This window comes from Bos indicus x Bos taurus, chromosome 7 (assembly GCF_003369695.1).
Source record: "Bos indicus x Bos taurus breed Angus x Brahman F1 hybrid chromosome 7, Bos_hybrid_MaternalHap_v2.0, whole genome shotgun sequence".
NCBI lineage: Eukaryota > Metazoa > Chordata > Mammalia > Artiodactyla > Bovidae > Bos > Bos indicus x Bos taurus.
Genome location: NC_040082.1, coordinates 22,478,232 through 22,550,320, shown reverse-complemented (window position 1 = coordinate 22,550,320; position 72,089 = coordinate 22,478,232). Strand labels below are relative to the sequence as shown.

Below are 72,089 nucleotides of genomic sequence, written 5' to 3'. Positions count from 1 at the left end.
GGAGAGTCAAAAAGTTGGCTTAAAGCTCAACATTCAGAAAACTAAGATCATGGCATCTGGTCCCATCACTTTATGGCAAATAGATGGGGAAACAGAAACAGTGGCTGATCTAATTTTGGGGGGCTCCAAAATCACAGCAGATGGTGATTGCAGCCATGAAATTAAAAGACGCTTACTCCTTGGAAGGAAAGTTATGACCAACCTAGACAGCATATTAAAAAGCAGAGCTATTACTTTGTCAACAAAGGTCCATCTAGTCAAGCCTATGGTTTTTCCAGTAGTCATGTATGGATGTTAGAGTTGGACTATAAAGAAAGCTGAGTGCCGAAGAATTGATGCTTTTGAACTGTGGTGTTGGAGAAGACTCTTGAAGAATCCCTTGGACTGAAGGAGATAAGCCCTGGGTGTTCATTGGAAGGACTGATATTGAAGCTGAAACTCTAACACTTTGGTCACATGATGAGAAGAGCTGACTCATTTGAAAAGACCCTGATGCTGGGAAAGATTGAGGGCAGTAGGAGAAGGGGATGACAGAGGATGAGATGGTTGGATGGCATCACCGACTCAATGGACATGAGTTTGGGTAAACTCCGTGTGTTGGTGATGGACAGGGAGGCCTAGCGTGCTGTGGTTCATGGGGTCGCAAAAAGTCAGACACGACTGAGCGACTGAACTGAACTGAACATACAGTACTATATAGCGAATTGTGTTAGTTAGGTACCTAGGCTAACTTTGTTGGACTTACAAACTCACTCTCCAAACACAACTCTTTAATGTGGCTTCCCTGGTGGTTCAGATGATAAAGAATCTGTCTGCAATGCAGAAGACCCGGGCTTGATCCCTGGGTTGAAGATCCCCTGGAGAAGGGAATGGCTACCCACTCCAGTATTCTTGCCTGGAAAACTCCATGAACAGAGGAGCTGGTGGGCTACAGTCCATGGGGTTGCAAAGAGTCCAATACAACTGAGCAACTTTCACTTTCACTTTCTGTTGTATCAGCATTCCTTGGCTTGTAGTTTAGCACTCCAATTTCTGCCTCCATCTTCACCTGGCCTTCTCCTTTGTGGTTTTTCTCCTCTTTTGTCTCTTATAAAAACTTGCCATTGGATTTAGAGCCTACTGGGATAATCCAGGATGTTCCCCATCTCAAGATCTTTAACTTAATTACATCTACATCTCCCCTCAATAGACAACTATCTCATATTCCACCCTACTAAAGCTTCAGCAGTCTTTCTTTCACCCCCAGACAAAGCTTGATTCCTTTGCTATGCTGAGTATGGAGTTGCTTTGAATAAAAGAACATGCTACAGTGCGTGCTAAATCACTTCAATCATGTCCGACTCTTTGCAACCCCATGGGACTATAGCCCACTAGGCTCTGCTGTCCATGGGATTCTCCAGGCAAGAATATGGAGTAGGTTGCCATCTCTACCCTTCTCCAGGGGATCTTCCCAACCCAGGGATCAAACTGGCATCTCTTAAGTCTCCTGCATTGGCAGGTGGATTATTTACCACTAGAGCCACCTGAGAAGCCCTATAAGAAATAACTTTGTAATTATACTTTCATTAGTATAGTGATTTGATTAATGTAAATGGAAGCACTTGTCTAAACTTTATGAAAACAAGAATCATGCCTGTTTAGTTTTTTGTACTTTTCCCACTTATAAATGTGTTTTAGGGACAAACACAGGGCCTAACCCATATTATATGGGCAACAGAAAGTTTGCTGGGTGAATTAATGAGAGAACAGATGAGTGGATGATTGACAATGTTTAAATACACTCCTTCTCTGACCCTTTGGGGTCATCTCAGTAAAACAGATTAATTACACTGATGGACTATTGCTATAAACTTCTATTAAAAAAATAAGATAACAGTACTTAACACTGAACTAAAATACAAAATCATATAAATGGAATATTGAGTTACTAACTCAGAAAAAAACACTTTTATTGATCAATTCTCCAAATAACCTTCTTGAGTTTGTTTTTGAAGTGCAGACACAGGCCACCAGTTAAGTCTATCACTAATCTTCAAGTCTGTCACTAATCACTAAACTTGAGTTGATGGGACCTAATGGGTCCTACTCGCTTGGAATCCACTGTGAAAAGAACAAGCCTCCATTGTAGAAACAGTAACAGACTTCATACAAAATATAGCTCTCAGCTTCTGTGATTCCATGGGAACTCTGTTCTCACAATGTTGTTAGCTGAGAGAAGACTGGCTCATGTTAAATCCAAAGGCATGCAATATCCATGCTATAGCAGGGGAACATTTTATTTTATGACTTAAATAAAAACATTTCCAAAATCACATATCCTGTGATAACAAGATTCAAAAAAGAGCCTAGGGTTATTGGAACATAGAAAATTCAAGCTTGAAAAGAATTTAGTTGGTTTCAAATTATTTGAAGATCATATGAAAGTAAGGAATTTTCTTCCAGCTTCAGTTTAATACCTCCTATCACTATGGGGATACAAGTAGCTAGCAAAAAAATCCTTCTACTAGATGATTCATATTCCTACAAGAAAGTTGCCTAAACTCTATGCTCACGGAATGAAAGACTATGACTAAAGGATATTTTGTTATTCATTAGTTCATATACACCAAAAATCCCAAAGAATTTTCAGTTATGACAAATTAAATTATAAATTATAAATTGTATGACTGTATATATTATAGTCCCTCTTAAAATGAGAACATAAATCTACTAGTATAATATATATAATTACTTTTGCATCCTGCAAATTATTAGAATGTATACCTAGTCACTATGTATAGGTTATCAGTTATACTTAATTCTGAATACTTTTTAAATAAAAGCATTTAAAATGCTAACACCAAAGAATTAATCAATAAAAGTTACTTTTTTATGGGCTGGTGTTTTTCTTAATTTGAATTGTTTCCAGTGCCCCGTGAGATTGCCTTTGTTAGTGACTCCTGACTCCAATTTTGCTGTCCTTTGTCGTTGTTGTTGCTTAGTCATACCCCCCTCTTTGCGACCCCATGGACTGCAGCACGCCAGGCTTCCTGTCTTTCGCTACCTCTCGGAGTTTGCTCAAATTCCTCTCCACTGAGTCAGTGATTCCATCCAGCCACTGTCATCCCCTTCTCCTGCCTTCAATCTTTCCCAGCGTCAGAGTCTTTTCCAATGAGCAGGCTCTTCGTACCAGGTGGCCAAAGTTTTGGAGCTTCAGCTTCAGCAAAAGTTACTTTTGTATTAAAAGTACGTTAGAATTTCCAATGTATTTAAAGCTGGGGAAATTTGTAACCACAAACAAATACTCTACATGAGGCATCACATTCCACTATATTTTCAGATCCTATGAATTTAAAGAATGTTACAGTGATTTTAAAGTGAATATTTACATCTGGGAGATAGTAAAGGACAGAGGACCCTGGCATGCTGCAGTCCATGGGGTCATAAAGAGTCAGACACAACTTAGTGACTGAACAATAACAACAAATTTATATTCTGCTAATGACTAAAGTAACACTGTAAGAATTAATTTTGAAAACAGTAAGATTTCCAAGTCTAAGTAACATAATAAATGGGAAGGAGATGATCCAAAGCTGAGCATAGTATGAACTTCATGTTATTTAAGTAATTCACTTCCTTTGCATTCTAATATTAAGCGGAGCTCTCCTTATCAAAAGGGCTTCCCTCATTGTTCAGTCAGTAAAGAATCTGCCTGCAATGCAGGAGATCCGGGTACGATTCCTGGGTCAGGAAGATCCCTTGGAGAAGGAAATGGCAACCCACTTCAGTACTCTTGCCTGGAGAATCCCATGGACAGAGGAGTCTGGAAGGCTACGGTCAATGAGGTTGCAAGAGTCAGACACGACTTAGTGACTAAACCACTACCTCCTTACCAAAATTTCTGTTTGTCACTGGAGGCCATGACATAAGTCAGAAATTTGGACGTTACTTCTGAGCCCCATTGACTAAAATTCTTTTGCAAATGTTCACCATGTTCTTTACAGAGATGAGATTCCAGGCGCATCCATTCTCTGTCTCGAATCCTCTGGGCGTCAGACACTGGCACTTTGGCTGGGGGACAGTGTCAACACAACATTTTCGCCTTGTCAGTAGTGTCACCAGAGCTTTGCAGAAAGGACCTCCTCGTCTAGTTTCTGGGATTATTCCCAACAATTGTTTTGGTAATTTTTTCTAGACGATAAGTCAATAAGCTATCTTTTCTCTAACACAAAACTTCAAAAGTTGTTTAAAAAGAATTGCCTGTTATCACATAAATTGGCTCAGTTTGGGGGCATTAAACAGTTGTACAAGGAAAGCTTCTTTTGATCTTTATGCTGCTGCTGCTGCTAAGTCGCTTCAGTTGTGTCCGACTCTGTGCGACCCCATAGACAGCAGTTCACCAGGATCCCCAGTCCCTGGGATTCTCCAGGCAAGAACACGGAGTGGGTTGCCATTTCCTTCTCCAATGCATGAAAGTGAAAAGAGAAAGTGAAGTCGCTCAGTCGTGTCCAACTCTTCGTGACCCCATAGACTGCAGCCTACCAGGCTCCTCTGTCCATGGGATTTTCCAGGCAAGAGTACTGGAGTGGGGTGCCATTGCCTTCTCCGCTAACACAGGATGTTATGCGCAGATTAAGGGATACCTATATGGTTTTTCCAGTAGTCATGTATGGATGTGAGAGTCAGACTATAAAGAAAGCTGAGCACTGAAGAATTGATGCTTTTGAACTGTGGTGTTGGAGAAGACTCTTGAGAGTCCCTTGGACTGCAAGGAGATCCAACCAGTCCATCCTAAAGGAGATCAGTCCTGGGTGTTCATTGGAAGGACTTATGTTGAAGCTGAAACTCCAATACTTTGGCCACTTGATGCAAAAAGCTGACTCATTTGAAAAGACCCTGATGCTGGGAAAGATTGAGGGCAGGAGGAGAAGGGGACGACAGAGGATGAGATGGTTGGATGGCATCACTGACTCAATGGACATGAGTTTGGGTAAACTCCAGGAGTTGGTGATGGACAGGGTGGTGTGCTGCGGTTCATGATGTTGCAAAGAGTCAGACATGACTGAGCGACTGAACTAAACTAAATATGTAGAAAGGTGATTCACGGAAGATTCTAATTTTAGTGTTGTTGTTTTCAAATGGGATCAGGAGCAGATTCTATTTCAACAATATTTAGGCTAAATTCAAATATTCTTCGATGCTTTTGGTGAGTGAAGATCCACATATCCAGGCCCCAAGTATGAGCTGATTAAACAAGTAGACTCTTAACAAGCAAAAGGACTCTAAGAGTCTCTATAAAGGACTCTATTAACCACAAATTATTATTAAACACGAAGAACAGTTCTATTATCCCAGTTCAAACCATCTTAGCTTTTAAAAGAAATTGGGAAAGGAGGCATGAAATGTAGCTGAATCTTTATACAGGCGAAACTAATTTTGATTGTTTAATTTGTCATCATCAAAATTACTATGTGAAAAGAGGTAGCTTTTTAAAAAATAAAACTAAAGAAGAAGGAATAGCAGTTAAACACATAAACTCTGCGGTTAGATGGCTTGAATCTGAATCCTGACCCTACCACTTAATAACTCTGTGACCTTGGGCAAAGCAGGAGCTTAATACATGTTACCTATTTGTATTAGGTCACAATGATGCACACTAGAAAAGATGTGGCCTGTATAACACATCACATTACCATGAAAACTTTAAAAAGTTGAGGGAAACAAGTAACATACTTAATAAAATTGTTACACAGTGCATATAAAATTACAACCACATTTTATATCTTCATTATAGTCTTACAGATAAGCAAATATGTATAGTTGTCATCCATACAATAAATCCAGAATGATTTAAAAGCACAAGAGAAAGGGGAAATCAGTGATACCATGAAACAATTCAGCCACAAATATTTAAGTTTTGACTAAATTCCTGGCCTCCACATTTTTCTCTAAAAGAACAAGACTGAGTAAAAATAATCCCCTCCACATATTTCTGTGGTGTATCCATCCCTTCTGGCTGAGTGTGAGAGGGTCAACTGCCTACACATTTTGGGGTCTAACTGTCATATTAACTGTACCTACTACATAAGAAGGCCTATCAGGGTAACTCAGCAAAACCAGACAGTACTTAGATACAAAAACTTGCTGATACTTCCTCAGGGAATTTCTGAACATGGTTCCTCAACCAACAGTTCTCATTTATGTGTGCAAAAAGTTCATAGAAATCTATCCATTGCCTCTAAAAGTTAACTTTGGCAGTGGGCACAAGGAAAGTACTTCTGCACCGTATTTTTAATCTGTACTTGCACTGATACAGTCAATATCAAGTCTATTTTATAAGAGGAAAATTAATTCATCATAGAAACCAAGCTCTTATACAACTCTTAGCTTCCAGAAGGACAGCAGAAAGGTTAATAAAATTTAATTTTAAAATCAATTAATAAAATAAAATTAATTCATGAAGCTTAACTCTTTCAAGCTCTATCATTAACTTTAGTTTTAATGCAATGATTTCACCTACTTGAGAATCATGAGGAAGTCTTAAAGATAGTAACTATTATTAATAAATATATATTCCTAAATCAATAACTTAAAGCACTAGAGGTGTTACACAGTAAACATTGCTGAAATATAACTGAACTATTTCTTAATTAAAGTCTAATCACAGATGTGTACAAATAAGAACCAAATTCAACTAGCAATATAAAAATTCAAATAGTGTCATAAAATACAAGAGGAATATGGAATATGCAGTATTTTTGTCTCCTAAACTGGCTCATCTGTGTGCATGCATGCTAAGTGGCTTCAGTAGTGTGACTGACTCTTTGTGACCCCATGGACTCTATCTTGCTAGACTCCTCTGTCCATGGGATTCTCCTGGCAAGAATACTGGAGTGGGTTGCCATGCCCTCCTCCAGGGGATCTTCCCAACCCTGGGATCAAACTCGAGTCTCTTATGTTTCCTGCACTGGCAGGCAGCTTCTTTACCACTAGTGCCACCTGGGAAGCCCAATCTGGCTCCTCTAACTCCTCCCAATTTCTAACTATAAGCATAGTTCAAAGTTCATTGATCCAACTTCTGTCTCAGAACTCACCCAGTCACACAACTTTAACTATCTCTTTTCTGCATATGACTCCAGAGTTTAAGACCTCAGCCCTTAACTCACATCCTTATTCCAACACATTTTCTCTATCTGCCTAGTGGACATTTTCATTGTCTCAAACTTAGCATATTTATAGCTAGTTCTTTCATGTCACTTCTCTTGTAATGAATGATCCCACAATTTCTCTAATCACTCAAGCTCCAATTCTCCACATGTGACTTATTTTCTCATGACCCAGACGTCATCAGGTCTTCCAAATACTTTGCTTGGACTGGGTGGCCCTCAGTACACCAAGCCGCTCAGTATTCACTGCCTCCACACTGATTTGTGCCAATGAGACATTAGCAAGTAGGAGACAAGTCAAGCCTTGTTAAGTATTTGCAAGCTGGGCCTCAGACTCTAGAAATGGTCTCTCCTGTGCCAAGTCAGCTCCCATCTGTTCAGCCAAACCTATGAGTGAAGAAACCACCTTGAACATTACACCAGCATACAACAGCTAAAGCAAAAGACAGCTGAGCCCAGCCCACAAGGTACAACCAAGACAAATAATAAGCTATTGTTCTAAGACACCACATTTTGGGTGGTTATTATGCAGCAATCAGTTCAATTCAGTCGCTCAGTCATGTCCAACTCTTTGAGACCCCATAAATTGCAGCACACCAAGCCTCCCTGTCCATCACCAACTCCCGGAGTTCACTCAGACTCACGTCCATCGAGTCAGTGATGCCATCCAGCCATCTCATCCTCTGTCGTCCCCTTCTCCTCCTGCCCCCATCCCTCCCAGCATCAGAGTCTTTTCCAATGAGTCAGCTCTTCGCATCAGGTGGCCAAAGTACTGGAGTGTCAGCTTTAGCATCATTCTTCCAAAGAAATCCCAGGCCTGATCTCCTTCAGAATGGACTGGTTGGATCTCCTTGCAGTCCAAGGGACTCTCAAGAGTCTTCTCCAACACCACAGTTCAAAAGCATCAATTCTTCGGCACTCAGCCTTCTTCACAGTCCAACTCTCACACCCATACATGACCACAGGAAAAACCACAGCCTTGACTAGACGGACCTTTGTTGGCAAAGTAATGTCTCTGCTTTTCAATACACTATCTAGGTTGGACATAACTTTCCTTCCAAGGAGTAAGCGTCTTTTAATTTCATGGCTGCAGTCACCATCTGCAGTGATTTTGGAGCCCAGAAAAATAAAGTCTGACACTGTTTCCACTGTTTCCCCATCTATTTCCCATGAAGCGATGGGACCGGATGCCATGATCTTCGTTTTCTGAATGTTGAGCTTTAAGCCAACTTTTTCACTCTCCACTTTCACTTTCACTATTATACAGCAATAGATAAATGCTTTTTTATGAAACCACCCTTACAAACCAGTTCCATAAGGACCTTTATTCCCAGTAAATGCATTTTACACCTCCCGTGTACAATGGCTTGCTTCTTTGTCATACAGTGGATCACCCTGAACCGTGGGACTTGTTTATATGCTCATATCACCTTTCCTAGCATGACTTTAAGTGTCTTATATTCCAAATGTAGAACATGATAGACCCAGTAATTATTTTGCTGAAAAAAACAAACAGGAGAGGAGGAGGAAGAGAGTGGGAAGGAGAAAAGGAGAGACATTAAAGAAGGAAGAAATGAGCCAAGCCAAACTGAACATGAACCTGAGGCCATCAACAAAGGGCAGGGTAGAAGTAGCCTGACATTTGTGCATACTGGGCAAGGACAAGAGAAAACTTCTGTGAAGCTAACTATGACTATGAAATACAGGTCAAGTAAATGCTTAGAACATTTTCTGTTTTGCCTCTGAGGTGATGGGTCATAAAACAGAAAGGACTGTGTTAGAGAAACCTCTCTATTGTAAGTTGATATCGCTTTCTCAGCACAAGCTTTTACAATTGAAGAGAATGTCATCAATGTGAGCTCTATCGGTATATTTCCACATATTTCACATACCTACACTGGATAAAAGGAGATTGAGTTTGTGTCGAAGAGGTTACCAACAAAGTCTCAAGTTGGGGATGTGGTGAGTGATTATAATTGATGACAGTTTTAGCACTGTAGTAATGAGAACAAGGTAGACTTTCACCATTTCCCACTCCTATCCTTATCACTAAAATAGATCCAGGGTGTGCCATTTTCTCTTCTTATTAGTCTTTGTCATAAGAATATGGCACCAGAATGTTAATGACTGAAAGAACCTGAGGAAAACAAAATTTTATAGCTTCAAGTCTCTGGTGTGTAGTAGCGTTCCCATCTAAGAAAAAGATTTCAGGCATTTCTTCAGAAATCTTGGTGAAAATTGCCACATGTGTGATTTTAAGTACAAGTGTGCTATTTTTAAATGGTTAAAAGATAAATATTGAAATATCACAATTTTCAATAAACACTATTAAATTTCTCCTTTCACACTGTAAGAAAGTTTTTTTAATAATATTTTGTGCCAGATAAACCTCACTTGCAGTACTATAATCTAATTGTATTAAAAGAGAAAGTGGTTGGATTATATTTATGATGGGTTTAAATTAGAATGAACATAAATTTCCATCAAGTCACTTTGTCTACAAACCATCTTGGTTACTCAGAATAATTAGGCTGAAACAGTAGAAGATGTAAGTTCCTTGTGTTTCCATGGGGTTCCTTTGTTTATCTGCCAAATTTGTGAAGTCGTCACAATTTACCCCCAAGAACAGTATTTTTAAAACTTCAATACCAAATAGAGGCCTCTTAGGGCACTGCCAGAGCATTGGTTTAGACCTAGTATTGAGCCTAAGCAGCTTTTCCACTCATTCCCTCTGTGGTCAGCGGGAAGCATTACTAACTTCTTTGAGCCTCGGGTTCCTCATCTACAAAACGGGCAAAATAACGGACTATAGGAATGTGAATATTACAACAGATAATGTTGTAACTGCCTTTTTATACAGTTCATGAGGTTCTCACGGCAAGCATACTGGGGTAGCTTGCCATTCCCTCCTCCAGTGGATCACGTTTTGTCACAACTCTCTGCTATGACCTGTCTGTCTTGGGTGGCCCAACATGGCATAGCTCATAGCTTCAGAGAGTTACACAAGCCCCTTCACCATGATAAAGCAGTGGCCCATGAAAGGGGGATGGTGAGGGACAGGGAGGCCTGGCATGCTGCAGTCCATTGAGTCTCAAAGAGTCGGACATGACTTGGTGACTGAAGAATGACAACAAAAGTTCTACTACAAAGGTTCTCAAAGGGTGGTTCCTGACCAGCAGTATCAACATCCTTTGGGAAAATTCTTACACCTCACCCCAGATCTGCTGAATCAGAAATACTGGGGTGGGGTGCCCAGAAACCTCTGTTTTAACAAGCACCCCAGTGATTCACAGGGGTGCTGACATTGGAGAAGTATTGCTCTAAAGCATGTCCACTTACCAGCTTAGGCAAGAGCCTCAATTACCGAAGCACCTCAGTTTCCTCACATGCACATGAAGGTTTTAACTGTGGCTACCTCTAGAATTGATGGGAAATTAAATAGGTTAATGTCTGTAAAGTGTTGAGAGCACTTCTGGGTATGTGGCAAACACTCTGAGAGGCAGTTGCTGCTGCTACTGCTGCTGCTAAGTCATTTCAGTCGTGTCCGATTCTGTGTGACCCCATAGATGGCAGCCCACCAGGCTCCCCCGTCCCTGGGATTCTCCAGGCAAGAACACTGGAGTGGGTTGCCATTTCCTTCTCCAATGCATGAAAGAGAAAAGTGAAAGTGAAGTCGCTCAGTCGTGTCCGACCCTCAGCGACCCCATGGACTGCAGCCTTCCAGGCTCCTCCATCCTTATTACCCACTAATTCAAGCACTGATCTTGGCCCTGAGGCGAACAGGACAGATGGGGCTCCTGTTCTGTGAGTGCACAGGTAGCAAGGAAGGCAAATCTGTATCCAGAGTAAGCATCTATTCCAGTAAGAACAAAATGCTGCTTCCCCCACAATGGAAGTGGCCCAAGGCAATCACCCTGCCACCAGGTAGTTGACTGATTACCTGGGGAATCATACCCAGGGTCTCGGGGACTCACTGTTAGTCTTTGCTCCTGACACGCTGGCACTCTCAGTGGTGACTGTAGATAGGCTGGCCTTGGTCAGTGAAAGTCCACTGCAAAGCCTCTGTGTAACTCATCTCTGCCTTCATAGCCACTCCCACTGGGAGATGGCAGAGGGGCAGGGTGACTGGACAACAAAGCTGATGGGTATCCATAAAGTGAGTCATTCTCTCCACTTGATGATTAAAGTCCTCCTCCAGATGTTCAAGCTGATTTTAGAAAAGTCAGAGGAACCAGAGATCAAATTGCCAACATCCGCTGGATCATGGAAAAAGGAAGAGAATTCCAGAAAAGTATCTATTTCTGCTTGAGTGACTATGCCAAAGCCTTTGACTGTGTGGATCACAATAAACTGTGGGAAATTCTGAAAGACATGGGAATACCAGACCACCTGACCTGCCTCTTGAGAAACCTATATGCACGTCAGGAAGCAACTGGACATGGAACAACAGACTGGTTCCAAATAGGAAAAGGAGTACGTCAAGGCTGTATATTGTCACCCTGCTTATTTAACTTCGATGCAGAGTACATCATGAGAAACGCTAGGCTGGAAGATGCACAAGCTGGAATCAAGATTGCCGGGAGAAATATCAATAACCTCAGATATGCAGATGATACCACCCTTATGGCAGAAAGTGAAGAGGAACTAAAAAGCCTCTTGATGAAAGTGAAAGAGGAGAGTGAAACAATTGGCTTGAAGCTCAACATTCAGAAAACTAAGATCATGGCATCCAGTCCCATCACTTCATGGGAAATAGATTGGGAAACACTGGAAACACTGTCAGACTTTATTTTTCTGGGCTCCAAAATCACTACAGATGGTGACTGCAGCCATGAAATTAAAAGACGCTTACTCCTTGGAAGGAAAGTTATGTCCAACCTAGATAGTGTATTGAAAAGCAGAGACATTACTTTGCCAACAAAGGTCCGTCTAGTCAAGGCTATGGTTTTTCCTGTGGTCATGTATGGATGTGAGAGTTGGACTGTGAAGAAGGCTGAGTGCCGAAGAATTGATGCTTTTGAACTGTGGTGTTGGAGAAGACTCTTGAGAGTCCCTTGGACTGCAAGGAGATCCAACCAGTCCATTCTGAAGGAGATCAGCCCTGGGATTTCTTTGGAAGGAATGATGCTAAAGCTGAAACTCCAGTACTTTAGCCACCTCATGCGAAGAGCTGACTCACTGGAAAAGACTCTGATGCTGGGAGGGATTGGGGGCAAGAGGAGAAAGGGACGACAGAGGATGAGATGGCTGGATGGCATCACTGACTCGATGGATGTGAGTCTCAGTGAACTCCGGGAGTTGGTGATGGACAGGGAGGCCTGGCGTGCTGCGATTCAAGGGGTCGCAAAGAGTCAGACATGACTGAGCGACTGAACTGAACTGAACTACTGAGGTCACCCATCAGTGGGTATTCATATGGGACACAAATAACTTCACATTTTTGGCCTATTCAGAGAGGTCTATCCACATACCTCTTCCCCAGAGTTCTTCATCACCAGTTTTCCAATCCTGTTCCTCCTCGGTCCTTGATGATCCAGACAAACTTTTGGCTACAGCCCATCTATCAGTACATGATCACATGTCTGGCCATTTCTCCTTCTAACCAGAGTGAACACCCAGGTACACTGCCTGAAGTTCTGCCTCCTGAGAGGATTTCCCTTCACTGCTGTCTTTTATGGATGTCCCAGAAAGGGTTATGGTGCTACAGCTGTCCACTTTCAAGTAGTGTCTACTTATTATGTAGAATCATCTATAAAACAGCCCGAGGCTCTTCTTCCTCCTTCAAGTTCCTCTTCAATAGGGAATTTCCCATGAAGCTGGGCTGGGGAGGGATGGCAGTGCAGAAGGAGAGGGGACCATGCACATCAGGGCCACTTCACATAACTTACTTGTGCCTTCAGAACTGCCCAGGGCCCAAACACAGATGATGATGTGATTTGATGATGGAGTGCTGTTTGCACACCCAACTTTATGGCGTGATAGGTCAGATACCATTCAGTTCACATGGACAGCTCAGGTCACATGGCAACTTGATGGTCCATAGTCAAGTGTTCAGTGTCAACTAAGGCCCAGTAGTAGGCCAGGAGCTATTTCTCAAAAACAGAGTAGCTACCTATGGAAAATGCCACGGCTTTACTCCAAAAAATTCTAAAAGCTTGCGATGCAGTTCAGCTACAGAGGCCTCCAAACCGCATCCCTATCTGCCCCTGCCTTTTTAAGCACCATTAGATCTGCTGACCCACATGGTGCAACAGCCTAGGCCCACTGCAGAGCCCTTGCTCGTCTGGGCCAGCTCCACTTAAAAACAGCAGCTTGGGACTTCCCTGATGGTCCAGTGCTTAAAAATCTGCCTGCCAATGCAGGGGACATGGGTTTCCTTGGTCCAGGAAGATTCCACATGCTGCAGGACAACTAAGCCCTTGTGCTACAACTACTGAGACCACGTGCCTAGAGACCCGGTTCTGCAACAAGAGACACCACTCCAATGAGAAAGCCTGCACACTGAAACAAAGAGTAGCCCCTACTGTCGGTAACTAAAGTTACCATTTCAAAAGTGGGTATGTGTGATTACCATACATACATAGAATGAGGTAAGAAAAACTGACACAATATATACGAAATTGCTTCAAAACATAAAGTATTAATATTTATTCATTTGTTTAAAATCCATTTCTGGAGCACCTACTACATATCAGGCAAAATGATCTGAATAAAAAATGAATAATAAACCGATGAATAATAGCTCACCATTCATCATCTGAGAGAGTGTTTTGAGCAAAATAATTTAACAAGACAATGAGCTACAATGCAATAAAATTAAAGAATGACAACACTGGAATAAGCAAATTATCCCAGATCTCACTTAGGAAGAAATTTTTTTGAGGGATTTCTCCTACTTTTTCCACTTCCTTTTCATTTGTCCAAACCAAACTCTTTATATAGGGCCCATTTTTGAGGAGGGCAAAGTTAAAATAAACATACTAGAAAATATACTGCTTACCACTTAAAGCATTCATGGCCTAGCTAGCTAAGGGGACATTTTTGTAGTTAAAGAAATAGTTTTTTTGACAAAATAGCAAAGACTGAAAATCAGAGTTCCCTGATTCTCTTTTTGGACTTATTCTTTATACTGTCTTACTATTTTTCATTTCTCTGGAACTGTCCAGTGTACTGAAGTTTCATTAATGTCTTTTCCATGATATTCCACAATCTCCCCTAGTTCAGTTCAGTTCAGTTCAGTCGCTCAGTCATGTCCAACTCTTTGCGACCCCATGAATTGCAGCACGCCAGGCCTCCCTGTCCATCACCAACTCCTGGAGTTCACTCAAACTCACATCCATCGAGTCGGTGATGCCATCCAAACATCTCATCCTCTGTCGTCCCCTTCTCCTCCTGCCCCCAATCCCTCCCAGCATCAGAGTCTTTTCCAATGAGTCAACTCTTCACATGAGGTGGCCAAAGTACTGGAGTTTCAGCTTTAGCATCATTCCTTCCAAAGAAATCCCAGGGCTGATCTTTAGAATGGACTGGTTGGATCTCCTTGCAGTCCAAGGGACTCTCAAGAGTCTTCTCCAGCACCATAGTTCAAAACCATCAATTCTTTGGTGCTCAGCTTTCTTCACAGTCCAACTGTCACATCCATACATGACCACAGGAAAAACCATAGCCTTGACTAGACGGACCTTTGTTGGCAAAGTAATGTCTCTGCTTTTGAATATGCTATCTAGGTTGGTCATAACTTTCCTTCCAAGGAGTAAGCGTCTTTTAATTTCATGGCTGCAATCACCATCTGCAGTGATTTTGCTATCTGCAAAATTTTTGTTTTAAAATTAACAAGAATTATTGTGAACTTTACAATACATAAGTAATTAAAATCATCTGAATGATCATAAAAGACAGACTTCATTAACATAAAATTTCATTCATCTTCATATTCATTGACAAGTACATAGCATGTGTGTGTGCACACGTGCACACACACTCAGCACGGCTCTCTTTAATATATTTCTTTAATCATATAGTTTCTCCCCTAAAAGTGAAAATAGCACACTATATACTCTAGTAGACATACTGCTTAATATATTAGCTTTCAACCCTGGCTTTCCATAAACAGTCTTGAAAGGTAACCTACAACAGCACCTATTTTCAAATGCACTGGTTTGGAATACTATTAACAAAGCTGCTGCTGCTGCTGCTAAGTCACTTCAGTTGTGTCCGACTCTGTGCGACCCCACAGATGGCAGTCCACCAGGCTCCCCCGTCCCTGGGATTCTCCAGGCAAGAACACTGGAGTGGGTTGCCATTTCCTTCTCCAGTGCATGAAAGTGAAAAGTGAAAGTGAAGTCACTCAGTCGTGTCCGACTCTTCGCGATCCCATAGACTGCAGCCTACCAGGCTCCTCCATACATGGGATTTTCCAGGTAAGAGTACTGGAGTGGGGTGCCATTGCCTTCTCCAATTAATAAAGCTAGATGTAGGTAAAAATCACCCTTCTATTAATTTGGGAGGTTCCCTACTCTGATGGTCTACACTTTTCCACGGCTTAGTTTACAACATAAATCTCCTTTGTAATCTGCATACAGTGATTTTTTTAAAGAAAACTGTCCAATTACTCTCTTGGTCCTTTGATCATACAGCCATCTCAGGGTGAAGACGTGTTCTCTGGCTTCCTGCCTGATGTCCCTGAGCCCTCACTGCCTGTCCTCGCCTGCCCCTCTGTCAGTCTCATCCACCTGCCCCCAAGCCCCACCTGTATGCGTGGCTCTTCAGGGTTAAACTACAGAGACATCCTCTCCAGATGGCTGCTGTTAAAATGCCTAAAGGGTACATCCCAAGCACATCCTGATTGTAACAAGACTGCGTTACTGCATTACTTAGTTGTCAATTTAAAAGACACAGAGATGCAATTATGTACTAAAGTATGGTGCCACAGGTGATCCCTCTAATAAATTAAAAACAGCAGTCCTTAGGTCTACATAATTTCTTAAAATTCACAGAGAACTTTCATGTGCATTTCATACTTGATCTTCATAAGCATCTAGATCTATTATCACCCCTTTAAAGATGAGGAAACTGTGACTCACATAATTGCAGATATTTCCTAGCCCACACTATCATTAAGCCAAAACTCTTTTATAAGGGAAACGGGAAATGGAGGGCTAGATAAAGCATGAGCAGAGCAGTATGGAAGGAGGGACAGAGTTGAGATGAGGTTACCAAGATATAAATACCGTCCTTTGGCTCAAGACTTCCCTTCTAGCAAGTTGGTAGAAAACATTTTGAAACTTATCTTAGAGGACTGCTGCTTTCTCTCTGAGTATCAACATCAACTAAGAAGAAAGAAATGTTGTGCCAAGTGAATCGGAAATCAAATGCTATGTTGATGACAACCTCTAATACACAAATCAAATGATTTTCTCATTCTCCTGACCAATCTTAATTTTTGCTTTTTTGTAGGAATTCAGTCACAATTTTTCCAGTATAGACAAACATAAAATGAAGTTCCCCTAGTACTTTACTAATGCATGTACTATTCAAGTTGGACTTAGGGGGAAATTGAGAATTAGGGTTACTTATTTAGATTGAAGACCACATTTCCACTTAATAAATATAAAGGCGTAGCAGTCATGAAACAAAAAAACTGCCATAAACCCAGGAAGAAATTATTTGACAGACAGACAACAAAAATGCACATGACCATTCACTTATTTAGCTGTCCATCAATTCTTTTAGTCTTTCATCAAATGTTTACTAAATAATCACTAAGGGTCAGGAACTGTGCTAGAGGAAAAGGTAAATAAGTCATGGCCTCTGAAAAATTCACGTCTAGTGAAACCCACACTATGACCAGAAGACACAGTAAATGTTACAGCAAAGTTGGATATCAAGTTCCATGACTATTCAAGAGAATGGAGATGTTAACTCCATCTGAGGAGATTGAGGAAGACCTTGTGAAGACAGGAATATTTCAACTGCATCTGGAAGTTTTTCAGAAGTGACTATTTTAAGTGAACATGTTTGCTGAATAGGAGTGAATGTGATTACAGCCAAGCTAAGGAGAAAGGTTAACACAGGAGTTTGTCTTTTCCCTTTCGAAGAAGAGATGTGCCCTAAAAGAAGTTTGTCATAGAATTTCCACCGAAATGAGAGCCAAAACCACAAGGAGAACAATACATGGCAATGACAGGTAGCTGAGTAGATTAGGACATATGTTCTGGGTCAGGATTCATCCAAACATGTGGTTTGACCTTAAGGGAAAAAAATGTCAATGTCACACATCTACAAAAGTAAAAAAGGTATAGAACAATTACCTGGAGTCGTGGAATTATGGAGCCCAAAGCTACTCATTTGATGTTTCAGAGTTGTTATGCATATAACCGAGTTGCTCAGTCATATCCAACTCTTTGTGATCCTATGGACTGTAGCCTGCCAGACTCCTCTGTCCATTACATTCTCCAGGCATGAATACTGGAGCAGGTTGCCATTTCCTTCTCCAGGGGATCTTCCTGATCCAGAGATCGAACCCTTGTCTCTTGCATTGGCAGGCAGATTCTTTACCATTGAGCCACCATAAACTCAAGCTAAAATGCATGGCTCCATAAAAAGCTATGGAGTTCTTGAGCTTTTTTATTTTGAGCTGGCACCCAGCTTCTAGGAAGGTTCTTCCTGAAAAAGGTCTGTAGAGAGTCTAACAAGTGCTGGCAGAAAATAACAGTGAAATCTTCATTCTCCCACATTTGACCCTCTCCTTTTAACCCATGAATGCATAGCCTTGAAAAAAAATAATTTCATCTTTGATTTAAAAATAGCACTGCTAATTTTTTGTTGACATCTAACATTGAAAAACATTACTCAGTTAGTCCCTAAATTTTGCAAAATTGATCATGCAAAACCCTGCAATCCCAGCACATGTGATACTGCAAATGTGGCAGACACAAAATCAATCTGGAGGCCAAAGATGGAGGAAATGGTAATTTCTAAATATTTGGTGGAAAGTAATAGATAGTATTTTAAAATTTTTAAGACTTAAAAAATAGAATATTTCTTTTCCTCTTTACCTTTATAGATAAGTTTCAGAATAATGATTTGGTTACCAAGAATGATCAGTGAAAGATGACTCTAAAATATAAATATTTACTCAGAGATTTCGACATAGTTGATATTTTTAATCCATGTTAGTAATTTAATTTCTGTGTATATATTAGTTACTGCTGACATAGCAACAATATTCAAGAATATTCTGGAAATAATCACTTATCACCTTCTATCTTAATATATTTTTTCATTTTTCACTTATTTCCTTTTATAAGCATGGTGGCAAAAAACAGAATTTTACAATGTTTTAATGACTGTAATGTTCAAAGTAGTAAGGTGAATGCTGAAAGAGCCCCTTGAAAGAGAAAGTTGGGTAACCACTGATACGAAGTGAATCAAAAAAATACTAGGTAGTCTCAAAACTGAATAACAAGGCCTGAATAATCAGAAATAGCCAAGAGCCATGTTAGTGATTGTGCTATTAAAAGGCAAGTTCTTTATAGTGGTTATATTTTAATACTTTGGAAATGGATCAGAAGCAAAGGTCATAGTTGAAAGATCAGAGGTGAAGTAAAAGGGAAAACATAATAATGAGCTTTTATTTTAATCACTTAATACACAAGTTTAAGTCTGATTTTCTTTAAACAAAGGACCATTATTTGAATAAAACCAAAAGACCTTGACAAAAAGATTATCTGAAGTTTAAGTTCTACATTCTTTTAAGGGTTTAAAGTATATCACCACTGTTGGGGACTCTGCAAAAGTGAAATGAGGGAGAACCTTATTTTTAATATCTTCTTTGAAAAGGAGATTCTGCCTTTAGAAGAGTTCTCCAGAGTTCACAAGTTGGAAAATCAACCTATTATAACTGGTTTTGTATCTGGAAAATTTAATAATCTTTATTATGACATGATGAACTAGATCAACCCTTATAGGCACTTCCAGACCTGCACACCTATGATGTCCTTTCCAAAATAAACCCTTGATGTACTGCAAAGATCAGTTTGAAGTATCTGAGAATAGCTGAAATCTATGCCTTCTTTTTGATATCTTTTGGAATATTCTTAACTAAAATAAATGTCAACCATAAGCTTTATGAATGTGATGATTATCTGTGCAACTGAATTTAGTGGCAGTTGAGAGATAAATATATATTAATCAATTATACAAAATATTTCCTGGGTAATTTTGTTAATGTTCCAAAGTTTTATAATGGCTAAAATTTCATTTCCATTCACATATTTTGAAAATACCACTGATCTAGAAACTTCTCTTTGGATCATTTAAAGTCTTTTGGTTTCTTAAACAGAATATGGAACTATTTTTAATTTTCCAGTAAAGTTCTCAGTCTAGTTCATTTGCAAATGTAGGCTGAACTGTATTTCCAGCAGATGTGTAATAAACATACCTTCTCAAAAAGGTACATATGTTTACAAAAATATTCCTAGAAAACTCAAACGCTTCACACAAGATTGAATGAGGAAAAGGAAATGTTTTATTTTAATATGTGTAGTGTAATCTCAGTGAAGAATTTTTATTTACCTTTATTATTGTCACTTTGCTTAGAGCAATTCATGAGTTTTTTTTGTGCTTCCCTGGTGGCTCAGAGGATAAAGAGTCTGCCTGCAATGCAGGAGACCCAGGTTTGATCCCTGGGTTAGGAAGATCCCCTGGAGAAGGGAATGGCTACCCACTCCAGTATTCTTACCTGGAGATTCCCATGGACACAGGAGCCTCGAGGGCTACAGTCCATTGGGTTGCACAGAGAGGACATGACTGAGCAACTAACACTTTTCACAAGGATCTCTTACACTTACTGGTAGACAGATAAGGCCTTGAATGTGGTATCATATGTATACTGGAATTGGAACTAGAAGCTATAGCTAGATAAGTAAGTGGATAAAACATATTCCTTAGATATAAACATTTTTACAAAAGTATTTATGAATGAAAAGATACGCTGTCTGGGATTTGCTTTAAAATCATACAATAAAAGTGAGTATCATTAAACCCATTAACATTTAACTGATTATGCCTAGCTTACCATTAACAAACGTACCTTTAAAATTTTTTCTTGGCATTCTGGGTAAAAAAAATGACCAGGATTTGCATAAAGTACAAATCTCTCAATTTAAATGTAAAATACTAAATAGTATAAAAAATATTTGCCAAGTCTTTTATTACATTTTCTATATTAAAATAAAATTTCCTGATGGGTGTTTTGGCCAAAATTTACATGAAATTAATTTATTTCAAATACCTAAGAGTGCTGATCTTTTACATAGCCATATACACAGCAAATCTCAAGTGAACATGAATAAAAAGCAGTAGTTAGCCATGCCTCAAAACCAAACTTCTGGTCTTCCACCTCCTCATTCTCCCTTCTCAGCAAAAGGCAATTCCAGCCTTACAACTGTTCAAGGGAAAAATCTTCAAGTCAATCTGGGATCTTCTATTTTCTCATTCATCTTAACTAATCTAAAACAAGTCAGTCCTACTTACAGGATATATCCAGATGTCTGCTACCAATTTGCTCAAGCCACCACTGCCTCTCACCTTATTGCAATAGCCTCCTAGCTGGTCTCCCATCTCTGCCCCAGCAGAGAATATAGGATATTCTCCACATAGGACCTATATCATCCTTCTCTAAGTAGATGCCAGATCATATCACTCCCCTACTCAAAACCCTCCAATCTCATCTCTACCAAAGTGAAAGCCAAAGTCCTCAAATAACTTGCAAGACCACATGTGACTTTCCATTTCTCCTCTAATGTTATCTCCTACTATTCTCCCCTCATTCTTTCTACTCATGTTGCAGTGATCTCCTCATACACTTTAAACATGCTTCCATCTCCAGACCTCTGCACTTGCTGTTTCCTTTGTGTGGAACACTCTTTTTCCAGATAAGCTGTTTCACCAGACAGCCACACAGCTGGCCTCCTCATCTTTGATTTTCCTTAAATGTCATCTCAGTGAGGACTTCCCTCATGCGCTATTTAAAATAGCAGTCCCACCCCAAAGCCCTGACCCCTTCACTCCACTGCACTTGCTACCATCTGACATACTATTTTTAACTTCTTTATCATGTCTCTCACTACAACTAAAATATAAGCTTACTGAGAGGAGATATTTATGTCTGTTTCTGTTTCATTCACTGCTGTATCTTGGCATCTAAAAAAAAATGCCTGGCCTAAATAAATATTTGTAAGTGAATGAAAGAATAAGTGAACAAAAATCCCCAGATTTTCAAAGCACTTAAAATTTTCTCATATGTAAAATCTTTGCATAAATTACTGACTTTTCCCTTCACAAAACATAAATCCCTTCTCTGTCCACAGGTATATCTTTAAATGATCTCTTCCTCCCACATTTTTATTTTAAATATTCACTAACCATGAACAAATATTAAGATATCTCCAGGTCACTGCTTCTCAATCAAAAGCCAAGTACCAATTTGATATTCTAATTTGGGAGACTGGTTTAGAATGGGTTCTGTGCTTCAAAAACCCATAAGGAAAGGAAAAAATATTTAAACATTCAAATTGCAAGTATATCCATCAAGCCCTAACACTTTGGGGTAACTCAATTCTATTCCTGTATACAGTTCAGAGAGGACTGTTCTTTCATAAAGAACACTTTACATTAAGAGGCTACAAGTAATTTCACAATTGTCTCACCACAGATTTGCCTTTCTCCTCAATGTTTGAGGCATGAGTTGCAACCTTGAGATGAACACACGTGTTTGTCCTGACAAAAGTCAAGCTTGTTTTCAGACTCTTTATAGACAGGAAAGGTGACCTAAACATTGACGTTTTTTATAGCTTACAGTGACAAGCACTGTCTTTATGAGGGATATATTTTGATCAGCTTTCAAAGCTAGACATTACCACTAGCTGAGTGATATTAAAAAGTCTCTAAATAATTTTTTAAAAGTCTCTGGACATCTCTGGACTTGTCTTCTCCTTCTCTTTAGGTAAAAAACAAGCAGGGTTGCACTGATTTTCTTCTGGAACCATATCCAGCTCTAATATTCTAAAATGTATAAATCTAACTGCTCAAGTTTTGTGCAGTTCACCAGAGTTTATCAAACTTGTCATACATGTTTAGTTTGATGCTTTTATTTTTAAAGCTGTGGTTTATTTTAATTATAATTTACAAATGTTATTTAATTTATAGCCATTCTTCTTTGTTGATACAAAAGGGTACTGTTGACAGTAATAAACTGATGGCAATTTTGCTAGTCTTTACTCTGCTATTCTGAGATTTGTTGGGGATGTTTTGGGAAGATTCTTTTAAATGTTTTCATCTGATTTGCAGCTATTACTCTCTGATAGCTAAGGTTATAACTGGCTTTTAAGATTTCTGATATCCATGAACACTGGTGCTACTGCTCAAGAATTTGTGTTGCATCTACCACAGCTCTGATCTGTGCGTTACATAATTCCCTTTGCAATTAAACATGACCAATCCCACGTATCTTGATTCTCTTTTTTTAACCTCTTACTGTTCTTATCCTTGTTTGCACAAATTTCCACTGCTTCCTTATTAAAAATTTCTGATTCTCCCCCTTTTTCAATCCAGTGATTCAATTATCTCCAACATTATTATGAAATGCTTATACACATTATCTATTCAGTCTTTACAATCCTCTGACAATAAGAGCTCAATAACTCTTAATTTCTTGAAGAAATACAAATGCCTACATAGTATCTAGTGTTACCATTTGTGAGAACACACTTCAGACGATTTGCTGACAAAGTCATCTCTATCCAAACTGTGTACACACAACATCTGAGAAATTAAGTGAAAAGGAAATAAAACAAAACATCAGTAGGTATTGAGGCAAAAAACTGAATTATCAGTTCAGTCGCTCTTTGTGACCCCATGAATCGCAGCACACCAGGCCTCCCTGTCCATCACCAACTCCCGGTGTTCACCCAAACTCACATCCATTGAGTCAGTGATGCCATCCAGCCATCTCATCCTCTGTCGTCCCCTTCTCCTCCTGCCCCCATCCCTCCCAGCATCAGGGTCTTTTCCAATGAGTCAACTCTTCTCACGAGGTGGCCAAAGTATTGGAGTTTCAGCCTCAGCATCAGTCCTTCCAATGAACACCCAGGACTGATCTCCTTTAGAATGGACTGGTTGGATCTCCTTGCAGTCCAAGGCACTCGCAAGAGTCTTCTCCAACACCACAGTTCAAAAGCATCAATTCTTCGGTGCTCAGCTTTCTTCACAGTCCAACTCTCACATCCATACACGACCACTGGAAAAACCATAGCCTTGACTAGATGGACTTTTGTTGGCAAACTAATATCTCTGCTTTTGAATATGCTATCTAGGTTGGTCATAACTTTCCTTCCAAGGAGTAAGCATCTTTTAATTTCATGGCTGCAATCACCATCTGCAGTGATTTTGGAGCCCCCCAAAACAAAGTCTGACACTGTTTCCACCATTTTCCCATCTATTTCCCATGAAATGATGGGACCAGATGCCATCATCTTAGTTTTCTGAATTATGAAAGTGAAAGAAAGTGAAGTCGCTCAGTCGTGTCCGACTCTTTGCGACCCGTGGACTGTAGCCTACCAGGCTCCTCCAACCATGGGATTCTCCAGGCAAGAATACTGGAGTGGGTTGCCATTTCCTTCTCCAGGGGAACCTCCCAACCCAGGGATTGAACCCAGGGATCAAACCCTGGTCTCCCACATTGGAGGCAGACACTTTAACCTCTGAGCCACCAGGGTAGCCTGAATTATAAGTATTCTTACATCAGTGTGACTACTCCCGTTCACCTCTACTGGTCGACAGTGCTTAGAAATTCAGTTGCCTGGAGTGTTGATTGCTTTCACTCATGGTGTATACCTCTGTGTCCCCTCCAAGGGATTGCCTTGGGACAAAGGTAGTTCTCTCTCCCCAGGTTATACCCCCTCCATGATGACAGCTTACACCCAAAGGCTGGACAACATGGATCAATTAAATCTTGCCTGTTACCCCAGTCTGGGACAATTCTAAAGGGCAACCCCAGCTCTGGAGCTTCCAGGGGGACTCCTTCTTCAATCCCACGCTTGCACTCCACTAGAAGTGTTCTTATCAAGATTATCCCCAACAAACTTCCACTTCCTACATGCAAATCTTCATTTCAGGGTCTTATTTTAGAGAGCCAATGAAAGGCAACAGGTGTTAAAGCCCAATAAATCAAGTATTAAACACTAATGACTATGTTTATTTCTTTGCCTAAGCCAGGCATGGCAAATTGGTTTCATCTGAATACCAACTTAAATCCACTGGTTGAATCTGCTTGGATATCATGTTGAAAAGGATTCTGAGGCTAAGTCTGTTCATCTGGAAAGAGTACCATTGAGGATGTCATCCAAGGACAAGGAAGAAAGAAATAACAGCACAAGTGTCCCTGACCATCCCTGCCTACAGCAGATTCTGTTGGTTTTGCCAGTACAGAATGTCCTTTTACTAATAACAGAGCCCTGATTTTAACTTGGGGAAACACCATTCTCCACTATACCCATCCCTTTATCCTCTCTCCCACTGCAAAGATGAAAACTGTACCCAGGCCTGATCAACCCACTGAACCCAGAATCTGGCCAAACTGAATGGTCATAGATAGATAATGTAAGCTAGTCAGTTGAAAGTAAATCAGTGTGAATAATACCTAATTTGGGTGAGGTTTAAAACTGCTCCTAAATTGACTGCAACAGTTGGCTTAAAACTCAACATTCAGAAAACTAAGATCATGGCTTCTGGTCCCATCACTTCATGGCAAATAGATGGAGAAACAATGGAAATAGTGACAGACTTTACTTTGGGGGGGGGCTCCAAAATCACTGCAGATGGTGACTGCAGCCATGAAATTAAAAGACGCTTGCTCCTTGGAAGGAAAGCTGTGACCAACCTAGACATCATATTGAAAAACAGAGACATTACTTTGCCAACAAAAGTCCATCTAGTTAAGACTATGGGTTTTCCAGTGGTCATGTATGGATGTGAGAGTTGGACTATAAAGAAAGCTGAGAGATGAAGAATTGATGCTTTTGAACTGTGGTGTTAGAGAAGACTCTTGAGAGCCCCTTGGACTGCAAGGAGATCCAACCAGTCCATCCTGAAGGAAATCAGTCCTGAATATTCATTGGAAGGACTGATACTGAAGAGGAAACTCCAATACTTGGGCCACCTGATGCAACTGACTCATTGGAAAAGACCCTGATGCTGGGAAAGGTTGAAGGCGGGAGGAGAAGGGGACGACAGATGATGAGATGGTTGGAAGGCATCACCGACTTGATGGACATGAGTTTGAGTAAGCTCCAGAAGTTGGTGATGGACAGGGAAGCCTGGCATGCTGCAGGCCATGGGGTTGCAAAGAGTCGGACATGACTAAGCAACTGAACTGAACTGACTGATGGTAGGAACAAATAGATGAATTAGACTTGAGGCTATCCACATAAAAAACCCAGACATACTTCATTGACACTTATCATATAGAAAAGTTAATATTTATTAAACACTCACCAATGGAAAGAACTGTTCTGAGTATTTGACATGTATTAACTCACTGAATCTTCACAATAATATTTTGAGATAGGTGCTATCATTATGTCAGTTTTATAGAAGAGGTAACATGTTCAGAGCAGTGAAGTAATCTTCCCAATGTTCCTTGGCAAGTAAATGGTCTACTCCAGATTCAAATCCAGGCTGTTAAATCTCAGAGTCAACTTGCTGAAAGAGAGCTCGTTATAACCTCTAGAGTCAAGTTCCCAATTTCTTTTATCCTTATGTGTTATCGCATGTGAACCTGATGTAAGCAGACAAAGGCACCTTATGGACAGCAGACATGGAATAGTCTAAACACTAACACCTTTAAATATCATGGGTAAAATTTAAGGCAATCCAAAATACCTCTCTCATCAATAAGTAATTTGGTATTGTTCGTTGTTTCACGGGGAGGTTCCCATTAAAATAAAAATTAGTTTCCTACATTTGTAATACAACATCAACATCAAGTTGGTTTCCTGGCAAAGTTTAAGAGAATTCACATGTAAGACAAGAAAGGGGAAGTTCTGAGTTCTGCAGAAGGCCAAAAAGATGGATAATGCAAAACTTCTTTGTAGAACAATTTCATATTTACATTTGAAAGTCTCTGTCTCCCACTTTATGAATTCCAAATTTTTCAAATAAAGTCACACTGTGAAGGATTCCTGAGAAGTGGTTGATTTACTGAATGCGAGAATGTGTTAGGCTTGGTGACAGGTATTTCTCACGCTCATTCCATACCCTCTGGCTCCCTTCTCAAAACATTTTCTAGCTTCCAACTCCATGCCACTGACGGTATCACTTAAAACTATTTTTTAAACCAACCTAAAACATACCTAATGCAACAACAATGATATCATGTATTTATGTCATCAATAAACTGAGAAGGTTTTGAAGCATTTTAGGTCAAAAAGTCTTCTAATCAACTAAAGATTACATGTAGATGAGAAAGAATGGCCAGTGTCACTAAATGCCTTCAAAATCTGCTCTGGCCAATAACAGTATTTATTATATAGTGAGCACAAGGGAAAAAGAAATTAATGACCAAGCTTTTAATTCGGGGGAAAGGAGAGGAATAGGTTAAGATAAATTACCTAAAATTCCATGACCCTATTTATACAGCTTCATTTTGTTTCATCTCACATTTTATACTTAGTCAATGGTTCAATAGATTCTTAAAAGAGACCAAACAACAAGAAAACCCCAAAAGATTAGATGAATGGAGAAAAAGTGGGAAAAGGAAGAAAGGTAGAGAGAGAAGCTAAAGTAGGGAGATGAGAGAAGAGAGTTAGGCCTGGATACACAGATATTTTTATAGTTCTGAAGCATCCACTTAAAAAGCAGAGACATTACTTTGCTGACAAAGGTCTGTCTAGTCAAAGCTATGGTTTTTCCAGTGGTCATGTACGGATGTGAGAGTTGGACCATAAAAAAAGCTGAGTGCCAAAGAATTGATGCTTTTGAACTGTCGTGTTGGAGAAGACTCTTGAAAGTCCCTTGGACTATAAGGAGATCCAACCAGTCAATCCAAAAGGAAATCAACCCTGAATATTCATTGGAAGCACTGATGCTGAAGCTGAAGCTCCAATACTTTGGCCACCTGATGTCGCCACTGGAAAAGACCTAAATCACTGGAAAAGACCCTGATGCTGGGAAAGATTGAAGGCAGGAGGAGAAGCAGATAACAGAGGATGAGATGATGGGACGGCATCACTGACTTGATGGACATGAGTTTGAGTGAACTCCAGGAGTTGGTGATGGACAGGGAGGCCTGGCGTGGTGCAGTCTATGGGAGAGTTGGATATGACTGAGCGACTGAACTGAACTGAACTGAAGTATCTGCTGCATTCAAAGGCACATTTCTCCCTGCTTTTCTCTAAAATCTAACCCTAACCCAATACATTTTCCACCATTCCCACTCAACTACTGCTCTCCCCAGTTTAGGACTGAGTTTCTCAATAGATGAAATTATGTAAGTGGTTAAATAATTTTAATTATTAGCAACTTCATTCATTTTACAACTAAGATTTACATGGTGCCTATAATGTGTCCAACTCAGTGCTCACCACTGAAGATGCAATTTTGAAAAAAAATCAGAAATATGTAAAGCAAGCCTTGTACACCATTATAATAGTCTAGAAGCCACATCTTTAAAAGGTAAAAAAAAAAAAAAAATCTCCCTGTTTGCAAAAGAAAAGGATATAAAGAAAAATAATGACAGGTAAAAATATAGAAACAGTAGGAAAATGAAGTTCAACCTAGGAATAAGAAGTAATGGACGGAGGAGCCTGGAAGGCTGCAGTCCATGGGGTCGCTGAGGGTCGGATACCACTGAGCGACTTCACTTTCACTTTTCACTTTCATGCATTGGAGAAGGAAATGGCAACCCACTCCAGTGTTCTTGCCTGGAGAATCCCAGGGACGGGGGAGCCTGGTGGGCTGCCATCTATGGGGTCACACGGAGTCGGACATGACTGAAGTGACTTAGCAGCAGCAGACATAAGAAAAATAAGAAGATGAAAACTGGGAATGAAAAATAAAGATCCAACATAAGAGTAACAAATTCTGAGGGAAGAAACACAATATTTGAAACAGAAATAAGAATCAAAACTACAATTCAGGAAAAAATATTTCTTAAACAATTCTTTAAAACCTGAATATGAAGATAAACAAGGGTTCATGATATTTTAGAAGAACTGACTAAAATGCAAGATCTATTGTGATCTTAGAAGAAAATTTTTTAAACACATGCAAAAAGAAAAACTCCTATAAGCCTTCAGACAGAGAAAATTACTTTAAAAGAAACAATTACTTTAAAAGAAACAATAAATTTAGTCTCTAAGTTTTGATTGGCTGTATATAGTATTTTTTCTTCATTAGTTTCCAGAAGCCAGTGAAGGAATGTCTGTATAATTTTGAAGCAAAATATCCATGACCCATGAATTTTATACTCAGTTTCAATGCTTTTCATGTGTGAAACATGAAGATACTCTTATATGAAAATATCTGCATTTCTCTAAAAATGTCCCTGAAGATATTCTCTAGATGACTGAAAGTCATACCAAAATAAAGAACTCAAGAACTACAGAAAATATTTATAGCAGACATTTTCCATTGTAAATCCAACTGCTATTCCCATTTCTTCCTTGTCAAGAAAAACTCTGACACTAATTAAAATAAACCCTTAACCCGTCACTAGGGATAATTTATAAGAATCTAAGCCAGTCATGGTAATACCATTCCCTTTTGCCAGAGAAAGACTCAAATCTAGATAAAGAGACGTAAGAAAAAATACATTGGGGGGAGTTCCTAGAAATATTCTCCTTATTGACAAAAACTGACAGGTAGGAGAACTTTTCTCTACTTCTGATGACAGATAGGAGAACTTTTCTCTACTTTTATTGACTTCTGAACTTCTACTTCAGAAGTAGAAGTTACAGGTATTGGATCAATACCTGTAACTATAGCAATCATTTTGCAACAATGAGGGGATAAGCCTGAAACTGAGACCGTGATGCTGAAGATGAGACAGCTGAAAGAACACAAGGATTCTTGACTACATTGTTGTGTCAGTAAATGAAGCAACTCGGAATTTTAACTCTGGGCTTCTTTCTACATGATACAACAATAAATTTTTTATCGTTTAAGTCTTAGTTTACTAACAATGCTTGCAAAAATTTATGCATCTATACTCTGAATATATGGGGCTTCCCAGGTGAAAAGAATTCGCCTGCAATGTAGGAGATGTGGGTTTGATCCCTGGGTTGGGAAGATCCTCTGGAGGAGGAAATGGCAACCCACTCAAGTATTCTTGCCTGGGAAATTCCATGGACAGAGGAGTCTGGCAGGCCACAACCCCTTAGGATCTCAAAGAGTTAGACATGACTGAGCGACTGAACGCACACCACACACTCCAAATACAGACATCCAAATAAACACGCTTTTTGTGTTAAGGTGGTTAGACTGTGTATGGGTATGCATGTGTGTTTGACATTGTCTTTACAAGGAAAACTATTAAATGAAAAAAGCTAACCCAAGTTTCCCCTTCTCCTCCATATAGTATTTCCTTACCCACCTCCACAGAGCAAATCACAATCTTTACCAGCACTGTTTTCCTTGCTGCTATTACCACAGTTAGGATATACTAATTCCAACAAAATCAAAATCACAAATAGTGAAATAAGTATAGTCTATTATCTTCATTAAATAATGATCAATACCATGCAAAGACATGGGTGAACTTTGAATGCACACTGCTAACTGAAGACAGCCAGTCCAAGAAAGCTATATTATACAATTCCATTTATACGACATTATTTTTAAAAAATCAAAACTACAGAGATGATAAACAGATCAGTAGTTGTCAGGGTTTTGGGGCTAAGAAGGAGAACTGAATAGGTAAAGAACAGATGATATATTTAGGGTGCCAATACTATTCTCATAATATTTTAATGGTGAATACATGATAGTATGTACTTGTCAAAACCCAAAGAACTTTAGAGCACAAAGTGTGAACCTTAATTTCTGCAAATTAAGAAAATCATTAGGAAGGAATGCAACTGTGAGAAGATAATCTAACTGGATTGCAAATATATGAAACAATGTCATTGAAGAGGACAGAGAAAAAGTTGTTGACCTAAGTAACTAGAAATGAGTGGAGTCTGTAGGACCGAAGGCAAAAGAAGCTGTACATAAGCACTGCACTCTAGTTGATAAAATTGTTGAAAACACTATTTATGTATATTGGAAATTAAACAAATGGATGGCAAACGGTAAAAGTAAGGTTTCTCATTATTGGTGCAGGAGATTATTAATAAGCAAAGAGAGGAGGCTAGAGTGTATGTGCTAACAGATTAAAGAAAGCAATATCAATTTCTGTTAATACATATACAAATGGATACATATGGAAATATGTGGTGTTGGAGAAGACTCTTGAGAGCCCCTTGGACTGCAAGGAGATCCAACCAGTCCATTCTGAAGGAGATCAGCCCTGGGATTTCTTTGGAAGGAATGATGCTAAAGCTGAACTCCAGTACTTTGGCCACCTCATGTGAAGAGTTGACTCATTGGAAAAGACTCTGACGCTGTGAGGGATGGGGGGCAGGAGGAGAAGGGGACGACAGAGGATGAGATGGCTGGATGGCATCACTGACTCGATGGATGTGAGTCTGAGTGAACTCTGGGAGTTGGTGATGGACAGGGAGGCCTGGTGTGCTGCAATTCATGGGGTCGCCAAGAGTCGGACACGACTGAGCAACTGAACTGACTGAACTGACATATACAAGATAACACACACATAAATTTCTTTGTTTTTTCCACTTAGAGGACCTCGAATCAAACACATCTCAGTAGGAACAAGCATACCTAGCACCCAGAACTTAGTTTCTAATAACATTTTCCAATAAAAGGAACTGAGGTCCCTGGAGAAACAGCTGATTCTAGAACTCTGGCAGGAAATAAAGATGAACTTGGGGCATCTTGCAGTGCCGAACGTTAAGAAATATCACACATACACACACACTCTGACACATAATGATGGTGGAATGTCAAAAGGATACAGGAGCCAAATGTAAGAGCTCCCAATGGCCAAAGATGGAACAATTTTAGCAACAAAATGAAGTACTCTTGAATTATAACTTCATACAGACATAAATTATTGAATAAAAACATAAATGGTAGGTGACAGACAAATATCTCACACAGAAAAATTCCAAATAATTTAAGTAGAATTCCATCCTCAAGGAGGTGAAACATAATTTCCCAGTCCTTAAGTGTGTGGTACACATGGTATGGAAAGGGGAGGAAAAAATTAACACTATAGTGAAAAAATCTGACAAACACTGCTCTAGCCAGATTATCAAGGTTAATGTCAATGTCAACAGTGATAAATCATATTGGTAATATGTAGTCTTGATGTGATGTGATGATAAGCATGGTCTTTACCCCTGTGGTCTTCCTTCCCAGTATCCATAATCACTGAAAATCCCATTTGAAGGATATTCTACAAAATGCCTGTAAGTCTCAAAGCTATCAAGGTCCTCAGAAACAAGAAAAGTCTGAAAAAATGTCAGACAAAGGGACCCTAAGGAAACATGATGACTAAATGTAAGGAGGTTTCCTAGAGGGAGTCCCAAAACAGAAAAAGGACATGAGGTTAAACACTAAGGAACCTGAAACAAAATATGGGCTTTAGTTAATAGTGTATCTGCTTGTTCATTAATTTTGGCAAGTGTACTATAATAATGGAACATTTTAATAGTAGAAGGAATTGTGTGAGGTATGTGGGAAACCTTGGTATTACTTTCATACATTTTCCTTACATCTTTATCTATTCTAAAATTGAACGTACATTTTTTAAAAAGTAATTAGTAATTTCAACCAAACACTTGATCCATGAGCCAAGTAATATGGTGTGCTATGAAAAGTCCTGAACTCAGAGTCAACACGAAGGTCCAAGTTGGAGAAAACTGCTTGGCACAAAGAACATTCAGCTATACTGTATACATGTATATATCACAGAGCTGCCATGTGACAGCTTTGGACCTCAGTCAGTCAACTCAGTTTTAAAATGGGGAGTTCAACAGATGACCTCTAAGATCCACCCCTAAAATTCTAACATTTTATTCAAAGTTGAATTCACAGTCTGTCTGTACCACTCCATAGTATATGACTTTAGGAAAAGTCCTTCAACTTCCCTTAATTTCAGTTTTGTCATCTTTAAAATAAGAGTAAAATCATCATCTTTAAGGGCTCTTTTCAGTTCTAAAAACCTTCAACAACCATGTTTCACTAACATTCCTTTCAAGTTCACTTTGGCAACCCAAGTAACCTCATAAAGCTACCACTTATTTCAGGCCATATTTTAGACTGAAAGCTTCATGAGGAAAAGGTCCTATTCAATTCTGCTCACAGTGATGTCCCTAGGGCCTAAGACAGTGCTTCTCATGCAGTGGACACTGAACTAGATTTATCCAATGAATAGGGATTGCTTAATTTTCAAAAGCATCCTTTGACTAAATCAGTTCAGTTGAGTTGCTCAGTCGTGTCCAACTCTTTGCCACCCCAAGGACTTCAGCACGCCAGGCTTCCCTGTCCATCACCAACTCCTGGAGCTTGTTCAAACTCATGTCCATTGAACTGGAAACAGACAACTACATCCCCCTGGAAAGATATTCACAAGGGAAGAGACAGATGGTTTGTCCACCAAACCAGACAGCCCTTATAGGAGCAACAATATCACCCCACTTAAAAATCACAGTCATTTTTAAAACTAGCTCTTTATAAAGCAGCATTATTAACAGAGTTACTGATTTCTCATCAGTTTCTTACAAAGGTAAAAAATTAAAAGAGAAGATATTTGGAAGCAAAATACAATCTGCAAAGCCCCAGTTATCATCAGAAGAACAACCACTCGTGTCTGCACAGACTTCACTAGAGGAACACAAAATGAATAAAGTAATATTTTCCATGAGAAAAATACAGGCTGTTAGGAAGAGATCAGATTTATTGCAGAAGTGTGTACATAAGGGGAAAAAGGTGATAGGGGAATTTCTACTCAAAGTTTAGAATAGCACACAGAAAAGGAATGAAAGACAGCAGGAGAGAAAGAAAGAAAATATTTATGTTTTACTCCAAATATTTCACTCAGCTTATTTTAGATGTTGGCCTCTAGCAGTATTCTGAAAGTGCAAGGCTTGAACCATCCTCTCGCATCAGAATGGAGATGGGTGGCTCAGAAAAATAAAGATTCCTGAACTCCGCCTCTGGCCCACTGAATCAGAGTCCTAGGGGAAGAGGCTTGGGAATCAGAATTCTTAACAAGCTCCCAGGCGATCTGATGTAAAACACTGAAGAACTGCTGCCCAGGTGAGCTGTGATAATGTCAAAGGGAAAAAACAAATGCTTGTTTATACTAGATGTACAACTATCTCATATGATCAAGATGTAATTCCATCCTGAAAGAGATAAAAAGCCAAATACTTTTTGCAATTTTGTGAACATAGAAAAATCATTTAAAATAATAATAACATTTAATTTGAGGTTAATTTAAGCTCACAGAGATAACTGAGAACATTTTGCTTCAAATTCACAACAGAATTAAAACACTTTGATAAAGAAAAAGAAACTTTTACTAGATTTGACACCTTAAAATATTTAGTTCTAGTTGTACATTGAAATTAAACCACAAACTTGACTTGAATTCATCTATTCTTTCATTGTGACTAAACAAATATTTATTTCTTGAATGGTTTAATCCTAATGGTTTAACAGTTTAATTTTAGAGCATAGGGTCAGGTTAAAAAAAAGTATGACTAGGGAGATAAGTCTGGGTGTGCATTTTTATTAAGCATAGTACTCATGGAACATACATAGAAAGGCAAACCATTTCCAGAAAAAGTCCTAGTTACTTTGGGACTTTGTTTTACCTAATACTTTCTATATGCTTTTAGCAAGTAATGATAGTACCGTGAGTAATACTTGGGACATTTAAAATGATTTAGAATACACTTAATTCATGAAAGCTTATTCTCTGACACTGAAATCATTGAATCTGCATCAACTGGAGTGGCTAAAGGACCTAACCATATCTAAAGAGCACCAATTTTAGAGACCTATTTTTGCTTTTATTTCAAAACCAACATTATTTTTGTAAGCAGGTAAGGATGAATACACCTGTTTTAGCCAAGAAAGATTATAAACCATAAACCCAAATTTTAAAGTGATTAATTCAATCATACTTCTGATAATTCACCAGAATATGCATAATCTGCTTTCCTATGTTTTTTCTCAGCATTGAACACACTCTTCTTATAGTCAGAAGGACTGAAATCCATGAAGGGGTTATTTAGTGAGTAACTTGTTTTAGTCTGGCCCTCTGGCCACCCTGAAAGAAAGTGTCCTGCTCAAAAGAAGGCTTCCCTGAAAAGCAAGTATGAGACAGTAGCCATAAGCAGTTTATTTTCACCTAGCATAATTAAGCATTGAGTCAATCAATTCTTTAACTTTTTATCTTCATTAGAAAAGTATGCAGAATCTATAAATATTATTCATCTAGAATAGAGATCCAAGTCTATCTTTTGACTGAAGTATAAGCTCCTTGAATTGTGAGGGACATGTCTCATTTATTGTTGAATTCAACAGTACCTAACATAGTATCAGGCATATAGCAGAGCTCAATAAATATGTATTGATTTGAGGTCATAATTCATTAAGTAAGTTCTTATCCTTTCTTGGAGAAGGAAATGGCAACCCACTCCAGTGTTCTTGCCTGGAGAATCCCAGGGACGGGGGAGCCTGGCGGGCTGCTGTCTATGGGGTCGCACAGAGTCGGACACGACATAGCAGTAGCAGTAGCAGTATCCTTTCTATTTTTCCTGAATATAATTCAAGAGTCTTAAGTTCTCTACAAACAGGTCCACTTAATTTTAAAAGGTCCTAGGGTTCTTAAATAAGTTTTAAATAGTTATTTTTGCTTTATTTTCTTAAATTGACACGAGAGTGATACAAACTTATTCAGAACATTCCTTAGTAAGCAAAATTTATTCTAAAGGTAGGTGAAATTTGATTCTAATTTGCTGAGTTTGAAGTATAGATAACTTTGATTAAATTCAACACTGCTAAGTGACCAGGTAAATTAAATTGAAGCTGGAATGTCTAGAAAAAGGAACTGTGACCAAGGAAAAGATTTTTTCACTTGGTTTCTGGAGTTTAAAAGGCAATACTGGAATTATCCCAATTACAATAATTCAAGAAAAGATCCTGCTTGATATCTCTTATGCATGTGTGCTCAGCCACTCAGTCATGTCCAACTCTGCAACGCCATGGACTGGAGCCCACCAGGTTTCTCTGTCCATGGAATTTTCCAGGCAAGAATACTGGAGTTGGGTTGCCATTTCCTCCTCCAGGAGATCTTCCAGACCTAGGGATCGAACCTGCATCTCCTGCACTGCAGGAGGATTCTTTACCTCTGAGCCTTCAGGGAAGCCTCCAGTACCTCTTACAATGAATGGTAATACCATATAAAAGTACTTCAGACAGTGGAAATACAACAGTAAGTGCAACGGAGTATGCAATACAAGGAATATGCAGCAAACCTTTGGAATCAAGTTTATTTGCAGAAATCAATCAAGTATTTGCAGAAATACTTTTATCTTTATAAAAATAGCTGAACATATGAGCAAGCAAATACTAGCCTGAGGCACCGACACACAATGAAGTTCATAAAAGCACAAAAATTTACTAGTTCTGAGTTTGATAAAATAATTTTAGAAGTTTAATTTGATTTTCCTAAAAATTGTTCTTCCATGTTAAAATCCTATTGTTTTTCATCCTTCATTATGTAAGTTACTATTTCAAATAAGGGATCTTATGTGTATCTGTTCCTGATGGGAGTGTAAGCACAACCATTTTGTAGGCATATTCTAACTATTCCACCTTGAGGCACTGATCTTTCATAACTAACTTGTACATGTCCATAATGATAAGTGTACAAAGAAGTTATTAATTTATTTGAACACCAAAGATTTAGCAAGATCATATATTCCCATCAATAGAGACCTTATTAAATATATGATGGAGCAACATGCTACGGACACAAGTGTTTACTATTTGTATTTGTGTTTATAATTTGTAGTCTGTCCTCTTGTCTGGATGCTGAATATCTGGTACTACAGTCTTAAAAAGCAACCAATAATACTTTATGATGTATCGATTCTATGGAATTCCATGATATCATAAGATAATGGTATAAATCTATGTGTATGAACTTTAAAATATATTAGTGATAAGTTGCTAAGCAAGCCACAGAACATGCATAGTGTAATTTATTCATATAAATGGAAAATTAACCAAACCTTGTGTGTGGAGAGAAGACGAGTGGGTGCAGAAAAAGAACTGCAAGATATACACCACACTATTAATGGTGACACTCTCCAACATGGCACTGGAGTGGATAGGGGCATCAGCATTTTGACTTTTTATTCTATGAAATTCTGGAACATTTATTTTTTATTTACAATGAGAAATTATCACTTTTGTTTTCAAATATAAGGAGGAAAAACAAGGGGCACTGGTAATTTGTCAACCCACATTTGTCCTAAAACTAGCTAGTTTTAGAAATTCAGATGAAAAATCAGAATAAATAATTGCAGTCAGATTTATAAAATATATATATTGCAACTGTATATATGATACACTATATGGAAATAGTTTGAAAATGTGGATTTAAAATACTGAATTATTAATTATGATTACAGTATATAGTAATTGTTGACATAGACTGCATACATTGAATCTTTCAGGTGTTGTTAATAATACTAACAAATGAATCATTAGTTAATAAGCACCCATTATGTATAACTCACTGTATTTAATGTTAAGCTTGACTTAAAGTTATTTAACAATGAGTTAACGTTAAGACTGATTTAAAGTTGATCTGGTTGTTCAACCATACAAGTGGATACCAGACAAGAAGTCCAGTTGTAATTGAGAAGGTACATAGGTGTACTTTCATATATGAGGATAACTTTTGAAGTTGGCTGGATATAAGAAAACATGTATGTATGAAGACCTAATTCTGCCATTAAGGAGGTCCCTGAGAGGTAAAATTCAGGCTAAAACCATTACTTATCAGGGTCAGTCAGTCAGTTCAGTTGCTCAGTTGTGTCCAAATCTTTATGACCCCATGAACCGCAGCATGCCAGGCTTCCCTGTCCATCACCAACTCCCAGAGCTTACTCAAACTCATGTCCATTGAGTCAGTGATGTAATCCAACCATCTTTTCCTCTGTCATCCCCTTCTCCTCCTGCATTCAATCTTTCCCAGCATCAGGGTCTTTTCCAATGAGTCAATTCTTCACATCAGGTGGACAAAGTATTGGAGTTTCAGCTTCAACATCAGTCCTTCAATGAATATTCAGGACTGATTTCCTTTGGGTGGACTGGTTGGATCTCTCTGCAGTCCAAGGGAGTCTCAAGAGTCTTCTCCAACACCATGGTTCAAAAGCATCAATTTTTTGGTGCTCAGCTTTCTTTATAGTCCGACTCTCACATCCATACATGACTACCAGAAAAGCCATAGCTTTGACTAGACAGACATTTGTTGGCAAACTAATGTGTCTGCTTTTTAAGATACTGTCTAGGTTAGTCAAAATTTTTCTTCCAAGGAGCAAGCATCTTTTAATTTCATGGCCGCAATCACCATCTGCAGTGATTTTTGGAGCCCAAGAAAATAAATTTCTGTTTCCATTATTTCCCCATCTATTTGCCATGAAGTGATGGGACTGGGTGCCATGATCTTAGTTTTCTGAATGTTGAGCTTTAAGCCAACTTTTTCACTCTCCTCTTTCATCAAGAGGCTCTTTGGTTTTTCTTCATTTTCTGCCATAGGGTGGTGTCGTCTGCATATCTGAGGTTATTGATATTTCTCCCAGCAATCTTGTTTCCAGCTTGTGCTTCATCCAGCCCAGCATTTTGCATAATGTATTCTGCATATAAGTTAAAAAAGGAGGGTGACAATATATAGCCTTGACTTACTCCTTTCCCGATTTGGAACCAGTCTGCTGTTCCATGTCCAGCTCTACCTGTTGCTTCTTAACCTTCATACAAATTTCTCAGGAGGCAGGTCAGGTGGTCTGGTATTCTCATCTCTTGAAGAATTTTCCACAGTTTGTTGTGATCCACAAAGGCTTTGGCATAGTCAATAAAGCAGGAATAGATGCTTTTTGGGAACTCTCACTTTTTCGATGATCCAATGTATGTTGGCAATTTGATCTCTCGTTCCTCTGCTGTTTCTAAATCCAGCTTGAACATCTGGAAGTTCAGGGTTCACAAACTGTTGAAGCCTAGCTTGGAGAATTTTGAGCATTACTTTGTTAGCATGTGAGATGACTGTAATTGTGCAGTAGTTCAAGCATTCTTTGGCATTGCCTTTCTTTGGGATTGGAATGAAAACTGACCTTTTCCAGTCCTGTGGCCACTGCTGAGCTTTCCAAATTTGCTGACATATTGAGTGCAGCACTTCCATAGCATCATCTTTTAGGATTCGAAATAGCTCAACTGGAACTCCATCACCTCCACTAGCTTTGTAGTAATGCTTCCTAAGGCCCACTTGAAATCACATTCCAGAATGTCTGGCTCTAGGTGAATGAGCACACCATAGTGAATATCTGGGTCATGAAGATCTTCTCTGTATAGCTCTTCTGTGTATTCTTGCCACCTCTTCTTAATATCTTCTGCTTCTGTTAGGTCCATACCATTTCTGTCCTTTTTGTCCCCATCTTTGCATGAAATACTCCCTTGCTATCTCTAATTTTCTTGATGAGATCTCTAGTCTTTACCATTGTATTATTTTCCTCTATTTCTTTGCATTGATCCCTGAGGAAAGCTTTCTTATCTATCCTTGCTATTCTTTGGAACTCTGCATTTAAATGGGATATCTTTCCTTTTCTCCTTTGCCTTTAGCTTATCTTCTTTTCTCAGCTATTTTTAAGACCTCCTCAGACAACCATTTTGCCTTTTTGCATTTCTTTTTCTTGGGGATGGTCTTGATCACTGCCTTTTGTACAATGTCATGAACCTCTTCATAGTTCTTCAGGTACTCTGTCTATCAGATCTAATACCTTTGTCTAATCTATTTGTCACTTCCACTGTATAATTGTAAGGGATTTGATTTAGGTCATATCTGAATGGTCTAGTGGTCTTCTTCAATTTAAGTCTGAATTTGGCAATAAGGAGTTCATGATCTGAGCCACAGTCAGCTCCCAGTCTTGTTTCGGCTGACTGTATAGAGCTTCTCCATCTTTGGCTGCAAAGAATATAATCAATCTGATTTTGGTACTGACCATCTGGTGATGTTCATGTTGGAGTCTTCTCTTGTGTTGTTGGAAAAGGGTGTTTCAGGGAGATGTATGATAAGTCCCTGTGAGTTATCTCCCTGATAAGTAATGGTTTTAGCCTACATTTTACCTCTCAGGGACCTCCTTAATGGCAGGATTAGGTCTTAATCCTACACCTACCTTCACTTAACTCGGAGTATGATACACAGAAGTACTCATGGTGGTGAAAGTCGCTCAGTTGTATCCAACTCTTTGCAACCCCATGAACTGTAGCATGCCAGGTTCCTCTATCCATGGGGATTCTCCAGGCAAGAATACTGAAGTGGGGAGCCTTTCCCTTCTCCAAGGGATCTTCCCAACCCAGAGATTGAACCCAGGTCTCTAGCATTGCAAGCGGATTCTTTACCAGCTGAGCCACCAGGGAAGCCCAAAGTACTCAATAGTTCATTAAACGGATTTTCCCCCCTGCTACTTTAAGTTGAATTTTACATGCCTTCTCACATGAACTTTTATTTTTGAGTCTGCTTTTTCCTTTGTTTGCTTTGAGGTTTTGTTTGTTTGATTTGGCCACACCAGGATCTTAGGGCCCCCTGCAATGGAGGAACACCAGCCCAACCACTGGACTGCCAGGGAATTCCCATCACATGAATTCTTTTAAAAGGACGTTCGATCTAAAATCTTATATCATTGTAAGTAAACACTGATCTTGATCTAAAAGTGCTAAATTCTGAATCCTGAAATTACACCATTGAGGCCAAACTGCAAATTTGGTTAATCCAGGATGAAGGGCCTGTTCACATACTAATGCTGCTGCCATCTTGGGTACTATACTCTGTCCACACTCATCTTCTTTTTGTCCCTTGCATACACCAAGCTCATTACCACACTAGGGCCATTTCACCTTTCTCTATCCCCAGATCTCCACATGGCTAGCTTCTTCACATCATTCAGACCTGAGCACAAAGTTCACTTCCTCAGAGAATTGTCAATCAATTTAAAGAAGTTCTCATCACTCCCAAGCCAGCACTTTCCAATTTCTCTTTTGACATTACCCTGTCTTACCATCTTTAAAGTCTTTTTTCCTTACGTGAAATTACTTTGTTCATTTATTTGTTTTATTTCATATGGACTCTCTCAACTTCTTCCTAAATGGATGTCAATTCATACAGGGACTTTTGCTGTATGGTTCACCTTGGAACCATGCCAAGAATAGTGCTCTACTCATAGAAAGAATTCGAGATTTCAAAATTTTGAATTCAAAAACTCAACATTGAGGATGCATAGAGTAATTTAGAGGCAGCAAGTACATGCCTGTATTGAGCCCTTCCTTGGTTCTTCAAATTAGTCTGTCATAGTAGATGCTTGATGCAAAGGATACATCTCAGTTCCTCTAGAATCACTGAATTAACAACCCAGCCATACATACAATTTCTTCAGTTTCCCGGTTTGTAAAACTAGTATGCTAATATACACCTACTTTAGAAGATTGTCATGAGAATTAAGTAAGAACCGTGAATCCATGGTGATGTGTGGATTCAGGGGGCTCAATTTCCTCACTCACTGCCAAACTGGATGATTTAAATACATAACAAAAAAGGTACCAACTACATATCTTTAGGGGTGGCTAGTAGAGTCAGAACTGTACCAGGTATCAAGAAGTATAAGACAAAATAAAAAGGAAGCTTTCTTTAATACATGACCTCTGGTATAAATATCTTGCTTGATGAGTAGTGTAGGTTTGAGGAAAAGATCAAGTGGGAGAAGAAAAGGGGGTCATAAAGGATGAGACTGAAAGGTACACCAAAATTACTTGAGTAATTCTACTTCCAACTGGGAATATCTCAACACCTACGGCACAGACTAGGTTTCTACCAACAAATGAAACAAGGGATATTGAGCAAAGCCAGTGTGATCTGCCTTTTAAAATAACTAAATTTTCTGGATAATTCAAACGAAAGAATAATCTGATATGATTTTATCTGCATTATGTAGGAAAACGTGTAACATTTGAGCTTAAAAATATAAATCAGAAAACATTTTGATCTCAGCAAGTCAACTATGTCATCAAACCCAAATGGCAAATAAGGGATGGTATTTAGAGGAAAATGACATATCGAGTCAAAGACAGGATTTGGTGTCATATGTCCTGACACAAGATGAATGTCAAAAGAGTGTGTCCTGATAGTGTCTAATAGAAAAAATTAATATTCGTGCTCTGAAGACTCCCACAGCCAAAATGGAGTAGTCCATTTTAATTTTCAGAGGAATTTGGTGAACAAATGACTAGATATCCACCAAACCTTGGTACTAATGAAAAATACAGTGCATTCTGAGAAAATCAATATATAGTTTGCCTGAAGGTATCCCAAAGGAAACATTCAGTTATTGAGGTTTAAAATACGTTAGCCCCAGAATAATAAAATTCTTGAATTGCAGGCGTTTGCAAGAACAGCAAAGGGGTTAAAGACATTTTATATTTTATCAAAGCTCTAAAAACTGCTGTGCAGAGTTTTTATGCATTTCATATTTTCTTCCTTGCTGCTTCTTCATGCAAAAGCCTCTGCCAATTCCTCTGAGCACTGCTCCACTGTTAGGACCTTTTTAATTTGTTCTTCAAATAAGTTATCCTCGTCTCACTTCTACTTGGCCTCCACAGGTTCATGCGGTCACTGAAGACTGGGTTGAGGGACTGGGAGCATATCTTGAGGAACAGATATTTGTCACAATGTCTCAGTATTGTAGTTAGTTATCAAACCATAGGGGGTTTTGCTTGTTTGTTTCTGCTTTGTTTTTGGAAAATAAGTCCTTTTTTAGCCAAGCCACGTTTGGCTTTCATTTTAATTGTGAATCTTATTTTGCTTAATGACATGAAGATAAATGGGAATGCGCTATTAAAAAAGAGTGCAATAAAAATGTCAAGATGGGACTGTAAAAAGCTAAGACTATCTCTGCAGGAAAAGAAAACTGAAGTATAGGTTGAAAAAACAGTTAACTCAATTTGAACTAAATCATGAGTCAATTCAGGTAATAATCTAATTTGACCCTCACAGTCCACATTTATTAGTTAATTCTTCAGTATCTGGTTAATAATCATGACCTGAAGTCCTTCCTAGGGGGAAAAACTACTTTGGAAATATATCTGAGCGGGTTGTTTAGTATATGCAGTATGTCGTTTCTTTTCTTTTACCAAGTTATAAAACCATCAAGAGTCAAAGGGTTGATTGAAGACAATCATTTGTCAGAAAACTAATTTCATAGAAGCAATACTATCTTGTACAAATTCAGTAAATAAGTATTGTAAAATAGGTATCAATTTAAGAAAAAATTTTCTCCTAAATAAAAAAAAAATTGAGCATTCTAACAAATACATTTTTATCTTCTGCATTTACTACTACACTTGCTCTAGTATTATGAAAAAAATGTAAATGTGCTTACAAAGTTAGTTTTGAAATTCTTTTAGAATAATTTATGATCTTATGATCTATTGAGGCACAAACGGAAACAGATGGCCATTCTCAGAACTTATCACTAAGAAACAATTCATTATAATTTTTGCTGTCAGTGTAGCTCTAAGCCACTTATTTTGATCCCTTATTTTTGAATTCTTTAAAATATTCCAAAATAAGGTGTTATTATAATTTCTTACCCTTTACAAACAAAATTTTAGTTTATGTCAATTTTTTAAAAAATATAGCACATTTACCCATGGTCAATAACCACAAAGATAGAATGCTGTAACTCTAACGAGTTTGAGGACAACTACTCCAAGTATTGTTTGCATTATATCAAACCAAACAAATAATGATTTCTGAATGTCAGTCCTTTGTGTTGGTCATTTGACTCTGACTCAGATTTGAAAATACATCTAGTAATTAGTTCATATACTTGAATACAATTGAAAAAGCCTCTCTACTTTGGTCTCATCATGAAGACACAGTTAAAGTAGACTAATCTACCCTCCAGATACCCATTGTAAGAACATTCTCAGAGAGATTTAAAAAAAATTTTTGTTATAGGCCACAAATTCTCAGTAGAGTGTCCTGCAGCTGGGCTGAAACAGGGAATCTCAGCAAATGCTTTTAACACAAACAGTAAGAAACTGTTTGCTATCCCCTGGAAGGTTTGATCAGTAGATCACTTACAGATGATATGAAGAGTGAACTGCAAAGACACATACCCCTGACATTGACTTTGTACCACTCTTTAGAAACTATGATAGTGAAAAATAGCAAAAGATTTCCCGTCTTAAAAATAATTACAATTCATTTGAAAATCTTGACTTTGAGTCCATCCACTACGATTTAGTTTATTATTACTAGTGAATGAAACATAAAATATGACTTGGTACTTTCAAAAAGAACTTGACTAAATACTAAATAGTATAAAAGTTAACGAATAAGAGCCTATAATTGGGTGGGAGGGAGGTTCAAGAAAGAGGATACATAATCTTGACTGATTCAAGAGTATACTTGAATACTTACAACTGATTCACATTGTTGTATGGCAGAAACCAACACAACATTGTAAAGCAATTATCCTCCAATTAAAAATAAAATTTTAAAAAGAGCCCAGAGTTACCATCAAAATATAAAGTATACAAGTTTTATAGGCTATCCAGTTTCTGGATGATTTCTTTATTGAGTAAGAACAATGCGATAAAGCAAATACCACAATAAAGCAAGTCACATTATTTTGTTTCCCAGTACCTATATAAAAGTTATGTTTGCACCATACTGTAGTTTATCAAATATTTAATAGCATTATGCCTAAAAATACAATGTATATACCTTAAGAAAAAAATACTTTATTGCTAAAACATGCTAACCATCATCTGAGCCTTCAGCAAGTTATACACAACCTTTTTGTGGGCAGAGAATCTTGCCTCAATGTTGGCTGCTAACTGATGAGAGTTGTGGTTGCAGAGTGTTGGGATGGCTGTAGCAATTTCTTAAAGTAAAACAATGATGAAGTTTGCCTTTTTTATTCTCCCTTTCACAAATGATTTCTCTGTAGCATTAAATATTTTTGATAGCATTTTACTCACAGTAGAATTTCTTTTAAAATTGGAGTCAATTTCCTCAAATCCTCTCACTGCTTTATCAAGTAAGTTTATGCAATATTCTAAGTTCCTTCACTGTATTTCATTAATATTCACAGCATCATCAACAGGAGTAGATTTCATCTAGTTTCTTTGTTCATCCATAAGAAGCAACCCCCTCAATCTGTTAAAAGTTTTATCACAAGATTGCAGCAACTCAGTCACATTTTCAAGCTCCATTTCTAATTCTAGTTCTCTTGCTATTTCCACCACATCTGCAGTTCTTCCTCCACTGAAGCCTTGAACCCCTCAAAATCGTCCATGAAGGTCGGAACCAACCTCTTCCAAACCCTGGCTAATGTTGAAATTTTGACCTCTTGGCATGAATCATGAATGTTCTTTTTTTTTTTTCACCTGTGCAAATCCTTTATTAAAGCAACAACCGAAGTATAGGATGGCTCACATGGTTCTTTTCTTTTTTTTTTTCTGCTGCTATATCAACTTAAATATTAATCATTTGTTTGTACATTTAAATTATTTTTAAAAGTTGAAAACATTTATAGCTCACAAATCAACAGAGTGACATTTCCACCCAGATACATTTTTCCATCTTATTTCTCGGTTTTAACAATAGACATTCAGAACCAGAGGGACAGCACATCAAACGTAAGTGCCAGCACCTTCTGTGAGCAGCACTAGGGTGTCTGAGAGATACACTGAAGGTTTCCATTCCCTGTTAAATAAAAATAATTTATGCAGGAATATTCTTAGACCTATTTGCTTTGTTTTTACATTCTCTATGAGCTTCCAGTTCAATAGTGACATTCTGAGCATTAGACTCCTTACAAATGACATCTCTAAAAGTCTTAATTGAAGGTCATTATCACTGTCATATGATATTTTATTGTATAACAGACAGTCCTTCAGAAAGCAAAATAAGCAATTCCGATTTATTCAATTTTTCCCACCACTGATTTGTTTAATCCAAATCTTGTTAATCACTGTAGAAACCCTATAAGTCATTGAAGATGAACTTTGTTATCTACTAAAGGATTTTACAATGAATAGGTGAGTGTAATAATGACTAATACCTTGAAGATGGTGGTGGTTTAGCTGCAACTTCTGACTCTTTGCCACTCCATGGACTGGAGCCCACCAGGCTCCTCTGTCCATGGGATTCTCAAGGCAGGAACACTGGAGTGGGCTGCCATTCTCCAATGAGTGTTCTTAATGACACTTGATTTACTTTGCCCCTACCAAACAGAGGAATCATCTCTGATACCTATAGTCTTACAAAATGTATTTTTTAAATAACAAGACTTGAAAGTTGAAATTACTCCTTGGTCCATGAGTTATAAAATGCAAGTTGTTTTAATAGGTATGAAAACAGCATTAATTTTGTGCCTCTCCTTCATAGCTCTTGGGTAAGCAGATGCATTGTCAATAGGCAATAATATTTTGAAAGAAATCTTTTTCTCTGAGCACTAGGTCTCAACAGTGGACTTAAAATATTCAATAAACCATGTTGTCTACTGATGTGCTGTCATCCAGGCTTTGTTCCACTCAGAGAACACAAGCAGAAAGTAAATTTTTGGAATGGTAAATAATATTAGCTTCAACTTAAAGTTATCAGCTGCATTAGTCCCTAACAAGAGAGTCATTCAATCTTTTGAAGCTCTGAAGCCAGACACTGACATCTCCTCGCTAGCTATGAAAGTTCCAGACTGCATTTTCTTCCAATATAAGGTTGTTCCATCTACAATGAAAGTTTGTCGTTTAGTGTAGTCACCGTCATTCATTATCTTAGCTAGATCCTCTGGATGATTTGCAGTGGCTTCTCCACCAGTAATTGCTGCTTCATCTTGTACTTTTATGTTGTAAAGATGGCTTCTTTCCTTCAATTTCATGAACCAGCAGCTTCTGCTAACTTCAGACTTTTCTTCTGTAGCTTCTACACCTCTCCCAGCTTTCAGAGAATTGAACAGAGTCAGCGCCTTGCTCTGGATGGCTTTTGGAATGTTGTGGATGGTTTCATTTTCTATCCAGACCACTAAAACTTTCTTTATATCAGCAATAAGGATGTTTACTTTCCTGTCGTTCAAATGTTCACTGGACTAGCACTTTTAATTTCTTTCAAGAACGTTTTCTTTGCCTGTAAAACTTGGGGAAGTGATGCAAGAGGCCTAGCTTTGAGCCTATCTCTGCTTTTGATGGGCTTCCTCACTAAGCATATAATCATTTCTAGCTTTTGATCTAAAGTGAGAGACTTCTAATCCTTTCATTTGAACACTTAAGAGACCATCATAAGGTTATTAATTGGTACCTTACCTGAGGGAATAGAGAGGCCTGAGGAGAGGGAGAGAGACAGGGGAATGGGCCATCGATGGAGCAGTCAGAACACATACAACATATATGGATTAAGTTCAACATCTTACATTGCTGTCACACACGGTGCCCAAAAACAATTATAACAGTAACATCAAAGATCACTGATCATAGATCACTGTAACTATATAATAATGAAAATTTGAACTATGACAAAAATTACCAAAATGTGACTCAGAGACATGAAGTGAACAAATGTTTTTGGAAAGTGGAACTTATGGACTTGCTCGACAAAGGGTTGCCACAAACTTTCAACTTGTCAAAAACTCAGTATTTGTGAAGCACAATAAAGTGAAGTGCAATAAAAAGAGGTATGCCTGTTTTATTTTACTTAGTCATTTGGGTTACATTAATCCATTTCATCCCAGAAAAAACTTATGATACAGTTCATCAATATTATAAAATATCAGCACTGAAAATTATGAAAATGAAGCTAAAAATAAACTTTGAATTAAAAGCCGTATATGAAATCTACATGTTTTTATAGAATACATAATTTGAATTAAAAGCAGTATACAAAATCTACATGTTTTTATAGAACACATAAAAGTTAATACTAAAGATGTAACTTTTCATGAGTATTTAATATATTTTGTAGTATTAGACGGAATACTATTTAGTTATTAAGCTGTTGCTTCCTACCAAATTAATGAATGAATATTACCTGGTATATATTTAAGAGGTAACTTGGTGTCATAGAGAAGCAAGCTTGGAGAGCAAACACATCAGTGCTGGATATGACATTCTCTGGCTATATGGTAAGGGGAATTTGCTTTATCTCTAATGAGGTTACTATGAGAATTAAATAAGATAAGCAAAAGCATTTGGTTCAGAGTTGACTTTCAATAATCAATAGTGCCCTCCTTTCTGCAACTCTTTCAATATTCTATGTAGATATTTCTTCCATATTTTATTCACAAGTGACCTAAATAGTTGGTGATTTTGGCAGCTACCTAGATATTTAGAACACAGTCTTGCACTCAGTGAATGTCACAATCCATGCATGCACCTGGCCATACCTGTCAAGATAAACATTTTTTCAGAGCATATATATTTGCTCAGTAGACAAACAAAAAGATACAACAACATGAATGGGCCTAGAGGGTATTATGCAAAGTGAAATAAGTCAGACAGAGAAATACAAGTACTGTACATATGGGATCTAAAAAGCAAAACAAACAAACAAATACAACAGAACAGAAACAGACTCACAGAGAGAACTGGCGGTTGCCAGAAGGGAGAGGGGTTAGGGGATGGGCAAAAGATGAAGGGAATTAAGAGGCATAAACCACCAGTTACAAAGTCAGTCAGTCACAGGAATGTAATATACAGCACAGGGAATACAGTCAATAACATTGTAACAGTGGATTACCCGAAAAGTTCTTTCTGGGTTTTTCCTATTAGATGTTGTAGAAAAACAATAATGAACTTTCTGGGCAAACCAATAACTTTATATGAAGCATAATGTATAAAAATATCAAATCACTATGCTATATACCTGAATATAATATAATACTGTCATTCAACATCAAAAATAAATTCAGTGTTGACATAATAATATCTAATATATAATACATATTAAAATTTTTCCTATTTTCCTTTCAAAAAAGATATGAAGACCAACTTGCCAATAGTTTTTTGAATTAATGCCTTGATTTCTGTCATTTTTACTTCTCCTAGACTGTTAATTCATTTATTTAAAAAATTCTATATACAAAATTCAATGAGAAAAAATAAAATAGTATGATTTTAATAATCTCTAGAAAATATCTTCATATAATTTAATAATATTTTCAAGCTTTTATAAAAGCAAACATAAGTAAAATGTATTGAGCAATTCGGTTATCAACTGAAATCACTTTTTAATGCATTATTTGACTTAAAACTACAATATAAGTAATCTATTGTACAAAAGTAGGTAAAGTTTCAAGTAAACCAACCTAAAAGAAAGTAACACTCAGATCCAGAAATACAGTGAACTCTAGGTCAGTCTTATTTATTTACTACAAAAGTCTCTGGCTACAACACTGAATTCAGAATAACTTTTTGGATGAAGTTCTCTGTGTCTGCTTATTTAAAAAAAAATAATGATAGATTTCTTCTGATCTTTCAGAGCCCCAATCATTTTTGCCCCAGCAATATTCTTCTAGTCTTTAAAATACTCCATGGAATATAGAATAAGGTTAAAGGCAGCACTCTGTCTTTGAGGCCTTCCTTGGGCAGAATAAGAAATATAAAAATGTTAGTTTTATATATTAAGGCCTGAAAAAAGCCTAACAGCCAAAACATCACCTTTAACATGGTTTCTATTTCTGAGTAGTTTATCAACCAATCTCTCCTTTATTCTTTGGTCTAAAAACTGGTTTTAAATTCTTTTTCGGTATTTCAAATGTATGCTGGCTCTTTGCGGCCTCATTAGAAAGTCTCTCAATATTACAAACTTTTTTTTCCCTCTTCACTGTACAAAAGAAAATGAATGCTTGGTCAAGCTGCAGAAGAAACAGTACAATTGGCTATTTTATAAACGTTTGAAATTTAAGAATTACTTTTAGAGTATGTATATATTCAAATCATTAACTTAAAAGGAATAGTCTTTTTCATTAAATAATAGGCTTGGTCATACCTATATACTCATTAATTCACAACATGCCCTAAACCTGGGATTGTTATGAAAGAGAAAGCACAGGCAGCAGTTGGTTCAAAAGCACAAACTGTATGCTTTATGATCTCCACATTCTGCTTCCTACCAAGATCCAAAAAACAAAATCTGGTTCAAGGATCAAGTTTCTAATGACAAGGAAATTCAGACCCTTGAAGGATTCCAAGTTGTTGGGCCTTCATTTTTATCACTATTCTATCTGTATTATGACCTAAAAATAGTTGAAAAGAATGAGTGATTAAGTCACCAAAAAGGTTCAAAACACTTCATTTTTGACATCTATTACTTCACTAACTCCATTGTTTTGATTTTGGATCTAGGCATCAATTTGTTTACTTGTTGGTTGGTTAATTAACTGGTTGACTGGCAGGTTGATTTCATCCAACGTAAATTATCCCTCCATTCATCCATTATATCCAAGAAATATGTAGGAAAAACAAATTGATAGTCATTTATTTTTAATACTTAACTTAGGTATTGCATTAACACTTAACAATACCCATTCCAATCCAAAACCTTAGATATGCTCAGAATCCAAAGTTTAAAACATAGGAGCATTGACTAGGAAACCATTCATATCCTCTTAAAATATTTTATCACCTTGTATTGGGTAACCAGAACTTTTTAAACTTATTTACAACAAAATGTATATTACTAACTACATGTTTATCATGAGGACTCCATTTTGACACTATTTATGCATTATACTGTGACAATCTAGAAAAAAATGTTAGTTAAAAAATTTAGAAATCCAGATCACAATTCACGAGACAGCCTGGTTGTATCAGTCAGAGTGCAGTCAGGAAATAGAAACCACACTAGTTATTCCAAAAGACAAAATTTAATATGAATTTTTAACTATCAGCAAATGGTCCTGGAACTACTGAATAGCCATAGAAAAAAAATAAACTTTCACGCCTCATACCGCACACAAATATTAAAAATAAAATGGATCATAGACCTAAATATAAAACCAAAATTACCAAAATTCTAGGAGAAAATATTTTTGACACTGGGTTAGTCAAAGATTTTATAGCTACAAAAACATAATCCATAAAAGAAAAAACTGATAAGCTGGACCTCATCAAAATTAAAGGCTTTACTTGTCAAAAGACAGTTAAAGGAATGAAAATAAATACCACAAACTAGGAGAAAATATTTGCAAATTATATATCTTATAAAGAACTTGTACCCATAATAAGTCAGAAAACCAAAACTCACTAATAATTTCTAAATATCCACTTTGAAAAATAGGTAAAAGATTTGAATAATCACCTTTACCAACAAAATACATGAATGGTAAATAAATACCAAGGAAATTCTCTAAGGTGATGAATATGTGTTATCTTGATTGTAATAATGGTTTCACTAATCATCATGGAAATGCAAATGAACACAGTGATACTACTACACTATTTCAATGTCTAAGATTAAAAAGACTGGCCATGTGAAGAATTCCTGAGGATAATGGCCTAGAACTCTTGTGCTGGGTTTAAATAATAACTTTTTTAAGGTTTGGTAGTTTCTTAAAAAGTTAACCAACAACTATCATATAATTCAGTTAGTCCGGTCTTAGGTATTTGCTCAAGAGAAATCGAAGTAATATCCATACAAAGAGTTGATACAAAGGTTCACAGCGGCTTTATTTGAATTGTCAAAAACTGGAAATGATTCAAATACCTGTCAATAAGTGAATGGTGAAACAAACGGTGATACATCCATAAACTATAATACTGTGCTGTGTTGCATGCTTAGTCACTCAATCGTGTCCAACTCTTTGTGACCTCATAGACTGAAACCTGGCGGCCTTCTCTGACCAAGGGATTTTTTCCAGGCAAAAATACTGGAGTGGGTTGTCATTTCCTACTCCAGTGGATCTTCCCAGGGATAGAACCCTCATCTCCTGCTTCGCCTACAGTGCAGGTGGATTATTTAACGCTGAGCCATCAGGGAAGCCCCTGATAGCTGATAGTAGTAAAGAATCCACCTGATACCTGATAGTAGTAAAGAATCCACCAACCAATGCAGGAGACATAGGTTTGATCCCTGAGTCAGGAAGATCCCCTGGAGAAAGGAATGGCAACCCACTCCAGTATTCTTGCCTGAGAAATCCCATGGACAGAGAAACCTGGTGGGCTGCAGTCCATGGGGTTAAAAAAGTGTCAGACATGACTTAGCGATTAAAACAACAGACAATAATACTATATTACTACTTAGGAATAAAAAGGGCTGAATTACTGATTCAATCAATAACATGGATGATTTGAAAGATGATTACACTGAGTGAAGAAAAGGCCAGGACAAAAAAAAATGAATATGCACTGTGTGATCAAATTTATATAAACTTTAGAGAATACCTGGGTATGTGAGGGTCAGGGAGAAATGGGGGGCCAGGGTTGGGAAAAAAAAATTACAAAGCAATAGGAGGGAACCAACTGGGGTGTTAGATGTGTTCATTGTCTTGACTGTGACTGCCTTGACCTACCCAACAGGGCAAGGAGACCACTATCTGGAATTCTCTGGGCACTTCTTAGTAACTTCCATGTCCAACAGTAAAAATTAATGAAAAACTACAACCAACGAAAAAAGAGCAGGATTCAGATCCATCACATATTAAAGTTTGGGTGGGTGACCTTGCCAGGTAAAGGACTGACCAACTGAAGTCCTGGATTAGGGAAGGCAAAGGAAACAGGAAATCGGTAATGGAAGAAGGAATTTTTAAAATATCAGCCATGGTCTCATGACCAGCTATAAAAATTAAGAGTATCAATTCTGCACATTTTCTTTCTTGCTTTTTCTACTCGTATGCACACACACACAGACACAACACACACACACACACCTTCAAAGGGTAATTGGTAATTTGGGATTAATCACTCTAGCCTCTTGGTCTAGTGGAATGAGAAGCCCAAAACATCCAGCTGACATGCGAATTCAATGGAACCATGTGGGTCCCCAGGTAGAAACATTCCTTTCTTGGGAAGCAGCAATAGCTAGTGTTCATAAAAGAGATTAGAACACAGACATGCAAAGAGGAAAGATTGTGAAGGCATAGGGGAAAGAGGGCTTTTTACAATTTAAGGATAAACGTCAGAAGAAACCACCCCTCTGACTCCTTGATCTTGAACTCTAGCCTCTGGAACTGTAAGGAAATAAATGTCTGTTGTGTAACTCACTCAGTGTGCAGTACTTTGTATGACAGCTCTAGCAAACTAATGCAATGTACTTCCACCCATATCTCAAATCAGGCAAAGGGACAGCTTGAAATCTTGCCCACTGAGAGGACTGCCTTTCATTAAACATTCCTGCACGTCCAAACATTCTAATTTGGACCACCATGTCTCTGCTACCCATTATAGTAAATATACCCAATGTGTTTTTGGAAATTAAGTGTTGCTATTTGGACTACAGAAGAATTCACCACAGAGCTATTCAAAGATTCAGGTGCTTCGCTCCCTAATTTACTTCCCCAAGCCTTTGTAAAGTGAGAGTCCTCTGGGATGGCTCAGGGGATGTGGTTAGGAATGGCTGGCTATGTATGACATGTATGATAAACCTACTCCAACATTCCTATATCCATAAGTTTTTGACTTCTACTATTCCAAAGAAATTATGGCATCCCTTTCTCATCATTGAATCTAAATTTCAGTCAACCAAGCAAATAAACTATTAGAGTCTACCAGCTATACAGGCATTGAAAGTGAAACTGAAGTCGCTCAGTCATGTCCGACTCTTTGTGATCCCATGTCCATGGGATTCTCCAGGCAAGAATACTGGAGTGGGTTGCCATTTCCTTCTCCAAAGGATCTTCCCAACACAGGGATCGAACCCAGGTCTCCTGCACTGCAGGCAGATTTTTTTACTGTCTGAGCCACCAGGGGCTCATACAGGCATTAAGTGCATTAAACTCAGAATCTTTAGTTAAGTGCACCCACATCCATAAAAGTGACCAAACTCAATGTTCTACTCCACCATCCTTGTTCCAACACCCTTAGATTTCATTCCCTCATATATTCCCTGGATTTCTGTCAATATAAATTAGCAGAATTTTACAATCTCCTTGGATATAAACCATTTCTTCTTGGATGAGACTGTACTTTGGAGCATACTGAGTTATGATCCAGTAATGCATCTACACAGAATAGTTGGGGTGAGTCTTGAGGAGAATGAGCATGCTCTCACAGTAGTGCCTTGGGTAGAGTTAGTATAGGATTTTTAAGCCAGGGAAGGTTAGTCTTCTTTAGTCTTCCTTCCGTAGGCAAGCTGTTTTCACTGGCAATGCCTCCATTCCAAGTTTCAGAGTCCCACATCTTCCAGTGGATGTCCTGACTTTCAGTATGTGGTGAGCCTGTGAATTCAACTTATAACTTTGATATCTTTACTAACCTAAATGGGAAACAAATTTGAAAAAGAATAGGAAAAAATCTACTAAAAAAAAAAACTTTGTAATCTTTATTATTAAATTTTGTGTTTAATTTCCAGTAATACTGGTACTTTTGGTATAAGAAATAAGAGATTAATTTAAGGTTACTATAGAAGTTCACAGGTTCTCTGACCATGCTTTAAACTAAGAGTTAAAAACTGGTGCTTCTGAATTTTTTTTCTGTAAATGTTCCAGTTCATTCAGAAGAGTCCATCCCACACTAAGGTTCTTTCAGTTATTAATTCAGCCACAACGGTCAAGTATGGTAACCACTTAGACTCCAAAGGTATTTTTTTCAGAAGGTACTTCATCACAACAAATTATAGGCAGTGATTTATTAACTATGATGCCACCACATGTCATCGGTTTTGAATATTTCATGTTCTATTGGCACAGAACTTAGCATTTCATTCAAGTCCAAGGACATGCCCCAAACCCCATCTTTGTAAACCAATCCCCAAATCCCATCTTTGTAAAATATCTTGATAATGATTCTACCTTATTTAGACTTTATTTAGTATATGTCCAAATTATTTCCTAATCTGTAAAATGTGATTGGTACCAATAACTGTGCAGGAAACAATGAATAATAATAAATTGCAAACATTTTTAAATATGATAAACTCTCATGTGAATCACTGAAAAAGTGTCTTTCTTACTGTGTCATAAATTTACTACAGTGGTTGACAACATTTAGATAATACATCTAATGCACATTTCAGATCAACAATCATATGATACTTCTCAAGGAATCTGTATGTAGTGAAGCTACAGATCAACTCATTTCTGATTTTAGAAGTAGTATGGGCACATTATAGTCACTGAACTAAATTCCCTAGGAAAAAGAGAAAGTTTTCATTTCAGCTTTGATTTTGCATAAATTCTTTTGAATGCCCTAAATTTATAGCTGTTGGGAAAAAAAAATAAGAGGATCTATAATCTTTTCCCTAGGTATTTCATTACAACAAGCTTTTATTTTTATTTTCCTCCTCCTTAATTCCTTGTGGTAGATGGGAAGACAAAAGGGAATTATCCAGAATTCAATTTTTATTAAATAGTAAGTTTGCAAAGCATCAATACAGCAAAAACTAGTTCTAGAAGTACATCTCTTAAGCACAAAGTGAAGCTGCAATACAGATGAATGCTCTTCTGAATTTAAACGATGTTCACAAGGAAGGCTGAATTCTTACCAATGTGTAGAATTTGTCCTCCATCCTATATATTGGGTAGGTCCAATCAGTTAAGTGTTGTAAATGTCATCGGTTCAGTTCAGTTCAGTCACTCAGTCATGTCCAACTCTTTGCGACCCCATGAATCACAGCACGCCAGGCCTCCCTGTCCAATACCAACTCCTGGAGTTCACTCAAACTCATGTTCACCAAGTCAGTGATGCCATCCAGCCATCTCATCCTCTGACGTCCCCTTTTCCTCCTGCCCTCAATCCCTCCCAGCATCAGAGTCTTTTCCAATGAGTCAACTCTTCGCATGAGGTGGCCAAAGTATTGGAGTTTCAGTTTTAGCATCATTCCTTCCAAAGAACACCCAGGGCTGATCTCCTTTAGAATGGACTGGTTGGATATCCTTGCAGTCATGGTATCAACAAAATGTTTCATAGAATATAACTTAGTAATTTAACTGAGTAATGTTAAACTGAGCTGCACATTTTTTTTTGTCTGACTTAATCCACCATAACTACAATACAGGTTAAAAATTACTGTTATACAGCTGTCTGTATTGACCTTAACCAAAAAGTTGCACTATTTCTTCAAAGATTTTTTTTGAGAAATTATCAGTTGAGAAGTCAAATGACAAATACTATAGAAGTACCATATAATAATAAGCTTCAGAGTAGACAAATTTCCTGTCAATTTTTCATATGAGATTTGCAATTAAAGTTATAACTTCATACTTCTTAATCAAAATTAGTCTACTCTTGTTAGCACTTTTTCTTTTCTGTTACATTCACTGTTTACATAATTTCTCTTAGTGATTCTTCCACATACTCTAAAAAGTTAGGTAATAATCCAGTTAAAATAGTTATTGTGTGAATTTTAATCCTTTCATTCTTTCATATACTTAGAAGGGGGTTTTGAAGTCTCCAGATAGAGAATTATTATTCAACAGTTAAAATGACATGATGCTGGAAAAGACTGAAGGCGGGAGGGGAAGGGGACGACAGAGGATGAGATGGCATTACCGACTCAACGGACATGAGTTTGAGTGAACTCCAGGAGTTGGTGACGGACAGGGAGGCCTGGCGTGCTGTAGTCCACAGGGTTCCAAAGAGTCGGACACAACTGAGTGACTGAACTGAACTGATTTCACATTTAAATATTGTCACCCATTAAACAGGATTAAATAACTAAAATTAAAAAAAATAATTTGTGATACTCTTAAAATATATTAATACCTCTGTGTAGCACTATTGCGCTTCCCAGCCAGTGCTAGTGGTAAAGAACCGATCTAGCTAATTGAAAGAGACACATGTACCCCAACATTCATGGCAGCACTGTTTACAAAAGCTAGGACATGGAAGCAAGCCAGATGTCCAACAGCAGACAAATGGATAAGGAAGTTGTGGTACATATACACAATGGAATATTACTCAGCTATAAAAAAGAACACATTTGAGTCAGTTCTAATAAGGTGGATGAAACTGGAACCTATTATACAGAATAAAGTAAGTCAGAAAGAGAAACACCAATACAGTATATTAATGCATATATATGGAATTTAGAAAGACAGGAATGACGATCCTATATGCAAGGTAGCAAAAGAGACACAGATGTAAAAAGAACAGACTTTTGGACTATGTGGGAGAAGGTGAGGGTGGGATGATTTGAGAGACTAACATTGAAACATGTATATTACCATATGTAAAAGAGATGACCAGTGCAAGTTTGATGCATGAAGCAGGGCACTCAAAGCTGGTGTTCTAGGACAACTCAGAGGGATGGGGTTGGGAGGGAGGTGGGAGAGGGGTTCAGGATGAGGGGAACACATGTGCACCCATGGCTGATTCATGTCAATGTATGGCAAAACCATCACAATAGTGTAAAATAATTATCCTTCTATTAAAATTATTATTATTTTTTTAAAACCATCTGGCAGTGCAGGAGACATAAGAGACAGGGCTTCAATCCCTGGGTCTAGAAAATCCCTTGGAGGAGGACATGAAACCCACTCCAGTATTCTTGCCTGGAGAATCCCATGGACAGAGGAGCCTGGAAGGCTACAGTCCATGGAGTCACAAAGAGTCAGACACAACCAAGCAACTAAGCACAGCACAGCACAGCACACACATATAGCACTATTACTAAGAATAAATATACAATTCATTTTCATTCTTATGAAGAAAGGCTTCTCTAAGAATATGTATGTTTTTATAAACTTAAAGCAAATATTGTTTATGGATAACTCATTTTAAAATTGACATCATATTGGATACTCCAAAAGTCAAAAATTAACTTTTTAACATACTAAAATACTAGATATAAAAGGTGTATAACATAAAAAATTAACTTACACAACAATTATACATATAGTAAAAATTCAAGAATTAGCGAATCTCTGTAAAACTTTTTAAAATTGATGTGAACACTTCCTGTAATATGAGTCAGTAAAACCCCTTTTGTGAGGGTCTAATTGAGTCTTACCGTCACTACCACACAGAAAAACCAGACTGACCACAAGATCCTGTTCTTGATTTGTCTTGGTTCATGATTATCATCATGGGAGTAAAAATGGAGTTGGCTATATTGAAACAGAATTTCATTTCACGAAATGATTTCAAAGATAAAAGGATCAACTGCTTCCCAACCTTTCCCCTACTGATTATTTGAGAAATTCCACAATTAAAAATCTACCTAATAGCTTAATGTGAAAATTAAATGATTAACATTTATAAAACACTCACACAGAATGGTGAGTGAGTGCTTGTTAAATAAAACAATTTTCACTCCATTGACCTACATTGTGTTTTAAGAAATAAGGCATTAAACCATATAAGCAATTTTCACCTCAGGAGTTAGTTCCTTCCAATCCCATCCCTACAGCAAAAATTACCAGGGTAAAATCAGAAAAGACAAGAAAGAGCTGGCTGTCTTCAAGGAGGAATAAGGGTATAGGAATAGGAAACAACTATGAAGGCAAAAGGAGCAGAACAAAGACAATCCATTACTAAATCAGAAGTTATGAACATCCCTTATGTTACAATTTTGCTCAGTGTCAACTTGCTTTCCATGCCATTAGGAGTGCGTGCTGCTGCTGTTGCCGCTAAGTCACTTCAGTCACGGCCGACTCTGTGCGACTCCATAGACGGCAGCTCACCAGGCTCCCCTGTCCCTGGGATTCTCCAGGCAAGAATACTGGAGTGGGTTGCCATTTCCTTCTCCAATGCCGGAAAGTGAAAAGTGAAAGTGAAGTCACTCAATCGTGTCCGACTCTTAGCGATCCCATGGACTGCAGCCTACCAGGCTCCTCTGCCCATGGGATTTTCCAGGCAAGAGTACTGGAGTGGGTTGCCATTGCCTTCTCCATGCAGAACCACAAATTCAAGAGTGTGTTTAAATTCAAAGGTTTAAAGGAAAAAATGTTGTTATATATTTGATTATTCTTTAGTACCAAATGTGGGTTATGTTAATATCAACTTTCTTCTGATCATCAAAGACACTTCTCACATATTTAGACACAAGGCAGTGCAAACTGTCACTACTTAAAGTTAGGGTTAATATGTTTGTACAGCCATATCATCATCTATAGTAAACATAGTTTCAATGAACATCAAATTTCTTTCCATGAAATTAAAGACAATATTTCACACTATACACAGGCAAAAGAACAAAAATAAACAAATGAGACCACATGAAACTTCTGTACAGAATCTTCTGTACAGAATCTTCTGTACAGCTTCTGTAAGAAGCTTCTGTACAGAATCAACAAAATGAAAGGCAACCTACAGAATGGGAGAAAAAAAATGCAAACCATATGTCTGTTAAGGGGGTTAACATTCAAACTATATAAAGAACTCACAAAAAAACTAATAACCTAATAAAAAAAAGGCAAAGAACTCAAACAGACTTTTTTCCAAAGACATACAAATGACAAACAGGTACAGTCAGCCCTCCGTATGCACAGGGTTTACATTTAACTTCTAACTCTATCTGAAGTTGGTTAAATTGAGGATGAGGAACCTACAGATACAGCGGTCTGGCTGTACAACACCATTTTCATATAAAGGACTTGAGCATCTTTGGATTTTGGTATCCATGGGCATCCTGGACAATTCCCCAAGAATACCAAGAAACAACTATACCTTTAAAACTGCTCCATATCATTAATCATCAGAGAAATGCAAATCAAAACCACAAAGAGATAGCACCTGAAATTTGTTAGGATCCCTGTTACCAAAAAAATAAGAAATAAGTTATGGCTAGGACATGGAGAAAAAGAACACTCATGCAACGTTAGTGGAAATGTGAACTGATGCAGCCAGTATGGAAAATAGTATAGAGGTTCGTCAAAAAATCAAAAATAGAACTACCATATGATCTAGCAATTCTACTTCTAGTTATATATCCAAAGTAAATAGTAACACTAACTCAAAAAGATATATGCACTTACCATGTTTAATGCAGTAGTATTCACAATAGCCATGACATGGAAACAAAATTAAGTATCCACCAGTGGATGAAGGGATAATAAAAAAAAGAGTGCTAAAGATAGATAGAGAGATAGATACACACACATATATAATATTCCTTTGCATATATTTATATATACACAAAGGAATATTATTCAGCATAAAAAGAAAATCCTGCCAATTATAACATAGATGAAACTTGAAGCCTTATGCTAAGTGAAATAAGGAAGCTACAGAAAGACAAATACTGCATGATCTCACTTGTATATGTGGAATCTAAAAAAAGTCATACTCATAGAACCAGAGAGTAGAATGGGTAGTTGACAGGGGCTGGGGGTGAGGGGAATCAGGGGATGTTGGTCAAAGGCTATAAATTTTTAGTTATAAGATGAATAAGCTCTGGGAACCTAATACAGCATGTGAACAACAGTTAGTTACTGATGCTGTCTTATGGATCTTCCCTGATGGTTCAGTGGTTAAGAATCCACCCTTATACTACAACTGGACATGGGTTCCATTTCTGGTCACGGAGGTAAGGTCTCACATGGCTTTCATTGCAGCCCAAAAACCCCCCTTTTCCTCCCTTTTTTCTCAGCTATCCTGGGCCTCCGGGACCAGCTAACACCAGCTTTTGAGCTTAGCTCCTTACCGTTGATCAACTGTGAGCTCCCATATTCCTCAAAATTATTCTACCCAGATGGAGGCTGACGTCCACCACCTGGTCAGGTTGCGGCTGCAGGGGCCTCTACACTTACCTGTCTCTGGGCTTCTATTTCGACAGTCACGACGTGGCTCTGGAGGATGTCGGCACTTTTCCCGCCAATCAACTGAGGGGGAAGCGCCAGGGCGCCCAAAGACTTTTGAAAATGCAAAACCGGCGCGACTACGGCCCTCTTCCAGGTCAAGCAGAAGCCGTCTCAAGACGAGTGTGGAAAAACCCAGGACGCTCTGAAAGCTGCCGTTCTCAGGCAGAAGACCCTGAACCAGGCCGTTTTGGATCTGCATGGCCTGGCTTCCCCCGCCAGGCCCCCACCGCGGTGACTTCCTGGAAAGCTCGTCCTACCTAAGCAGGGGAAGCGCATCAAGATGGCGACCACCTGAGGAACCTTCACAGGCTGGCTGGTCCCCAGGCAGGCCTGGGCGAGTACCGCTTTGAAAGGCTTACCCTCAAGCACCGACTAGGAAGGAGCCTCTGGAGCCCAGCGACCTTTGAAAGACCCTCTGGTGTCAAGGTTTCTGCCTGAAGATTCTCTCTGTAGCCACTATGCAGTTGTTTTTTTTTTTTCCAACAACCCTGGAGCCCTTTCTGAACCCTTGAACCAAACAGAAACAATAACAATTTTTACAGCAAAAACAACAAAAACTACACTGTAAATTTAAGAGACTATGTCTTAAGGGACTTCCCTGGTGGTCCCGTGGTTAAGAATCTGGCTTCCAATGCAGGGGGTGCCGGTTCCATCCCTGGTCAGAAAACTAAGATCCCCGGATACTGAGGAACAGCTAACCTGGTGCTTAAGCCCACGTGCGGCAAACTACTGAGCCGGCTTGCTCTGAAGCCTTTGCACCACAACTAAAGAAAAATTACCACGCCACAAGCAAGAGCTGCATACAGCAACTAAGACCCCACGCACCTTAAGAAATAATTTTTTTAAAAACAGAGAAATATGTCTTTGTGGTCTCACCACACACACCAAAAAGCAGTAACTATGTGAGGTTATAGGTATGTTAATTAACTTGATTGTGGTAATTTTTTCAGTCTGTGTGTGTGTGTGTATATATATATATATATATATATATAAAACTATCATATTGTACACCTGAAATAGATATAATTTTTATTTGATAGTTGTATCTAAATAAAGCTGGAAAAATTTCAAACATAAAAATGAGTAATATTTTGTTAAGAAATTCAAATACCTACGAATGCAGATGTAATTTCTAAATAGGTAAAATATTATATTATTATTGTTATTATTATTAATGAAGTGCATTGTTAGAGAAATGCAAGTCAAAACTACAATGAGATATCACCTCACACAGGTCAGAATGGCCATCATCAAAAAGTCTACAAACAACAAATGCTGGAGAGGATGTGGGGAAAAGGGAACCATCTTGCACTGCTGGTGGGAATGTAAATTGATATAGCCACTACGGAAGATGGTATGGAGATTCCTTAAAAAGCTACGAATCTCACTAGGGACCCAGTAATCCCACTCCTAGGCATATACCCTGAGGAAAGCAAAATTGAAAAAGACATATACATCCCATTGTTCTATTTACAATAGTGAGAACATGGAAGCAACCTAGATGTCCATCGACAGATGAATGGATAAAGAAGTTGTGGTACACATACACAATGAAATATTACTCAGCCATTAAAAGGAATGCATTTGAGTCAGTTCCAATGAGGTGGATGAACCTAGAGCCTATTATACAGAGTGAAGTAAGTCAAAAAGAGAAAGATAAGAGAAAGATAAATATCGTATACTAATGCATATGTATGGACTCTAGAAAAGTGGTACTGAAGAATTTATTTGCAGGGCAGCAATGGAGAAACAGACACAGAGAACAGACTTATGGACATGGCGAGAGGAGAGAAGAGGGTGAGATGAATGGAGAGAGTAACATGGAAACTTACATTACCATATGTAAAATAGATAACCAATAGGAATTTGCTATATGTCTCAGGAAACTCAAACAGGGGCTCTGTATCAACCTTGAGGGGTGGGATGGGGAGGGAGATGGGAAGGAGGGTCAAGAGGGAGGGGATATATGTATACCTATGGCTGATTCATGTTGAGGTTTGATAGAAAACAACAAAATTCTGTAAAGCAATTATCCTTCAATTAAAAAATAAACAAAATTTAAAAATCTATCACATTATACACCTAAAATATATATAATTTTTATTTGACAATTGTATCTCAATAAAGCTGGAATATTTTCAAACATAAAAATGAGTATTTTTTTTGTTAAATTCAAATACTGATATACTTATGAATGTAGATGTAATTTCTAAATATGTAAAATGTGAAGCAAGTATGCATTTATAAATTATATCTCCATGATACCATAGCAACTGAACTCAAAATATTCAATTCACTTTACAGTTATTATATTTTTCCCCATCAAATGGTCTCTGGTTTTTATTTTCTCTTAAATGATCTGATATTTTGACCATTTATAAATTCAGAGTGCTGAGATTTTATTAACTTGAGCCTTTTCTTAACTATCAAGATAGAGAAATAAATCATAATATTCTCTATTTTTTGTTTAAATATAATAACATCCTGACCTGATTCTGTGATATCTATACATTCCTCCTTTTGACTCTTCTTTATTTAAGTAATCTCTTCGAGCCTCAGTTTTGGCTCTGAAACATGAGGCTGAGGCTAACATAAAGTTTTCAGGAGGATTAAATGAAAACATATGTAAAGCACCTAGCACAGTGTCTAATTAGGTTTCTTTTCCTCTCACCTCACTTTTCCTTGTCAGTTCTAGACCAGTCAGAGTAATTGTGACTGATGAGAAAGTAATGTTTGCTCACATCCTTGGTTTGTTCCCCAATTTAGGCACTAGTTAACAATATACTTGATGTCCAAAGTTTTCTTTATAATATGCTATTGAGAAATTTTAAGTCATTATTTATTCACTTACCTAACTGCATAATGCTCCTTCTTCATCCTACCAGGGAACACTGCTGCAACTTCTCCTTTGTCAGTCACTGTTGCTCCAAGGTGGACAATCTGAACTGAAAGGTTAGCTTTGAAACTAGAGAGAAGAATGTAACAGCTTCACAGAATGTCTGATTCAACTTCAAGCCTGACGGAAGGATAAACAGGAAGAATTAAGGGGATTTTGCACAATAGACACATGAATTACTAATTTGCCTAAGGGAAAGTAAGACTCGACATTAGGCCACTGTTAGGACAGAGATTAAGAACTGAGAAGCATCTTCTTTTTATTCCACGAGGATGCTCTGTTCTGAAATTTTTTAACTGATTCATAAGAGTTCGGAAATTGAAGAGAAGGATACTGATGAGGGCTCAGGTCAAAGCTTAGAGATTAGTTAATTTGACATGAGTGGAGAACCACTAATTATCTTGGCATTTTGAAAGTTTGTCATGTATTTGGGGCTGTAAGGAAAATAGTTTACAAACTAAACCTAATTGTGAACTCCCTGTAGTCATAACAAAGTTCACAAAATCCCTGGAGGCATACACGAATAGCTTTCTGAGGGACACTGCCCAGAACTTTCCTTTAAGTCTCTGAAATGTGAATTTCAAAAAGAATAAACAATATGATTTCACTGAAGCCTAGCATTCATCAAAGATAACCTCAACAGTTCTGAGATATTTAATGATTTATCTTTAAATCCAATCTTGACATTGTAGTTTAGAGAAAGTTGTAAAAAAGCAGAAAAATGTTCCCAAGTCCAATATAATTATAATTTGAGGAACTTTCACACAAAGGAATTTAAATTTAAATTTTAAAACAGTTTCCAAACCTCAGGAAACTGCTGGTTACTTCTAAAGAGTAAAACTCAAATGACTGGGGCCTACTTTTAACCATATAGCTCTATGCAACTTTTAATTTTTAAAAACTCTGTGCACATGTGCCTATTTTTGAAAATTGATTAATTAAAATTTTTAAACAATAAATCAAGTCTGAACATGAATTCCCAAAACTACATTAAGCACATGTGATTAGAAAATGCCAATATTTCTCAAAACTGTGATGTAGGCAATTAAGAAATGTCTTGAAAAGAAAAACATTACCTGATAACTTCAACAAGTTAAAAATTTTGTAATGTATTGAAATATAAATATCATTAGACATGGGAAAAATGTCCTTAATCTCTATAAATAAATATAAATTATATAGTTACTGATACAGAACTGATTAGCAATGAATTGGCTCAAGTCCTCTCTTTTCTGTTAACTATACAAATATTTCTTAGCCCCAGTTCCAATCACAATTTTTTTTAAAGTATTTATTAACTTTGCTACAATATTGCTTCTGTTTTTTGTTTTGGTTTTTTTGGACATAAGGCATGTGGGATCCTAGCTTCTCAACCAGGAATGGAACCCACACCCTCTTCATTGGAAAGCAAAGTCTTAACCATTGGACCACCAGAGAAGTCCCCCAATGACTACTTTTGAATAACCCCATTACCCAGTCAACACCTGTGATACACTTGCCTGATGTTATTGGTAGTATTGCTTTACAAAACATTTTATCATGACGCAGCTTAAAAGTCTCCATGAATATATTAATATCAGGTTGATTTTTTTAAATGCTTTTAAAAGGGACTTCCCTGGTGGTCCAGTGGCTAAGACTCTGCACTCATAATGCAGGGGGCCCCAGTTCGAGCCCTAGTCAGGGAAATAGATCCCACATGCTGCAACTAAAAAATCCTGTATGCTGCAATGAAGACTGAAGACCCCACATGCTGTAATTAAGACCTGGTGCAGCCAAATAACTAAATATTAAAAAAAATATATATAAATGCTTTTAAAAATGAACTCTGAAGTTCATAGGCAAAATAAGAAACAGAGAAAAAACTATGCCTGTAGCTTTTTCTTTGAAGTTGAATGCAGAATTATGGAAGTAAAGCATGCAAAGAGTCACATCGATGTACAGTGTTTTGCTCTCTGCCCTTCTTTTCTGTCTTTTATGGACCTGAATGAAGAATCAAAATAGATCAAATCAAGGTTTTTACTGCTACTGAACACAGATAGATTCATTAATCTTATGTAAACCTACAGAGAAGTATATATCCTTCTTTATAGACTTAAATAGTGTAATGACTATGCTTTTATGTTTTAAGGTGTCATTTTAGACATTGCTTCCTCAAGTAAGTCCTTGCCTGACCACCCAATCTAAAGTGAGCTCCATTTCCTGGCATGATTTATAAATATCTAATAGCTCTCTGATATTTTCTTTTATCTACCTGTTTAATGATTATCTCACTCCTTTAAAATGTAGATTCCATAATCAAAACTAAAATCAGTAGAACCAAGAACAGCGTCAAGCATGTGAGCTCTCAAGAAATATTTACTGGGGCTTCCCTGCTGGCTCAGTGGTAAAGAATCCACCTGCCACAGCAGGAGACATGGGTTCCACTCCTGATTTGGAAAGATCCCACAATGCAGTGGAGCAACTAAGCCCGTGTACCACAACTATTGAGCATGTGCTCTAGGGACTGGGAGCCGCAACTACTGAGCCCATGCACAACTACTGAAGCCCGTGTGCCTTAGAGCCCGTGCTCTGCATCAAGCGAAGCCACCACAGTGGGAGGCCAGAACACCACTAGAAAGTGGCCCTCCCAAGTAGAGAAAGCCCACGCAGCTACAAAGCCCAATACAACCAAAGATAAATAAATAGTTTTTAAAAAGAAATATTTACTGAAAGAATAAGCTCATATTTTTATTTTAAAAATTTCTATGAACTTAAGCATATATTGGATAACTTGCTCATCAGTTCTAATTAAATATTTAGAAGGCATTAAACTCTCTATTTCTAGAATTATATGAACACTCTCCAGCTAGTCTCTCCTCCCTTTATTTCTTATCTCAATGTAACGTATTCTCTTTTCACCAGTTTTTATTGAGATATAATTGACATAGAGCACTAGATAACTTAAAGGTGTGCAGCATAGTGACTTACATACATCAAGAAATTATTATCACAATGTTTAGTGAACATCCATAATCTCATATAGATATAGAATTAAAGCAATAAAATTTTTTTCCTTGTGATAACTAAGGATTTACTCTAACAACTTTCATATATAACATACAGAAGCATTAATTATATTCATCATGTTGTACATCACATCCCTTATTGACCTATGTATGTTATAACTGGGAGTTTATACCTTTCAACTGCCTTCATCCAATTACCCCACCTCTGGTAACCACAAATTGATCTTTTTTTATGAGTTTACTTTCTTGTTTGTTTTGAAGTACAGTTATCCTACAACACTATGTTAGTTCCTGTTATACAACATAGTGATTCAATATTTCTATGCATTTCAAAGTGATTGTAAGTCTACTTATGACAACAATGTAACATTCTTAAATGTGGCAAACTACAGACATTTGGGAGAGGACTGCTTATTTCAATAGTTGAACATAAACTAAATAGCTAAAATTTAAGAGACCTTAAAAAGGGATTTACTGAGAGGTACTATGTTTCCAGATGTACACCAAGTCATGGGTGACACCTATTTATTCCTTCCACCAACTTCAGAATCAGTGCCTTAGTTTGCTGTTCTTCACTCTCTATACTCTTTCCTAGACAAACTCTACATATTTTATCACTTTAATTCAATCTCAAATTTGTACTGATGTCCTCCCAAATAGAATCTCACTCACGTCTATCTTTACAGCTATTTAGCACTATAAACAACACTTATGAAATGACTCAGTCATTTTTCGTCCCCATACTACTTTCTTCTTCTAGCCACTAAGACCAACTCAATTCACTAAGACTTAAGACTTTGGGGTCAAAAAAATCTATATGTATATATAGATTTTTAATGTCTCAAACACATCTTCCAACTTCCATTCCTAATTTCATGTTCCATGACCTTCTCAGATTATTGTCACAGTCTCCGAGTGGTTTCTCCATATCCATACAAAGCCCACATGGACCCACTTGAATGTTGATAACAGTGAGCCAGTCTTTAAATACTGCTTTCCGCATTTTGTTTATGTAATCAGTTTTGCCTCATGAACACCCCTCTCCATTTTTACTACAACCACCTTAGTCCAAAACCATCTTCATCTCTTAATTCAACTACTACCTCTGCTTCAAAGTGGTTTCCGGTACTCTTGCCTTCCTTCAATTCATATGGCTATTGGAATAATTTTTTTAGAACATAAACATGCCACCCAATTGCTTGAAATCATTCAGTGGCTTTTCACCATATGTAGGTCAAAGACCAAAACCTTGGAGAGTCTGCACCATCTGGTTTGCCTCCCTCTCAAATTGCATTTTAGACCATCTCATCTTATTTTCTGTGTATTTCTGAACTCTGGTCACACTGAGCTTGAAGTTCCTCAATCATGGCAGACTTTGTCCTGCCGATGTGTCCTGATGTGTATTGTCTCCTCTGACTATAAAATTCCTCCCATCCACTGCCTCCCATTTATTCGATCATCTTTTGGTTCAACTCAAACACTACCTCTTAAGGCAAGCTTTCCTAACACTGCCTTCTATCTCAGACTAGTTCCACTCACTCATGATGCCCTGTACTTTCCCTTTATAGAGCTAATCAAAGCCATAAATGAAGAGTCAATTGTATAATTAGTTATTTAAAATCTAGCTTCCCTGCTAAGTCACTTCAGTCGTGTCCGACTCTGTGCAACCCCATAGACGGCAGCCCACCAGGCTTCCCCATCCCTGGGATTCTCCAGGCAAGAACACTGGAGTGGGTTGCCATTTCCTTCTCCAATGCAGGAAAGTGAAAAGTGAAAGTGAAGTCGCTTAGTCGTGTCTGACTCTTCGTGACCACATGGATTGCAGCCCACCAGGGTCCTCCAGCCATGGGATTTTCCAGGCAAGAGTGCTGGAGTGGGGTGCCATTGCCCTTCTCCCTGCTAGAATACAATTTCATGAGGTTTGGCAATAGATTAGGTTCACCATTGTTCTACCTGTGCTTGGCACATAGCAGGTGCTCAATAAATATTTGTTGACTATTACAAAGAAGAAAATCAGAGTAACTGTCCATAATTTTCATCATCATGTCTATCTCTAACGACCTAGTTTCAAGAACATAAATAATCTGGCCTTATGCCACCTATCCACAAATATTAATCACTATTACCGAATATGAAGCTCTTCTCCCTTCTCACTCTCAAAAACATGCTCTGTTCATTCACGCATCCAGGTCATCATCAATCATTTTGTTTTTCTTGCCCAGAAAGCTCTGCCCTCTATCTGTCTTAATTCTACAACTCTTTCAATGCTCCAATCCAAAGTTGCAAATATTACTCTCTCTACTAATCCTTGCTTGGCTATTCATACTGATTTATCTTTACTGTATATTCCTATAATAGTGTTACTAGGACTCCACAATTCAATGTTATCTTAAACTATTCACTGTTTTAATGTTTATTAATCCAGTCTTCTCAACCAAATCTTGTGTTTCTTAAAGTTAACATAGCATCATTTCTTATATTTTTACTTTAGCATCATCTCTTTTACTTTTTATAAGTGCTCTTCCAAAGTTTTCCATTTCTACATCTCCCAAGCCTATACTCCCCAAAATATAAATAGCCCCTAACACTGTATACTCTTACAAGGTACTCAACCAATACTCCCTGGTTAATAGATTTTTCTATTGGTCTAGAAATTCTTAGGTAATTTCCTCATATTTAGCTCTGTCCTTGGGGTTTCACTGATGGCTCAGTGGTAAAGAATCTACCTGCAATGCAGGAGACACAGGTTTGATCCCTGGGTCGGGAAGATTCCCTGGAAAAGGAAATGGTAACCCACTCCAGTATTCTTGCCCAGAAAATCCCCTGGACAGAGGAGCCTGGTGGGCTACAGTCCATGGGGTCACAAAAAGAGTCAGACATGACTTAGTGACTACAACAACAACAGCTCTATCTTTAATGCAGTAAATAGTATGGCCACTTACATAGTAGAAATTTCTTTCCTAGTTAAAAGCAAAAAGCATGACAATGTAGTCCAGATAAAATATATAATCAGTATTCTCTGCTTTGCTTTATGATAACATCTGTTGACAGATCTGATTTTACCAGAGTCAGTCATGATGTTCAAGGCAGATGACTTGAGAAGCCTATTACATCTCCTTTTTGCACCAACACAGAGTCTACTGTAGCTTCGAAAATCTCTGTTTATAGATGAAAATAGTATCTTAACAATCTCAAATAATTAATAGGGTTAATAAGTGCTTACTCCAACTCCCAAATCAAGAGCATTCTTTCTCAATGGTAAATAAACAGAAAGGGTTGCACTTCTTTGATGTCTCACTTTCCTATTGGCCTTATATATTTGCTTGTTGGTTATGCACTGGACAATCTACAGTTGGTTATTTTCTAAGAACTTTAGAGCCTCATTGGAAGGAACATGATAAGAGCTCAATAAATATCTCATTGATTTCAGTTTCCCATCTTACATTTGTTATTTTAAACCCATGTTGTGTAAACATGTAAAAAGACAAATTTTCAGTGTATACATCAAACCATAAATTCCAATGTCTGCTCAAAAATATAATCAATAGTTTAAATTCTCCATGTAATTCTTGAATTGCATGTTAGATACTTAGGTTAATTTTTAAGTCACAGGAGCACAGTTTAGTAACATAAACCTATCTTTATTCACAATTTCCTAGTATTCCAAGGAAACTAATGGAGCTTTCAAAAATGGTCCTAACTTAGTCAAGAATGTTGGACCCCAGGAAGACTCTGACTGACATTTATTTCTTCCATCATTAGTTAAAATTAAAAACATTTCAAACCATTTGCAAGCAATGCTTCTATGAAATATATTTTTTAATTTGTTAAATAAAAATATTTAAATTACCTGCAGCATACTTTGGTTAGGACTAGTTGTTATTACCGAGAAGGCAATGGCACCCCACTCCAGTACTCTTGCCTGGAAAATCCCATGGATGGAGGAGCCTGGTAGGCTGCAGTCCATGGGGTCGCTAAGAGTCAGACACGACTGAGCGACTTCACTTTCACTTTTCACTTTCATGCATTGGAGAAGGAAATGGCAACCCACTCCAGTGTTTTTGCCTGGAGAATCCCAGGGACGGGGGAGCCTGGTGGGCTGCCGTCTATGGGGTCGCACAGAGTCGGACGCAACTGAAGTGACTTAGCAGCAGTTGTTATTAATTCTGTGTTCCAGCATTCACTTCCTATGTGTACAGTTAACTTGACCCTATTCCATGAACTGCTGACTATTCTTGATATCAAGGATTGTATCTCATATATATATATATATATACACACACACACACACACACACACACACAATTCTCCTATAAATGGACTTTAAAATCTAGCCTAGAAGTTGCTTGCCATCATCATTCATTCCAAAATAAAACAATGGTCTTACTCTAAGAAGGGTGATCCCTTAACACAGCTTGGCAGCTTCGAAAGAATTTCAGTGTTGGGGGAACCAGTCTATGTATTTGAATCAATCTTTTAGGTCCATAGTGTAACAGGCACTCAGTCATGTCTGACTCTTTGCAATACTATGGACTGTAGTCCACCAGGCCCTTCTGTCCATGGAATTCTCCAGGCAGGAATACTGGAGTGGGTAACCATTCCCTTCTCCAGGGGATCTTTCTGACCCAGGGAAGGTTCCTTACCATTGCAGGCAGATTCTTTACCATCTGAGCCACCAGGGAAGCCCTTAGATCCATAAGGCAATAGCTATCTCACAAAGATCTACCTCTTATTTAAATTCACTTGTCATTTTATCAACAAATAATCACTGCGCATCCATCTACTAGGTGTCCAACACTGTTCTAGGTGCAGGATATTCAGCAGAGTCAGACAGGTAAGATCCCTACTCTACAAACCTTATATTCTGAGTTTCTATGCAAGGGTGAAAAGGGGTGGGCATGATAGACAAACAATAATACTGGTTACAAGGAGGATAAAATAAGAAATTGCAATAAACATTTTTCAAGTTAGAGAACATACACAAAATGCACATCAGGAGCATTCTCTTACACAGTGGACTTACATATACTGCATTACTTAACTAGATAAATAGATAGGTAGATAAGCTATACAGATATAGATTCATATCTACATATTTAATCTGCATAGTCTAAGACCAAACACCTCATGGTTATTCTCTGACCCACAGTGAACAAAGGAAATAGTGTCCCATTTTCAAAAAAATAGATTACTCATAAAAGTAAAATTTTATATGCTTAATAGATAGGCATTTTTATTATAGATGCTTTATAAGCCAATTACTAAATATAATTAACAGAATCAGTAAAATGTTCCAAATGAACTTTTAAAATATTCATCAGTTTCAGTTGACAATATATATATACACATACAGTATACACTCATCTGCTCTGAATTTTAACTATGCAAATTGTAACTAAATTCTCTATATAAATACACATAAAACAAATAGTCCAATGAGTATAACATAATAAACAACAAATTTTACATATGGTCTATTTTCAGTATGGTTTATACCTCTTCTAAAATACATTTAGAATCACCTGGGGTTTTCTGGTCAATTGTCTCTCACAAAATGTGGTAGATTATATAAACTTCTAAAAGATCATTTATTACCATTATATTAAATATCAATTCATATTCCAAAAAAGAATGTTATACTTCAAAATGCATGAGTAAAGCCCACTTTCATTGTTAATGC

The 72,089-nt window shown here is 37.8% G+C and overlaps 3 pseudogenes; 1 reads left to right on the top strand and 2 right to left on the bottom strand.

The window, feature by feature from the left end:
• Window positions 1–44,390: 44,390 nt before the first annotated feature.
• LOC113894935 lies at window positions 44,391–45,001 on the bottom strand (annotated as a pseudogene).
• Window positions 44,999–55,275, bottom strand: LOC113894934 (annotated as a pseudogene).
• Window positions 55,276–59,499: 4,224 nt separating this feature from the next.
• LOC113894933 lies at window positions 59,500–61,060 on the top strand (annotated as a pseudogene).
• Window positions 61,061–72,089: the final 11,029 nt, after the last annotated feature.